The following is a 68,649-nucleotide window of genomic DNA, read 5'->3' on the forward strand; positions in this document are numbered from 1 at the left end:
TTATGGAAAAATGTCATCTGGATACATGGGGTGAGGGGTGAGAAAAAGGTGATCTCAGAATATGGGGAGGCAAGGAGGAGCCCCTGGGACAGCAAAGGAGAACAAGGGCTGGGGCCCAGATCCCTCGCCCTGCCAGAAAGACACGCAGAGAACATGCATGTAATCCAGTGCATTGAAAACTTGCCTTAAAAGAATCAAAACCTTCTTTTCCTAGTGAAATATTCCTCAGAGGCCCATATTGTGAACTCGGATAAGTGGAGGACGATGAGGAGGTAAGGGGTTACCCGGGGGGAGGCCCTGAGAGTGACCGAGCAGGGAGTTGGCTTAAAGGTCCCTCAGTGGGGGAGAGGTGGAGCTAGAACTGGCAACAAAATGCAGGATTCAGAATTCAAGTGTCTACTAGCGGAGTCAGGGTGCAATGTGGGTGGGGCAAGATGCAGGAGGTGGGACCAGCCACCACGTTCCCCTGGGAAGAAGCCATTTTAAGGACTCGTGACTGGGAGACTCCCCATGACAGGCTAGTAGGGAGATAGGAAGAAAGAGGACAGGGCAGGAGCCAGAGAACACAGAACGGTAGGGAGGGCCGCTGGTCTCTCATTGTTCCTTCCACCTAAAAAGAACTTCGCCTCCTCCACATCTGAAATCCAGTCCCCCTTCAGAGCTCAGCTCAAATGCTGCCTCCTTCAAGAAGCCCTCCCTGGTCTCCTTGGTTGCAGTTGATGCCCCACTCTGTGTCCTCCATCAGCTCCCTGCTCTCACCTCAGCTTTACCACATTGTCCCCGGTAAATGTAGTTACTTGCATGTTTGACTCAATGATGAGCTCCTTGGGGCAGGTATTTGAATCAGGCAACTCGGTACTTACTGACTCATTTATAAGGGGGGAAAAGTGCTTTGTGCATAGTGGAAATTTGACATATATATTTTCATCAACAAGCCCCTGGATGAATCCCATGACGGGCACGTCAAGAAAGAAGCTCCCAGAAGAGCGGTGCTCTGATAACATAACTGGGCTTCAAGCCCGGCGTTGAAGTGGAATTTTGAATTGCGCTGCTCTTTGGTTTCCCACCAGAGGGCGCTCCAGCTCCCAATAAAGATTGAGCCTGATTGATGTCCCTGACCACCAGGGCCCTGGCCTGTCCCCAGGGTTGTCCCCAGGGGCTGGGGTCACCTACATCCGACTGTAGCTGCTCAGGGCCTAGGGTCAGAGTGTCTGCGGTTGGCCAGCCCTTCTCCTAAGGGAGCAGAGGCAAGGAAACCACCAACGACGCTGCCAGGGGTTAGCGAGATGAAGAGGAAGAAGGAAAACCACTGCTGGGAATTGCAGGGCCACTAATTCCAGATGCAACGTGGGCAGTGCTGAGAGCAGTGCGCCAGGAGTGTTCTCACCGTGTCTTCTTAGATTCTGTATTTGTCTATTTGGCATCCATTCATCACAAGTCACACCTCCCCTGTGATCCAGCTTTCGAAGGCATGCAAAAATCATATTGCAAAGTCTCCAACCAATCCTGAATCCCCCAATCACTTCCTTTATATAACTCACTCCCCAAATGAATATTTCCCCAAATCACCCAGGGCTGGGTACCAGACAATGAGGGACAGCGCCCACGCCCCGAAGCCCGCTGGAATGACTCCCACAGGCCAGTCCTCAGTTGCTGACCCTGCCCTGCCTTGCTTTTTCTACAGAAACCCAATAAGGGTTGTGGCCTCGGCTTTCCCCTTGCATCTCCTTCTGCCCTGCGTGGTGTGGCATGGCCCCTTCTCTTGGGAAATGTAAGTAATAAATTCTTCTTTAGTGGCATTCAGTCACCTACATACATTTAAATCCCATGGGCACATTTTATTTATTTATTTATGTTGACATACAGTTGATTTACAATGTTGAGTTAATTTCTGCTGTACAGCAAAGTGACTCAGTTATACATATACATACATTCTTTCTTATATTCTTTTATATTATGGTTTATCTCAGGACATTGAATATAGTTCCCTGTGCTATACAGCAGTACCTTGTTGTCCATCCGTACTTTATGTACTAGTTTGCATCTACTAACCCCAAACTCGCAATCCATCCCTCCCCCATGCCCCCTCTCCCTTGACAACCACAAGTCTGCTCTCTATGCCTGTTTCTGCTTCGTAGATAGGTTCTTTTTTTTTTTCTTTGCGGTACACGGGCCTCTCACTGCTGTGGCCTCTCCCGTTGCAGAGCACAGGCTCCGGACGCGCAGGCTCAGCGGCCATGGCTCACGGGCCCAGCTGCTCCGCGGCATGTGGGATCTTCCCAGACCGGGCCACGAACCCGTGTCCCCTGCATTGGCAGGCGGACTCTCAACCACTGCACCACCAGGGAAGCCCAGATAGGTTCATTTTTGTCATATTTTAGATTCCACATATAAGTGACATCAAGTGGTATTTGTCTGGCTTACTTCACTTAGTATGATAATCTCTAGTTGCATCCATGTTGCTGCAAATGATAATTTCTAGTTGCATCCATGTTGCTGCAAATGGCCTTACTTCATTCTTTTTTAAAAAAATTAATTAATTTATTTAATTTTGGCTGTGTTGGGTCTTTGTTGCTGCACACGGGCTTTGTCTAGTTGCGGCAAGCGGGGGCTACTCTTCGTTGCGGTGCGTGGGCTCCTCATTGCCGTGGCTTCTCTTGTTGGGGAGCACAGGCTCTAGGTGCACGGACTCCAATAGATGTGGCACGCAGGCTCAGTAGTTGTGGCTCGTGGGCTCTAGAGCGCAGGCTCAGTAGTTGTGATGCACGGGCTTAGTTGTTCCGTGGCGTGTGGGATCTTCCCAGACCAGGACTCGAACCCGTGTCCCCTGCAGTGGCAGGCGGATTCTTAACCACAGTGCCACCAGGGAAACCCCTTATTTCATTCTTTTTTGTGGCTGAGTAATATTCCATTGTATATATGTACCACACCTTCTTTACCCATTCATCTGTCGATGGACATTTAGGTTGTTTCCATGTCTTAGCTATTGTAAATAGTGCTGCTACGAATATAGGGGTGCATGTACCTTTCTGAATTATAGTTTTTTCCAGATACATGCCCACGAGTAGGATTGCTGGATCATATGGTAATTCTATTTTCAGTTTTCTGAGGAGCCTCCATACTGTTTTCCATAGTGGGTGCACCATGGGTACACTTTAACAGAAGAGGGTCAGGGACCTGTTCTGTCTCGGCTTTGCCACTGACTGGCTGTGGGTTTTTTTTTTTTTTTTTTTTTTTGCGGTACGCGGGCCTCTCACTGTTGTGGCCTCTCCCGTTGCGGAGCACAGGCTCCGGACGCGCAGGCTCAGCGGCCATGGCTCACGGGCCCAGCCGCTCCGCGGCATATGGGATCTTCCCGGACCGGGGCTCGAACCCGTGTCCCCTGCATCGGCAGGCGGACTCTCAACCACAGCGCCACCAGGGAAGCCCTGGCTGTGGGTTTTTGACACGATCGCTTCACCTTCCTGGGCCTGTTTCTCCGTGGAATGATGAAATCGAACCCTTCTCTAACCTGCTTTAGGGTGTAGCCAGTTAGAGAATGGGGCTTAGTCTGCTGCCGTCCTGCCTCTCACATTGCCTTTAGGGGATCAGAGTCTTCGAAAACCTGCAGTTTCTCCATAATTGAATTGACATGACCCCTTCTCCAAAACCACCACGCACACTGCAGGGATGAGACACTCAGACAAGCAAATGGGCTGGGGCCTTGTTGAGAAGTAAGCCTTAAAAGGACGTGTTCAGCACATGGACACACCCGTTTATAGCAGCGCTATTCACCAAAGCCAAAGGTGGAAACAGCCCAAGTGTCCATCAGTGGATGGATGGAGAAATAGTGTATATCCACACAACAGAATATTATTCTGCCATAGAAAAGAGTGAAGTACTGGTACTTGCTACAATGTGGATGAGCTTTGAACACATGCAGAGAGAAGCCAGACACAAAAGGTCACATATTGTGTGATTCCATTTATGTGGAATGCTCAGAATAGGCAAATGCATAGAGACAGAATGCAGGTCGGTTGTCACCAGAGGCAGGGGCATAGGGCAGCCTGCTAAAAGGGTACACGGTTTCCTTTGGGGGTGATGAAAATGTTTGGAACTAGACAGAATCAGTGGTTGTACAACCTTGTGAATGCACTGAATGCCACTGAATTTTTCACTTTAAAATGGTTAATGTTATGTTATGCAAATTTCACCTCAAAAAAAAGAAAAGGGACACACTTCATACAACCTCTTTTCTGCAGAGTAACAATATAAACGTAGGCACAGGTGTGATATATGACCTCAGGATGGAGAACACCTCTGAGGAGGGTAGGGAGGGGAAAGGGATGACACAGCTGTGACGTTTCACCTATTACATAGAGTGATCTGAATCAAAATATGGCAAACCCGGTTGTCTGTTGTATCTGTAGTTCTCTGTATCTGAAATCTGTCATAATATAAAAGAAAGAAAAGTTTAGTTAATTGTTAAAAAAAGAGAGAGAGAAAGAGAAAAGAAGGAAGGGAGGGAGGGGCTTCTGAGCACTTCTGAGCCCAGCTGAGTCTAAATGCAGCTTTCAGGTCATCACAGCGCTTTGCAGAGGTAAAGGCCTCTTATGCTGGATGGTGGTGAACAGACCACAAGTTGACCGCCCAGAAGTGACAAAAGAAGGTGAGGTCTGAGGCCACTAAGGTTGGAGTGGAGCGTTCAGTCTCCACTGTGTAGCGAGAGTGGTGAAGGGCTGTCTGCTGAGATGCACTGTCCCTACCCCGCAAGTCTGTCGCTGCGACGGGACAGCAAGGAAGCAGAGAAAGAGTGAAGGAGCAGAGAGGAGAACACAAACAAGCACAAACTGGAAACATTTCTGGACTCAAAACAACGATGTTTGTTCTGCTCGTTTACAGAGAGTATCACACGGCTTTCACGGTAAGGGACCCTAAAGCATTAACAAGGCCCCCTTGCGATGCTCAGCCCTCTGCATGCACGGGTTCTGGGACTAGAAATGCTAGCAAACAAAAGTATTACGTTTAGTATTGAACGTTCTGTATCTTTTTTTTTTTCATCAATCTATGGATCAACTCTTGCTTTATTTCTGGAAAAGGTCTTTAAGTAATTCATTCTGATTCCTTATTGGTGTTTCTTCTACCTTCTGTGCCTAATCATTTTCCCACTGATCCTTTCTCCCTCTTTATTTCCATTACATTTGGTTGGTCTTTTATTCCTGTCCCTGTTTTTAGCCCTGTCCATTCTCCTAGTGTTATTTCCAATATTGGACTTCATATCTGGGATGTTATTTTTTTTCACTTCTTGCCTCGGCTCTGCCAGTGCACGTTTCCATCCCGGCTCTCTCTCTCTCTCTGCCTCATCCATCATGTCCTTGAGCTCTTGTATCTCTTTGATATATTTTATACATTTGTGTAATTTGTAGTAAAAATTTTGGTCACAGGCAATATTTATCTGCTCGGTGGCAATGTTCCTGTTGCTGTTACTGTTGTTATTATTATCATTTGTGTTGGTTCGTTCTATAATTTTGAATGAGACGTAACTGGGCCAAATATTTCCTGGAGGTTCCTGTCAGGGAGGCATGGGACTTTGTTCCAGGCTAGTGGGCATTTTCCTTAAGACCCAGAGTTTTATGTGTGGGTTTCCCTGGTTTTTTAAAAATGAAATTTCTTATCAATACAAAATACATAATGTATGGGGCTTCCCTGGTGGCGCAGTGGTTGAGATTCTGCCTGCCGATGCAGGGGACACGGGTTCGTGCCCCGGTCCGGGAAGATCCCACATGCCGCGGAGCGGCTAGGCCCGTGAGCCATGGCCGCTGAGCCTGCGTGTCCAGAGCCTGGGCTCCGCAACGGGAGAGGCCACAACAGTGAGAGGCCCGCGTACCGCAAAAAAAAAAAAACACAACATAATGTATATGTAAGGTAGACAAACCAATAAAAAATAAACACCTGTATACCCACCATGCAGCTTACTAAATAGAACCTTCCTGCTGCTGTGAAGTCCCCATCCCCCTCCCTGCTGTCCTCCTCCCATCAGCCTCCAGAGACATCTGCGCTCCTGAATTTAGTGTTTATCATTCTCCTTGATTTTCTTTCATTTGTCACATGTGTTGTATATACATACTGCATATGCATGTATGCGTACATCCCTAACAATATGTTGATGCATCTTGTATGTTTTTAAACTCTTGAACTTTATGTAAATGTAACATATCTCATACACATGCTCTCCCATGACTTGCTTTGGCGGCTCCCTGTTCTCTGAGATTCTTCCACACTGATGTGCGCAGCTACAACTCATCATTTCCCTCTGTGTGACGACCAAACCCCTTCACCCATCCTCTTGGTAATGGCCACTTGGATTATTTCCAGATTCTTGCTATTACAAACAGTGCTGCTTTAAATATTTTTTTAGCTTGTCTTCTGGTGCATGTGTCGAAGAATTTCTCCAGGGCAGTGGCTCTCAACTTTGGGGGCACTCACCTGGGAAAGCTTTGCCAAAACGCTGACACCTGCAGCCCTATTCCAAAAGATTGACTTAATTGGTGTTTGGAAAGGAGGGATCCCAGGCAATGGTGTTTCTGTTGTTTTTTGGGGAGGGGGAAGCTATCCAGGTGATTCTAATACATGGCCAGTGCATGTATCTTTTCGAATTAGTGTTTTTGGTTTTTTGGATATACACCCAGGAGAATTGCTGGGTCATATGGTAATTATATTTTTAGTTTTTTGAGAAACCTCCACACTGTTTTCCACAGTGGACGCACCAATTTATATCCCTGCCAACAGTGTTCGAGGGTTCCATGAGGGACTTTTAACTACATCTGCAAATCCCTTCACGTCTGCCACACAAGGTAGTCTAATCACAGTAGTGATGTCCCATCATACTCACAGGTCCTGCTCAAACTCAAGGGCAGGGCATTACACAAAAGTGTGAGGCATTGGGGTGTCATCTTAGAACTCAGCCTACCACAGGGGCTTCAGAGTCAAGCCACACCCATAACTAACATCCACCAGCAGGGACCAGGATAAGCAAAAGCAAACTTAGAGGATCAAGTCAAGTTTCAAGGACAAATACCAATGAACACTTTTCTTTATTGTCAAAATAGAAAAACCCAGGTCTCTTAAATCCACATGATCTCTCTATTTGGCAAGATCCATTCCGAGTCTGCGTTGGTGGAGAACAAGAAGAACAAAGTGTCTCCTGCTCAGAGGTTTACTGTTGGGTCAGACTTGTGTCCTGCTTCTCTCTAAATGCTACCAACCTGGACTCTCCTGAAGTAGATGGAGAGAGGCCCTGATCTCTAAGTGCAGGACTGGCCCCATGTGGTGTGACTCAGCCTCTCCAGAAAAGAGTTTTGTGGTCCCAGGTGAGCTTGGATGGCTGTGTCAGACATCACGCGTACACACACACACACACACAGACACACCCCCTCTTCACAGCGAATATACATTAGTACGTAAGTTTAATACCTGGAGATTAACAGAAATGACAGCAGGGCACAGATGCAACACAATAAAGCAGGGATGGAGGGATGGGGGGTAGGACTGGAGGGGCAGAGGGACACTGGATATGATCACAGCAACCAAGGAGTGATTCCCTTGGTGCTCTGAGGTCATGAGGACACTTGCCTCTTGTCACCAAGAAAACTGCATGGGGAGTAAACCACCAACTCTGGAAGATAAGCCGTGGCACTACTGCGGAGCTTAGAATGGGGTGGGGCCCTCTCTGTCACAGTGTTAATACGCAAGGATGGCGGGCTCGGAGAGTGTTACGAAATGTCGGCATTTTGACCTGGCGAGAGGGGCCTATTTGGGATGTGCCCCGTTTACCTAACACTGGGTGAAGGAGGTCCCCACTCAGGGTAACAGGGCCCCGGGATACCGTGGTCTTGATCTGCAGCAGCACTCCACACCACCGCTCCCAGCCAGCTCCACTCTGTCCACTGAGCACCCTCTCCGCAATGGACCTAAGCCAGAGTGAGCCAATCGAGAGGAGACGGGAGGAACCACGTGGTGGGATGGAAGGGGCAGGAGCTGGCGGAGGAGCAGGCGTGTCTCAGGCCGGGCCCTCCCCTAGGCATCATTGAGGCTGCTGTCGCTCAGGAGCACCTTCTCCCCAGGTCTGAAGGCCGGCATCCCAAGGTAGGGGCAGCTGGCGCAGCGGAAAGCATCACCCAGGTAACACTGTTGAAAGAAGAGACCATCATACAGGGAAGCCAAGTGTCAGCTCTCCCAGAGATACAGCCCAGGAGAAAGGGATCCCAAATTTCATAGTATGGCCACAGCGGCCTTAAGAGAACGACTGCGTACATTTGTAGGTCCAACTGGGATCCAAATACTAAGAGTCTTTAAGATCTCTGATTTTCATGAAAGGACAAAAGTCTAGAGAAGTTCCTTACGTGGACATACTTCTATATTCTCAGCAGTTCAAATCACAGCCACACTCAACAAATGGCTGAGTAGCATCAGGCCTAATGTGAAGCAGAAAGAAAGGGGCCAAAAATAAGAAATGACAAGTGCCTCCCCTACGGGCACGAGTGTGCTACCCACTCTCAGGAGATAACCCCTCTTCCCGTTACTACCTAGAGACACGTTCTCGCATGTTCACCTATTATTAAAATACCTGGGCAGTGAACTCTGTAGAGCTGGAGCTGGTCTGTGTTTAGTTTAGGCCTTTGTGAATACTGAGTAATCACCAGATACTCACGTTTTCCACAAGCCGACTTGGGCTGGGAGCTTATCTGGTCCCTCAACTTCTCTTTTTCCAGTTCTTCTGCGAGGCCACAGGTGCTGGGGGGAAAGTTAGCAGCTGATGAGCGGGACCTGCCACCACCCAGAAACTCCAAATCCTGGACAGACCTTTTCCCTGGGAGCCTTCACAGATATGGAGTATTGACCTTTCCTGGCCTAGTCAGGTTTGGGCTCCACAATTCAACGATGTATTGTTTGGAGATTCACACATAGACAGTAAACTATCGAAAAAGCCAGGAGAGGTTAGCACAAATTTGGGAGAATGGTAGCCTCTTGTAAGGAGAGGGAGGGAGATGCAGCTGAGGGAGCACGCAGAGGCGACTTCTAAGGAACAAGTCCTGTTCCTGGTTCTTCAGCTGGGTGAGCAGTACATGGGTGTTCATTTTATTGTTCTTTAAAATGTACTTATTTAGCATACTCTTCTAACCGTCTGATACATTTTACAATAAAACATGTTTTAGTAATTGTAAAGTACAGCGATTCCTTGATAATCAGAAGCCGCTGGAAGCAGCCTGGCAGCCTCTTCTCACCCCAAGGCTTACCAGTTCTTGCAGGCCTTCCTCTTTTTCCCTTCCCCACAGGAAGCAGCCCGCAAGGAAGCTGGGTCTGGCTTCTTCATATCTTCTGGATCCAGCAGTTCATCTGAGTCAATGAGATCCTGGAGAATGTTCGAAGCCATTAATGACACAGTCATGGTTTCTGCTAATGAACACGTAAAGTGGCCACAGTCCACAGCAGGAGTTCGCCCATCTATGTAGAAGGCACCCATCATCCTACCCGGGCTTGATCGTCACGCCCAAGCTGACCACATAGTGAGTACGCTACGTGCACAGAAGCTGTGTTAGGCTGTGAGGGGGCTGGGGACTCATTTACGATGTGCAGAGAATATGTGTGTGGAGGGCAGGGCGGGAGGGGGCAGGAAGAACAAAGAGAGAAGCGTTATAGTTATGTGAATATATAAAGGGCTGTTGTGTGAGAAAAGGGAATGGAATATTTTCTATATAATTCCAGAGGAAAAGGCAGATAATGATATATACACTTGTGTAATTCTTCGATAAACGTGTGGACAGTTAATCTGTAAGCTCTGTGAGGGCACAAACCGTCGCCTAGTTTGCTTACCACCCTAACTTCAATAGTTGTAGGAATGAAGAACTTTATTACAGAAAGCATTGATCTGAGTGGGAAGAGCATTACTGTTAAGACAGTGAGCATTTGGTGACTTGCCCAGACGAAGGAGCCAAAAAATATTTTAGCTGACAAACTCTTTTCAGGTTTACGCATGCCCACAAGAGTCTTTAATATATCACATGAAGTGAGAACAAGAAAATGTGCGGGGGGAAAGATGCTGAAAAAGAAATTTAAAATGCCACTAATGTGGAGTTTCCTTCTGAGTCAAAAAATGCTAGTGGCAGGCACAGCCACAAGGCTGGGCTTTAAATGCTTTCACACCTACAAACCCAGAGAGGCCACTCCAAACAACAACATTCCCACCCAAAGTGGGGCCTAAAAGAAAGCAATCAGGTGACCGCAGTGCTGACTCACCACGCTCTCATCCTCCATATCATTGGCCGAGAGGGTCCAGAGCTTGGCAGCTGCAGGGTCCACAGCAGGCTTCCCTGAATCCAACCAATGGAAGAAAACAAGCTCCAGAAAAACAGCTGGGAACAAACTCCAAGCACATGTAAGTGCTTTCTACTGAGGCTGTGCAGGGAACACACTGGGCCGGCGGTCAAAAGACCTGGGTTCAAGGCCCAGCTCTACCACTTAGAAGGGCATGAGAGGGACCCATCACTTTATGGCAATAAAAGCCATCATTTGTTAAGCTTTGTGCCAGATACTACATTAAACATTTTACATACATGATCTAATTTAGTCCTGCTCACCACCTTATGAGGAAAGTTCTTGTCATCCTAATTTTATGAATGAGGAAAGAGGTTTAGATACTTAGGCCAGTTACACACAGCCACAAATACACAAGTACAGACAGAGTCTACCTAACGCTTTTAACTTTCACTCCATATTGCTTCCTCCTCCTTCTCTTAGTTCCCATCCCTAGAACATGGGGCTAATAGGATTCCCTATACCCACTGCAGGAGATTTGAATATTAAACAAGAAACTGTGCCAAAAAGCATTATAAGTAGCAAAGCTCCAGTCACATGTAGACCTGTTACAGACAAGAAAATGGGCTCGAGAGCTGGTGGCGGCGGCGTAACAACAAATCAGTAGCAAATCACACCTCCTGATTCTCTCTCTGGGCCCAAAAGAGCTGCGGGTTCAGTGTGGGCCAGTCCACGAATGGGCCTTGGGGGGAAGTGCACCCCCCAGAGATCACTGTCACACTGGATGCTCAGATCTCCCACAGGGCAGGTCATCTAAGCTGCTCCTACCCATTCTGGAACTGTGACTCCAAAGGTTAGGACGTTAAAGGATTTCTTGAAGATTTAGGCTGGACAGTCAAAACAGAGCAGTGTGAATGTACCTGTAAATTTTTGCATACCTCACAGCTAGGACAATTTTTCTCAACTCAGGCATTAAAAAATAGTGATAGGAAGGGTAAGAATGGTGACAAAGGGTGGAGTGCAATCTTCTGAGAGGAGATATTTTTATAAGTGTCTTAAGATCCTCAAAGAAAAGCTGAATTCAGTGGCACAGAGAAAAGGACACATGGGAAGAGGAACAGCACACTCTTATCCGCCATGACCATCACTGTGAGGTCTTCTGAGGGTAAATGTCATAATTCTGGGGTCTGGAAAGGCTTCATCAACTAATGAAGCTACGGGAGTCTGACCTCTAGAATCTGGAGACCTCAGTGTCCTCTGGTGCAGAAGAAGGGGCTGAACTAGGTAATATCTATGCATCATTTCAGTTTGGGATCCGAATATGCCCAGAACAACAGTACATTAAGCATTCTTCCATTTGGAAATGAGGGAAATTAAGGAAGGGAATGATCCTCTGAAGATATCACCACCTCATTCAGAGCTCTGGCTCAGTTTGTAATAGGGCTTTTCAGGCCCACTCAGACAGAACAATGTCCCTAGGCCAGTCTCACCGGAAGACTTCTTGGTAGTAGAAAGCTTAAGTTGACTAGAAGAACCCACTTCAAAATTGGGCTTTTTTCCTGTGATCTGCACAGAGAGCAGGCTGTCACTGTGGTAACCCAGGTGTTCTCGGACAGACTGAATCTCCTCAGGGCTCAAGAACTTGCGCTGCAGCTGAAATTCAAGATATCAGAGGATTAAGCCACACTCCTTCTACAGTACGATGGTGTACTATGTCCCCCTCACAGGTGTCAAATGCTCACATCTGTAGTAAGCACACGACAGCAGGAGATCACAGACATTGCCTCGTGCCTCACGTTCAGTTTCTCACTGATCAGGACGCTGGAGTGTAACTTCTGTCTACATGTTTATGCTGAGCCTGCCCCTTGGAGAGTTTTATCAAATATCTGTCTATTAGGTACAAGGCACTGTGCGAGGCATTGTGGAGATTGTAACGATTATGATTATCAAGATGAATCGGACATGTTGAAGAGGCTGTTGAAGGGAATCGAAGCCCGTGGCGGGGGAGCATGCCCACAGTAAAGATGCTAGAAATGAAATACGCAGTAGAGAAAGAGAACCTCAGGGGGAGGGAACTGCTTTCTACGTTCCTTGGGAAGAAGCTGGGGGTGCCACCTCTATGTCCGACAATTATGGAACTGCTACATAAACCACAGTCCATCTAGAGCACTGAACGCCGTTCCATCATTAGTAAGAAAGTGGGTCAATACACTGAGGTGGATAATGTCGAAGACAGCTAAAGGTGGGGAAAAGAGCTAGTGACTGAACACTGTATACATACGACCTTGTTTACATTAAAAAATGTGTATACACACACACAAAACACACTTGTAAATACATAAAAAGAAGTCCGAACAGCCACACCAAAAAATGTATTGGTGGCTCCCTCTGGGGAGGAAAGTGTAAGCAAGGCCTGAGATGTCACTTTATATTCTTCAGTCTTAACTGAATTTTTATGAACATCCCATATTTTGGAATAAAAAATGGAAGAACTTTAACTAAAAAGAAAAATAAGAAAGGGTAGGCGTGAAGAAACTGAGGCCCTAGGTCATGTACAGATCAATGGTATAACAGCTATCGGGGTATAACACCTCTCACACAAGGAAATTTCAGCATTGGAGAAGAATGTAGAACCATAAATACCTCTATTTAATGTTAATATTTCTAATGAATTGTCAGAAAAGGATTTCCCCCTCCAACCTATTCTAGCCTCCCACCCAAAAGCTGAGGAAGATACAGGCAACTGCCCTTCACTTAGGCCTAGGATTCGTGTCCACTAAGAGATGTGTTGCTCTCTCCCTGCCTCAGTGGTCACCACTAGTACTGAGACCAAAATATGTCCCAACCCACATGGGCCCAAGCTGAGTCTCTTCAGAGGAGATTGATTTCAGAGGTTTCGTCCTTCAAGGCATCTGGTTTCTCCCATGCAGAGCCCTTCTCAACTTGTTTCCTAGTTGAGTGACACTGATCACCTCACCTTCAGGGCTGTTATTTCTCCCAGATTCTCTCTGTATCGTCTGACAAAAGAGATACTGGGTTTAGTCACCCAAGGCTTAAATTCCCAGCAAAGAAGGTCATCTACAAACATACCTCTTTTACTTCCACAAGACCAGAAAGAGTCAGGGCTGAACACAGCTTAGATGCCGTCTTCACTTTGCTATTGTTAACTGCTAAGAGGAAAACCCCAGTTAATAGCTGTATAGGTCAAAGCAGGAAAAATAATAAAGGCTCTCTGCTATTCAGGTCAGCAGGCACTAAAACAATAATAACCTATTCTGTTCAATATATATATATTTTAGTGATAATATTTTAATTGGACAACTCCTTTTGGTTGTTCAAAGTGCTCTTACTGATGCTCTTAAGTGTCATATAATAATTCCATTATTATTGCTTCATATCACTCTCTGTTTCTTTGAAAAACCTAACCTTCCAGGGGCTGTTGGATAATGACCAAGAGGCTGAGAAACTGTAAAGTATACAAGTATCTCTGTATAGTTCCGACAGACACTGTGTTTAGTCACCCAAGGTTTACATCCCAAAGAAGGCTATAGCTGCTATTAACATCACAAGCTTATATTTCCACATAAATGCCTTTACACATTTCAAAATACTTTTTTTTTTTTTTTTTTTTTGTGGTACGTGGGCCTCTCACTGTTGTGGCCTCTCCCATTGCGGAGCACAGGCTCCGGACACGCAGGCTCAGCGGCCGTGGCTCACGGGCATAGCCGCTCCGTGGCACGTGGGATCTTCCTGGACCGGGGCACGAACCCGTGTCCCCTGCATCGGCAGGCGGACTCTCAACCACTGCGCCACCAGGGAAGCCCTCAAAATACTTTTATTCCTATTATTTGATGAAATAAGTCATCACATTTTGAAAGATAGTTAAAAATGCTAAAAATCGGGCTTCCCTGGTGGCGCAGTGGTTGAGAATCTGCCTGCCAATGCAGGCGACACGGGTTCGAGCCCTGGTCTGGGAGGATCCCACATGCCACGGAGCGACTGGGCCCGTGAGCCACAAGTACTGAGCCTGCGCGTCTGGAGCTTGTGCTCTGCAACGGGACAGGCCACGATAGTGAGAGGCCCGCACACCGTGTTGAAGAGTGGCCCCCGCTTGCCACAACTAGAGAAAGCCCTCGCACAGAAATGAAGACCCAACACAGCCATAAAGAAATAAATAAAAATTTTTTTAAAAAAGGCTAAAAATCTAGAATGATTCTGACAGCTTTACCACTGAGCAAAAAAGAGGTTTTTATTTCTTGGATTCTATCTTTACTTTCACATGAATCAATACTTAGCTCATCACTCTCAGACTTCTAGTCACTATTTTTTTAACTTTTTAGTTTGAAATAACTATAGATGCACAGGAAGTTAAAAAAAAAATGTTCAGGGAGGTCTCAAGGACCCTTCATCTCTTCTCTCCACGATAATATCTTACACAACTATCATATAATATGAAGACCAGGAAGTTGTCACTGATAGTCCACAGAGCTTATCCAGATTTCACCAGTTTTACGTACACTTGTGTGTGTGTGTGCATAGTCTTCGTCACCACAAGGAACCCTCACACCACCCCCTTTACAGCCTCACGTACCCCCTTCCTCCCACTCCTAACCCCGACGATGGCCAACCTGTTCTCTGTCACTATAACGTTGTTATTTCAAGAATGTTATATGAACAGAATCATACAGCCTCTAAGCTTTTGAGATTGGATTTCTTTCACTCGGCATGAGTCCTCTGAGATTCATCCAAGTTGTTGCATGTGGCAATAGTTTGTTCTTTTTTTAGTGCTGCATAGTTTTCCATGGTGTGGATGTACCAGTTTAAGCATTCACCTGTTGAAGGATCCAGCCATTTTCAGATGAGCAGTTTCCTTCTATTTTACTACCTAATGGGTCAAATATCACAATTTATTCAGATGTGCTGGTTCAGAGTTTTACAATAATTCATCCCTTATCCCTAAGGATAAGGTTCAGTACAGGACTGTTGATCTCCAAATTATACCTCCTTCTCAGAGAGATGCGGTAAACATACCTAAAGATTCAACCCTGTTAAACTCTAGTCTTCCAGGTGAAAATTTCCTTACCTACAGCTGTCTCTACCGGCTCGTTCAGAAAAAGACATCCACTAGGCCGAAGGATCCGGGCCATCTCAGCCAAAATCTCAGCACTGTGCAGAGTGGTGCTTCCAGGAATTATACCCGACAAAATAATGTCAAAGCTAGATTCTTTGTGGGCAGCTGAAAAGAAGGAAGACTCTAATCAACAATCACCTTGGCCCCAGAATCTCCCAATCCCTCCCAAGTCCCCACAAAGGTTACATGCGTGGCCTTGTAGAATAAACACCTACCTGTTCAGCAAATGCTATTATACCACCGTTACTAGCAAGAGGGGCAAGGACACTGCTGCCCTGCTCTCCCTCAGTCTTACTAACTTCATCTCCTTTTGTATGCTCAGGGGAAAAAGTAAAAAAGGAGGGTGGACGAAAACCAAGCTGTTTTAAAAAATGTGGAACATCTAATAAGAAATAAGAACTTACTTATACAAATCATCAACTATGCTCCTAGTTGCTCATCAACTATGTATCTCAACTGAAAAAACTACTATCATGTGCCACCCCCCCAGAAAAAACCTCAGCTATTGGGCTTCCCTGGTGGCGCGGTGGTTGAGACTCCGCCTGCCGATGCAGGGGACATGGGATCGAGCCCTGGTCCAGGAAGATCCCACATGCCGCGGAGCAACTAAGCCTGTGCGCCATAATTACTGAGCCTGCGCTCTGGAGCCCGCAAGCCACAACTACTGAAGCCCGTGTGCCTAGAGCCCGTGCTCCGCGATAAGAGAAGCCACCACAATGAGAAGCCCGTGCACCGCAATGAAGAGTAGCCCCCGCTCACAGCAACTAGAGAAAGCCCGCACGCAGCAACAAAGACCTAGCACAGCCAAAAATAAATAAATAAATTTATTTAAAAAACCCAGCTATCAAGGAACGACAAGAAATGCAGCACCACCATCAAAACCGCCCTCCCTGTAAGACAACCTGGGTAGGTACTTACACTGCAACAGCTGGTTGATGTTTTCCACAGACACTCGGCCCTCATCGCCCGTTAAGGCTTGAAGCTTATCCACCAGATCTTTTAGAGCCTCCATCGGAGATGACTGATCCCAGACCACTGCCACAAACTGGCCAGCTGAGATCCCAAAATCTGCCATTCCTGCAGTGCTGTGGACCTAAAAGCTATGGGCCAAAGGAGAGTCAAGAGTGAGCAGAGACAAAACGCAATTCAATCCATGGGGTACCACCAAATGTGATTAGAACTGCAACCGAATTCTGACCTCCCACCAGGGAATGCTGACCACATTAGAAAAACTCACTGTAGGTACCAGAGTGTGAATAAATAAACCCATTATCCCAAGGTTTCATAACCCCAACATTCCCAAATATGGCAGGTGGCTTCCTTGGTGAGAATCCTGACTGGGCAGTCAAGTAAGGAGGTTGAAGGCACAAATATTCTTTTCTCTTTGGTATGAGACAACTCAGCTTGAACAGAATGTAAAACACACAGGACATTAATTAGGCAGAAGTATGACTCAGCAAGGGAGGCAAATAAATTGGCTGATATAACCCAACCGCAAGCTTAGTGTATTTTTTAAAAAGAGACAACATATGTTAATTTAGCAAACTGAATAATGATATTTTCCCATTCATCAAGATATGAAAATTCAATTCCACTGACTCTGCACTGATCAATAGTATCTACTACCTCTATCTCTAACAATTAACATTAGCCAGACTCTTCAAAGCATTTTACCTACATTATCTCAATTGAACCTCAGTACAACCTTAAACTAGATATTACTCCCATTTTACAGTCAGGAAACAGGCTGTTGACTTTGCCCAGGTCACACAACTAGTAAGAGTTGTGTGGAAAAAGTAAAAGCTGGGATCTGAATCCAAGTCTATATGACTGTAAAACCCATGCTTTTAACCTACGGAAATTTCCTCCTGCCGGGGTCAACTTTCTCTTTGACTTGATACTCAGATGAGTATAGAATGTCCTCACGATGCAATCAGGTCAGGAGATAGCAGTCTACTCAGTTCCCCATTTCTTTCTTAAACATTAATGACTCCAAGTCCCTGGCTTCAGACAGCTCTACCAAATGACATGAGACCAAAGCTGTGGGAGAGGGATCACACATAGATGGGTCTTAAGCCGAATACTTCTGTATTCTGCAGAGGTGGCTAACCCAGTGACAATTATGCCACCACAGACACTCCGGGACCAAGTTTAAGTCAGGCCTACACACTCTTCCTTCTTTAAAAATGTTCCCTTCAGGGACTTCCCTGGTGGTCCAGCAGTTAAGACTCCGTGCTCCCAACGCAGGGGGCCTGGTCCGATCCCTGGTCAGGGAACTAGATCCTGCATGCCACAACTAAAGTCTCCGTATGCCACAACTAAAGATCCCGCATGCTGCCATGAAGATCCCACGTGCTGCAACTAAAGACCCAGCGCAGCCAAATAAATAAATAAATCTTAAAGAAAAAAAAGACATGTGAAGCAATCTGAGTGCAGAATCTTTAAAAAAAAAAAAAAATGTTCCCTTCAAATGATTTGCTCCTCAGCCTACAAAACATGCCTAGGTCAGCCAGTCATCCTTAAATACTGTAGTACTTTGATTTTGCTGCTCGTTTCCTAAGGCTTTTATTTTCTAGAGCAAAGTCAAAACTCTTCAGTCTTCTGGATTCAGGTGCTCCGTCATCTGGCTCCACCTGTATCTCCCACCTCCCCAAAGTGAATCCTCCCTTGTTGTATGAAAAATCTTGGCATTTTCACTCCATCATGCTTTTTATCTGGTTCCTTCCCTGTGGAATGCCCTCTTTATTATCCTGACCTGACTGCACGCCGCCGTGGTAAAAGGATGCCAAGTGTTATCAGATAAACAGGATTCCTTAGTCATTGAACTGTGGTTTTTAAATCTCTAAAAAGCACACAATCAGGAACTGAAACTTTAAGCTTTCAACTGTAACATGATGTTGAGGAAGAACCCTTACAAGTCTTTCAAGTGAACAACTTTGGATCAATCTCACATTTAAGAACCAGCTGGGGAAGACAGGAATACGGATTGCTGGGTATGAAGTTATAAGAGATAAGTGATCTCCTTCCAGAATGATGTTGGAACAGGCTCTCCCTTGGGACAACAGGAAGCGATGAGAAGTTCCCTTCCCACTACTACAGCCTTGCACTGTACTCACAGAAAAATCCTCGTGGAAGAACCGAGGGGCCAAAGGCTACTCATTAACTAGAGAAACACAAAACGCCACAAGTTGAGGCCTTTTCAGCAACCTTAATGGAGGCAGGGTTTTAGTTTTTCATTTTTATTTTTTTGAATTTTATTTTTTTATACAGCAGGTTCTTATTAGTTATCCATTTTATACATATTAGTGTATGTATGTCCATCCCAATCTCCCGATTCATCAGGCAGAGTTTCAGAGAGCACAGGTTTCGAATACGGATGAACTGGGGTTCTACCTATCACTAGATCTTCTATTTGTTAGCTACATGACAGTGGATCAGTGATTAGCCTCTTTTCTCATTAATAAAGTAGGGAGAATAATCTTATATTTTGCAAGGCTGCTGCAAGAAGTAAATGAGAAGATAAAAATATGCAATGTACTCGGCAGGACCTGGCACACAGAGCTCAATAAAATAATGTTCTAAGAGAACTCTGAGCCTCCACTTCTCTGTGGCCAGTTTATTTGCCTTTGCTTCAAACAGTCCTATAAAATCTTGTTCTTCCTCCTCAGCCATACCTGCTGGGAGGACACCCCAGGAAGAAATGTGAAGCTCCTTTTTTATTGTTAAAGTTATACAACATAAGAGCTGCACTTCATGACATCTTATACAGTACTCCAGTGGGATTGTGTCTGTAAATTAGAAGAATGGAAAGTGCTTTGTTTTCCATATCCCCCCAAACTAATCTTCTATGGCAACAGGGAACTCATAAAATACATTTATTAAACATTAACTCTCAAAAAGACACAGCCACCACTTTCAGTTAGCATTTTCCAAATAAAATGGGACACAATGTTCTTTTAAATATCTAAAAGCCAAAGTGTGATACTATTCATCATCAGAGTTTTATGTTGTTGTCAATGTCTTTTCTAAAAAAACAAGGAAAAAATGTCTGGCACCTAAGTCAACATACTTAGAAGTGTGACTCAGAGCCCAGTTTCATAAATAAAAAGAGGTGGAATAGAAGTCATTGTCACGTCACTGGACTTGTTAAGCGTCTCTCCAACTCTGACTGCCACACACACATACCCACAGCCCTTCTAAAATGTTGTGGGCAGGTAGTGAAAGCAGATGTCTGAGAACAACTTCTGGAGATGCACTTGTTTATTTTTAAGGCACCCAGTAAACATCAAATCCTGAGGCATTAGGCTCCTTTTAAGGATGAAGAGGGCCAAAAGAAAAAAAAATAAGATTGAAGTTTGGGTATCAGTTCAAACCAAGGATCAAATCCTTTTAAGTCAAATGCATAAAAAATTCTAAGAATACTGACAGTTAACAGAAAGAAAAATTTAATTAAAATGAACTGACCGAAGCGTGTGTACTTGCGCGCGCGCACACACACACACACAAACACACACACACACACACACACACACGAAAAAAGGTGACAATCTGCAAGGAAACAGTAAACTCAAAGGAAAAGAAATAGAAGACTTTGTCTCCAGGCAATTAGGTGTGTGTCAAACTTAAGGGTTTCAGGAAGGATATCCAAGTGCTAGATTTTCCACAGGAAAGATTCATTCGAAGATAAGTGGACAGAACTCAGAAAACAAAACCTCATGGAGAGATCAGTAGTGCTTTACCGAAATCCAGAAATATGGATCTGAAATTTTAACATTTGGGGAGTAGTTTTGGCTTAGGGGGAGGCTTCCCCCACACTCACACAGGGGAGAGTAAGAGGTTCTGAAAGGTTGATAAGGAGTGTGCAAAAATACAAAGACAAGGGTCTAACTGCACAAAACTTACAGAACGGCATGCTTAGCTCCAGCTGTTGGTTATCCCTCATCCCCAAACCATTTACTTCCGACTATTATGAAGCCTTCCCTGGTGATAGGTTTCCCAGTGAGGCGCTCCGCATTTACATATCTGCTCAGTGACTAGTCCATGACCTCCCTGAATCTCGCAGAGCTTGGCACTCAATGTCAGAATAAAGGCCACCAGCCTTTCCCAAACTTGCAGATCGTCCAAATCACCCGGGGGCATTTGTTAAAATAAGATTCCAGGGCTAAATAAGATTCCAGATGTACTGAATCAACTCTCCAGGAGAAAGACTTCGGTATCCGATTTATTAACAAGTGTCCTGATGGTTTTTCCAATCCGGCAAGTTTGGGAATACTCAATTATATCAACTCAAACACTTTGGAGGTTCAGGGAAGTCAAAGTTTCAAAATTACAACCTGGGGGGTCCAGGTACCCCCAAAGACGGAAACTTAAGCTTCCCTGATGTTTGCGAAGAGGGACTGAGACTCAAGGTCACAACAGCTGGCTACTAGCAGAACCGGGTCTCAGACTCCGGTCTCCCGGACCCCAGCTCAGCGCTGTCCCCCGGGGCCTCAGGCCGGGTCCGGCAGCGCGAGAGATAAGGTAGCTCGGGAAGGGCAGAAGCCACCACGCCAGGAGACCGGGACGAGGCACGGCGGGCCCGACCCCGCACACCGGCTTCCCCCGGGCGAAAGCCCGCTGTGGTCCTCAGGGAGGTGGCCATAGCCACGTTTCCGCCGAAGGACGAGGCTGGGGATGGGAAATGAGAGGACATGGGGCAGAGGGTGGGCCGGAACGGGGGCGTTGGGGAAGGTCGGGCTCTCGGACCACCTGGTGATCGCTCACCTGCCGCCCGGGTCTCGCTCCCGGCTTCTCAGCATCGGCCGGCTCCGCACCTCGCGCCTCTCGCGAGAGGACGAAGCTCCCGCTGCGCGGGGAGGGCGGAAGTGGCCATACAGCTGACTCGGTGCTATACGGCGCGTCGCTGTAGGCAGCGTGCCCGCTTCCAAGATGGCAGCGAGGGTGTCTGGCGCGCTCGGCCGGGCTGGGTGGAGGCTCCTGCAGCTGCGGTGCCTCCCCGGTGAGAGGGCGGCCGATCCCGGGAACGGGGAGGGAAGGGGAGGGGGCGCGAAGCCGATCTGGGCTGGGTGAGGGGCGGAAGAAGCCTCGTGGCGGCTCGAGAGCAAGGTGAGGTGAAGGACATAGCGGCTCGCGCCGGCGCCTCGGGCTTGAAGTGGCCGCCTGGCTGGCTTCTGACCCCATTCTCGATCTGTGAGGAGCGAGAGCATCAGGGAAGGGCCTGTCACTCCCATTTCATGGAGAGAGGGCTGTGGGTGCCCAAGGTCACACAGCTCGGTCGGTTGCAGACTGGCACACTTGTACCCAGTCTCTTAACTCCATTGTCAAGTCCCTGGGCCCTGATCCCGGGAAACAGACACAGAGAGCGCCTAGTCTACTTTTTCCCAAGTCAGTCATTTCCCCACCTCTTCAGTAATTCTTCAGTATCCTCGTACCACCTTTGCCACCATATAGTCAGTATTTTTGTTTATACGTCTGATTTCGTAAAACTATAGACGTTTACTTAAAAGAGGAAGCTTTATATCACTACCATAAATGGAAAACCAATGTCATCTTCCACAAATAGACGTATGAATTAACGTATTAACATAAATATATAACTAATGAAATAATATTCTCCTGTATTTCACCTAAAATCTTCTCGTGGACTGCAGTGGTTCTGCAATATTGCTTTGGGACCTCCCAGGCCCTTTTCGAAGTTTTATGAATATTTGGTCCGTTTTTTTCCGTACATATGCTAAAATAATTGATATTTTCACACATAGGTGCTGTTTCTTTTAAAAATCATTTTTTCTTGATTTGGTCCACAGATTTTCTTTAAAATGAGTGCTGTTTTGTTGTTTCTATACAAAGCTCCAAACTAAATATGTTCAGTAAAAGTAATGCCTATGACCCGGAAAATCTACTTCGAGGTATTTACTCAACAGAAATGAAAGCAAAATGTCCACCAAAAGGTTTGAACAAGTATATTCATAGCACCTTTATAATAGCCAACAGCCCAGGTGTTCAATAGAATAGTGTTTCTTAGTGGAATGCTACTCAGCAGTAAAAAGTAACAACCTCCTGATTTTCACAGAAATACGAATCAATCTGAAAAGTATTCTAAGCAAAAGAAGTCTTATACATACACAGGATACACAGTATGATTCTATTTAGATGAAATTCTAGGACAGGCAAGACTAGAATGAAAAATTCAGCATAGTGTGGGTGGGGAATAACTGGGAAGGAATAAGAGGGAACTTTCTGGGGTGATGTTAATCTCTAGATAGGGGTTGAAGTTAGGCAGGTGTATACATTTGTCAAAACTCAGAATTGGCCCGTTTAAGATTTGTGCATTTCATTGAATGTAAATATCACCTCAATAAAAGAACAGTAAATATTCAATAAATATTGAACTCTAGTTAATGATGTGCATGTTGAAATGTTTAAAGATAAAGAATTCTGAAGTCTGCAACAAATGCATCAAAAAATAAGATGGATTGGGGAATTCCCTGGCTGTCCAGTGGTTAGGACTCGGTGCTTTCACTGCTGAGGCCCAGGTTCAATCCATGGTTGGGGAACTAAGATCCCACAAGCCGTGTGGCGTGGCCAAAATAAATAAATAAGATGGCTTGACGTATGCAGAGTGTGATGGATATACAGGTGTTTGTGCCACAATTCTTTCCACTTGCTTGTATGTTTGAATTTTTTTTTATTGTAAAATGCTGGGAAAGAAAAAAGTAGTATGAGCCTTTGCTTAGGAAATACAGTATTGTACTTTTCAAAAGCCCTTTCCTAAAGTAAATGGGTGTTGCAATATTGCAGATGAGAAAAGAGAGACGCCACATAACCACTAGGGAGTCAATACTCAGACCTTCTAATTTATAGTCCAGGGCTCTTGCCATGATATATAAATATATAATGTTTTCAAGTCACTTTCATTTTTTTGTTTGGGCCTCACAACACTCCGTTGAGTAAGTAGAGATTATTTCTCTTAATTTGCGTATTTTAAAGTCATGCTCATTGGGGTGAAATGGTTTGCCCATTAACACACAGCTAACAAATGATGGAAACATGCCTAGAAGACAGGTCTTCCGTTTCCTGGTTCCTGCTTTTGCCACCACATCATGTCGAAAGGTTCCCAGTTTACCCAAGAATTTTGTGTGGGATCAAACACTTGGTTCTGGTTTTCCTCTGCTTTTCTTCCTCCCCATCCCTCATACCACTCTGGGTCTCAAAGGGTCTTCTCTGATGAGTGTCCCTGGCTGACCAGCTCAGTTTTTTTCAGTGTCCTGCTGCCGACCAGCCCTGGTGCCACGTGCCTTCCATGCTTCAGCTACACAGCTGAGGTCTTCAGATCAGCAGAAGCAGCAACCTCCCCCCTCTTTTTCTCAGCAACATTCTGAGACACAGGGCACAGAAGAACCCAGTCAGGAGTCTTCTCGTTCACCCCCCAGGTAGGCAGTAGAACCCCAGTCCACCCATTTCTGACCACTTTGCGTGCTTGGGTGAATCTGTGCTTCTCCTTCCCCTAGCCTCTCTGTTCCCTTCACAGCTTTCATCATTTTCAACCTTATCTTTGAAAGGAACCTGTTGTTTGTTTGTTTTATGAAAACGGTGCCTGTACATTCGAAACCATTCTAAATAATACAAAGAAGTTCACAAAAATAAAAAGATTATCAGAAATCGCAAACCCAGAGATAACTTTGTGAATATCCTTTTCTCTAATGTATTTCATTTATAACCCTGTATATATTATAAATGATTAATTACACTGTACACTATACATGCTGTTCCAGAACCTGTTTGTTCACTGAATAGTACGTTTATAATGTCATTTCACAATCTGTATTATTTTAATGGTTGATAGTATTCCAGCAAATGGCAGTACCAAAATTTATTTGACCTGTCTTTTATTGATGGATATTTAGATTTCCTTCACTGGTATGAAAAATAATGTGATAAAGTAGATGATTCTCTCAGCAGTGGGAGCACTGAGTCAAAGGATATGCACATTTTACATTTCGTTACACATGTGAGGCCAAATTGCCCTCCAGAAAGGAAATAATAATTTACATCTCCGTTAGATGTTTCGTCTTTACTTAATCCTGCCGCTGAGAAGTTCCTCTGGCTCTGAAATTGGAGTGTTCCCAGTCATTTTTCTGGTCTCCCAATGAAAGTAGTTTTCATTTCAATTCAACAAATATTGTTTGAGGATCTACTTTGTGCCAGGCCCTGTGAATAACGTAACCGTTATCCCTGTCCTCAATGGAGTTACAGTTTGGTACAAATCCAGATAAAGAAACAATGTGGTAAGGCTATAAACTGGGAAATCCAGGCTGCTGTGACAGCATGCACCTTCCTATCACCTGACCTCCTCGCTCATTGTTCCTTTCTCTCAGTGACTCTATGGGAGGCGAAGGATGATATGATTTTTGCTCTGTTGGCATTCAAACGCTGATACCGACACATAAGTAAATGTCCTCTCAGCATGTGCTGCGAGGAGGCACAGAGCCTGTGGTTTCTGGCCAGGCACCTGTTGCACGCCAGGCAGCAGGCGGTGAGGTGAGGTGAGGTGTGCCGGGCTCCGTCCCCATGTCTCTCTTGCATTTGGGTCTCAGGTACACAGACCAGGGCGGTGAGGAGGAGGAGGACTACGAGAGTGAGGAGGAGCTGCAGCAGCGCATCCTGACGGCGGCCCTGGAGTGTGTGCCCGCCCACGGGTGGACAGCAGAGGCAATTGCAGAAGGAGCCAAGGTGTGTATGGGTGCGGGCGGGGCAGCCTGACCAAGATCAGCCAGGAGGGAATCACAGCAGCCAGAGCAGAGGGCTTTCTTCCAGCCCAGCTCAGAGCCCCAGAGCTCCTCACTGCTATACGATTTTCTGGTTCTGTGTTGTTTGTTTTTCCCCAATAGGGTAGAAATGGCTTTGTTTTTTAATTATTTTTTAATATAAAAAGAATATACCGTGGAGTTGGTTCTTGGCAGTTAGGTTCTAAAGGCAGCTCATTAGGCAAGAATTGCCTATGATCAAAACTGCCAGGGGCTTCCCGGGCTTCCCTGGTGGCGCAGTGGTTGAGAGTCCGCCTGCCGATGCAGGGGACACGGGTTCGTGCCCCGGTCCGGGAGGATCCCACATGCCGTGGAGCGGCTGCGCCCGTGAGCCATGGCCGCTGAGCCTGCACGTCCGGAGCCTGTGCTCCGCAGCGGGAGAGGCCACAACAGTGAGAAACCCGTGTACCGCAAAAAAAAAAAAAAAAAAACCTGCCGTATTTCATTGACTCTAAGATGCCATTGGTTGTAAGAAGCACCATTATTTTATGTATCACTAAAAAAGAAAAATGCTGTCTGTTAAACTGTGACGCATCACCAACTTATGATTCCCACTGATTGTTTAAAATGAAAAACAAATGGAGATCCTAGAATTGACAAAATGTGGTGTTTGAAAACTCCCAAGAAGGCACCACCTTGGAGACCAGCACACCTCATTTTTCTATGTAAGTCTAATAATCGGTGTTTCCTCCTGCAGTGGAGCAGCCTGCTCCTTTAGATTAAGCCACAGGCTCACGTTTAGGCCTCATTGTGCAGAATCGTCGAGCATAGCCACATACCATCCTATGAAAGGTCTGTGAGGATGGAGACTGATGGAATTGCAGAGTCACATCTCCCACCGCAAGCACGTGAGATATCTGCTCCTGAAATGGGAGAGTGGGCAACTTTGCTGCTTTTTGAAAATTTAACTGTTATTTCTCTTGTCTTCTCTCACTCTCCGGAGAGCACGTACGGTAACAGAAGTCACATAAGTGGAATGTGTGTACTATATGATTCCACTGTGTGCTCACTGTGAAAGCTTTGAACAATACAGACAGATACAAAAAAGAACTTAAAATTGTCTGTGATAACAAAGATCAACATTTTGATCTTTCAAATTAGAAAAAAAAACCCTTTCATTTATTAATCATTCACTCTTTAAATATTTATTGAACAGAGAGTGTGCTAGGTCCTAGGGGCATCATAGTAGTCAGGATGGGCAAAGTTCTGCCCTTGTTGAGCTTCCAGTCTGGTGACATTAATCACATATATACAAATACATATTTATAAAATGTGGTAAGGGCTATCAGGAAAAGGTACTATTGTGACATGCAGTGGAGGGACTGAATCTAACTCGGGGTGGGGTGAGAACGTGGTGAGGAAAGGCTTTGGAACTGAGAGCTGAGGAATGAGGAGGCTTTACCTGATTTGGTGGCGTGGGGGATGGACAAGTCCAGACAGAGACACAGCATGTGCAGAGTGGAAAGAAGCCTGCACATTAGCGGAACCGAAGAAAACCATCATGCCGAGAATCAGGAAGAGATCTGAGCTGAGTGAGGCTGGGGAAGGGTCAGTTGAGGCCACATCAGGCAAGGTCCAAAGGTCATGTTGAAGAGTTAGGCCTTCTTTTATTCTAAGAATAATTGGAGGTATATAATTCAATTTGACATTTCAAAACCATCACTTTGGCTGCTGGATGAAAAAGTATTGGAGTCAGAGAGTTACTGGGAGCGGCTGCTCGTCATCCAGGAGAGATGAGGGCTTTCTGACCTAGAGCAGTGGCAGTGAACGTGGAGACAAGTGGGTAGATTTGGTGAGAGAATGACATAGGAGGGAGTGACAAAATGCCACCAGAGCTGCCTGCCGGTTTGCATGCGTGGGTACATGGTGGCGCCGTTTTCTTAGATTAAGGCCACTGAAGAGCCAGGTTCGAGGAAGGCCCATGGGTACAGTCTCTATTTCTTTCTTTTTTTTTTTTTTTTTTTGCTGTACGTGGGCCTCTCACCGCTGCGGCCCCGCCCGTTGTGGAGCACAGGCTCCGGACACACAGACTCAGCGGCCATGGCTCACGGGCCCAGCCGCTCCGCGGCATGTGGGATCTTTCTGGACCGGGGCACAAACAAGTGTCCCCTGCATCAGCAGGCGGACTCTCAACCACTGCGCCACCAGGGAAGCCCCATGGGTACAGTCTTGAGCTTTGTTGAATATGAGGGGTCTTTGGGTCGGCCAACGGGGGACCTCAAGCATACAGGCCTGAAACTGGAGGAGCTGCCTGCACTAGAGTATATGTTGGGGCATAATCCACATGTGTATGTGGTCATTAAACCATGGAAGTGAGTGAGATTGCCTAGGGTGGCATGAATGTGCCTAGAGTGTCATGTGAAAAGAGGGAGGAGTCTAGGTCCTCAGGGACCACTGACATTTAAGGGTGGGGTGGAACAGGGTGGGGTGGCAAAGAAGTCTGCGGTGGAGGAACCTGCGCTGGAGGCAAAGCAGAAGAATGTGGATGAGGCAACTAGACATTGGTGACTGCAGCGGCAGCCGTTTGAAGGGAGTACAAGTCCGAAATAACTGGTGGGTTGAGGAGTGAGTAGAGGTCAGGAAGTGCAGAGACGTTTGGCTGCGAGGGGGAGAAGAGAGCTAGTATACTAAGCAGGGGAAGTGGGATGGAAGTTTGATGAGCATGTTTGAATACTGGCAGGAGGGCACAGAAACACCGGTGACGGTGAAGATACAAGAGAAAGTGGCAAAATAAAAAACGTGAGGTTCCTTGAAGGCAAGGATTATGAAATCCGGAAGACAGGTGGAAAGACTAGCCTTCGATGTATTAGGGGCAAAGTTGGAGAAGACAGCTACAGGCTTAGTTTCTAGAAGAACCTTTAAGGAGTTCCCAGGGAATGGCTTCTGTTTTCTCTGTAACGTAGGTGTGGTTGTCTCCTGATCGTGAAGTTAGGAAACAGTGGGAGGAGACAGAGGTTCGGAGGTAGCAGAGAAGGTTTGAGAGAATATTACAGAAAGGTGTGGAACCAGGGGAGGACAGAAATGTAACAGGATTGTTTGGAAAAATCTGATTCTACTGAATATTCTATGGTTAAATTTTTCACTCTTTTTCATATGCTTTTTTCACTCTGCATATCTCCATTCATACGGCTGCATAATACCTATTGCATTTACTTGAACTCAATTGATAAACATTTGGGTTGTTTCCAATTTTTTTAATATTATAAGCCTATTTGTACGACAGATTTAAGTACATTTCTGGTTGGTTTCTTTAGGACAAATTCTGAGAAGTGGAGTTGGTCTTTCAGGGAGTGCATCAATCAGAAGAAATCACACCAGTTACTCGAATAGAGAGAATTTAACACAAAGAATTGTTAACTAGATGTGAAATTGGTAACCAGGTAACTGAAAGGATAAAAGAACACTAAGGTATGGTAGAGGTAGCACCTGCAGGGAGGAGCTCTCATCCCCAGGGCTAAGGGAACAAAGGGAAGAGCTGGAATGATTACAGCTAGGAGCTTGAAGGAGAGTCCCTGTGGAGGTGAAACCCCCACCTCTCCGGAGGACGTGCTCCTCAGCGGGTGCTGGTGTCGCTGACCTTGGAGGAAGGGTCCCTTGGGGCTGGCACTTGACCTCTGGGGTTGGTGAAATGGCGGAGTGCCTGGGAGGGCACGGAGAGGATGGTGGCTCCATGAAACTGGGTCTGCACCTGTCGAGAATACTGCAGACTGGGTTCAGCTGCTGCCACTGGACAGAACTGCGGTGGTGAAGGAGGGCGCTGCTCACACAGACCGCTAGCGGAGGGGAAGTAGACCGCGAGGAGCCAGGCCCTTCCTCCTCCTCCAGCCTTGCAGTCTCCCTCTAGAGACCCTATCCGCGGACCTAACATGGAGCCAGAAGTATGGCTTGCAGAGGAAGGGCAGGTTTGGAGCTGAGAGACAGTAGCTCAACAACTGGCCCAGGGAGTGTGTATATTTTCGAGGTTCCTGTTACATACATGTTAGAGGCAGTATAGCCTGGTGGTTAAGAGCTTTAAGCCTCGGTTTCTGTAAAATGTGGATGATGGTAATACCCACCTGCTGGCATTGCTGTGGGGCTGCAGCAAGGTCGTGTATATAATGCGCTCAGCCAGGCACCAGGCACACAGGGAGCACGCAGTCACCCTTAGTACTGATGCTTCTGCGGCTCTGGTGTTGAGGTGAATATTGCCAAGCTGCCCTCCAGAACGGCCGTGCACTCCCACCAAAAGAGAGGCACTTTCCCAAAGGTGGGAATTTAGAGTTAATGGTTTTTTTGGTTCCTTTTCTGCCCTCTGTCCCTGCTGCCGTCAGGGTTCTCCCTCCAGTAACTGCTCAGTGAGTCCTGTATGTGAGGAATAGTAAAGGATCTCTGTGGCTTTGTTAACTCTTTGACAACTCATTAGGAAAAGTTTGTGAGGGACTTTCCTGGCAGTCCAGTGGTTAAGACTCCGCGTCTCCAATGCAGGGGACGCGGGTTGGATCCCTGGTCAGGGAACTAAGATCCCACATGCTGCGGTGTGGCAAAAAAAAAAAAAAAAAAAAGTTTATGAGACCTTTTTTTTTAAACAACTGAGAGACCTACTTTCCAAGAGGCTTAGGTTAAGTGAGTTGGTGAGGAAGAGAGTTATGTGCGCTCTTCCCAAGCCCCTTTTTATAATAGTTACAACTCTAGGTTACAAGAGTCAGAACTTGAACTCAACTGGCTCAAGCAAGAAAGGGAGTGTTTGTCTCATTTAATAACAGAAAAATCTGGAAGTAGCTCTGGCTCGGTGTTCTTAGATTGTTGCTGCTGGGAACTGTCTCTACAGCATATCTGCTTTGCTTTCCTCTCTGTGAGCTTCATTCTCAGCAGGGGCTTCCCATGCAGGACTAAAAATGGCTCAGCAGCCCCAGGGGAAAGAGGGTACTTCTTTCCCATCGGTACTAGCAAAAGTGTGGAGGCGGCCTCGTAGGGCTGGATTTGGTCACGGTGCACATTCCTGAACTAGTTGCTGTGAACTCCACTTATCTAGGTCTGGATCCCCTGCTTTGCATCACACCCAGGGGCTTGACGGAGTGTGGAGGGACTGGTGGTCAGCTTCTCCCAGATCACACGGACAAGAATGAAGAGTGGGGTGTCCCACTGGAACCAAGCTGCTGTTACTAGAAGAGGAGGCACTAGTGATGAACAGGCGGCAAATGTCCACTCCACCTACCCGCCACTTTCCTGTTTTCCCTCTCCCCCTTTGTAGTCTCTGGGTCTCTCCAGTGCGGCTGCCAACATGATTGGGAATGATGGCAGTGAACTGATACTGCATTTTGTGACCCAGTGCAACTCTCGGCTCACCCGTGTGCTGGAAGAGGAGCAGAAGCTGGTACAGCTGGGCCAGGCAGAGTAAGTCCCGTGGCATCATTGCTCGGGGTGGCAGCTAAGGTTCAAGGAGCTTAGTCGCCACTAGCTGTCCCCAGGAGGTCAATCCAAGCAGAGCCAAGAGGGTAGCACTGAGCAGCCCTGCTGCTCTGATGGGACTGACACGCAGCTGCCTGTCTCATCAGGAGCTTGTGGGGCCCTCCCCACTAGGGCTGAGTAAACAGTGTAGCACCGAGCCCATGCCTTTGATCCAGAGACACACTGTTTTCTTTTCCGTCTTCCAGGAAGAGGAAAACAGACGAGTTCCTGAGGGACGCTGTGGAAACCAGACTGAGAATGCTGATCCCGTACATTGAGCATTGGCCTCGGGTACAGAGTCCATATCCAGGCCCCAGGGCATAAAGTATTCACTTGGAGGGTCTGGCGCACTGTTCAGAAGTTAGCTCATTAATCTCCACAAAACTAGGGATTCGCAGTGCAATTGGTGGAGCTAGGTTTCCGATTTGCGAGAGCCAAAGAGAGGACCTCTGAGCCATCTGTGTCTCAGTTCCTGGAAACGTGGGTGGCGTGGGTCCTAGATCACGTCCTGGGTGGGGTCTTAGTGGCCCGCGTGTGCCACCAGGTCTTCAGTGAGGAGGAATCCATGAAGGGGATTAGAAAAGTCAGAAGATTTTACTGGCCATCATCATGAACAGGCCTGTCGCGTTCTAGATCTCAGGGAACTGGGACTTCTTTTCAGTATGTCAGTGTGATGCTTAGAGAATTGGAGTATTCATTCCAAGGGCTTCCCACTCCCCTCTTCTAAAGGTCCTTTTTTCCTGTTTCAAAGTGTGTCACAGTGCAGGCCATTCTCTCAGTTAAGAAACTCAAAGCACATCAGCACTGAGAGGGCCCACGGATCATCTAGTGTCCTCTGCCCAGCTGGGAGACGGTTGAGCATGTAATTTCAGTTGTGGGCGGGAGTGAGGGAGTACAGTCCAGAGTCAAGTCCCGTCCCCTGCCCATGCTCACCACGCTTGGTTTCAGATCTCCAGCTTGACCCAGTCCACCTCGAATTCCACCCCCAGACTCCCCAGCTATCCCTGCTTCTTCCTCCATGTTACAGAATGGGGTGCTCTCAGTACTCAAAGCCACCAGTCTAGAGCTGGCTATCTGCATTCCCGAGTCCACATGCTAGGGATTGAGAATCTGACTGGGTCAGCTGAGGGTCGGATCTACCCCGGCTCCCATTAGCTGTAGTCGGGAGCATTAGACGCCAGGAGCTCACACGAGTGGGTGGAGATGGTGAGTCTCAGAAGGAGGGCCGGGCAGCCCCCTTCCGTACTTCCAGGGGGAGGTGAGGCACTAGGCACCTGAGCGCGCCGCTGCCGGTGTGCAGTCCCACTCCTCTGCCGTCTCTCCTCAGGCGCTCAGCATCCTTCTGCTCCCTCACAACATCCCAGCCAGCCTGGGCCTGCTCACCAGCATGGTGGATGACATGTGGCATTACGCTGGGGACCAGTCCACTGACGTGAGTGCTCTCTGCAGGCCCACAGGCTACTGGCAACGCCTGGATTAAGCATTTCCTCAGGAAGTTTGTGAAACTTCTTTGATAACAAATCCCTTCACGGGACTACAGTGTCATTCCCGTCTTGGAAAGGGGAGGCTAAGGTATGAGGAGGGTCCCTCCACAAGCCACGGTGGGATCTAGGTCATCTTCATTCAGGGACCAGTGCCGTAGCCATGAGCCATTGGTATTCCTTCCCCCACTAGACTGGTGACAAGGCATCAGAGGGCCTTGTGATTGGATTGCCATTTTATAATCATTTCCCCCTCAGTATTCTATGATTTAGATTCTGTAGCAGACTTTCTCAGTGTGTGTCTTTTATGAGACTGATTAAAAAAAAAAAAAAAAAAGAATGCCATGGAGACACTCGCTTTAAAAAGAAACTCTCTCCCTGTAGTCCATGTTGGCCTGCTTCGCTAAGAGATCAGTAAGCCTCTAAACAGGCACCAGGAAAGAATCTGACTTGTTAGTGCTATCATATTTCTGGTAGGAAATTTAAAAAAAATACATATATATATATACCTTCGTAAAGGAAATTAATGTGTGATGGTACTTTGTGGAATCCAGGATGGGAGGCAAAGAAGATGCTCCCACCACAGTTATAACAAAGTGCTTTAATAAACTTCCATCGTGTGGGAATATACCACCGACAGAGATGGTAGGAAAATGAAATTAGAAAGCTAAGAAATCAGAGGGATAAAACACAAAGCAGCCGAGCTAGGGCTCTAAAGAGTGGTTCTCCAGGACGGTCAGAAGTTGCTGAAGGACTTGAACCCTCAGCTCTTCCTAGGTATTCCAGTCTGTCCATGATGCTGTCTCAGCCCTCACTTCACTGATGAACACGCGAAGGTTTGGTCATTACTGCCTGACCACAGAGCCTCCCTGGAACTTAGATGTCCTGAGACTTAGGCTTTTCACTGGCGTTTCCAAAGCCGAGTGGATGTAGCAAAATCACATGGGGCGCTTATGAAACATCCAGACCCTGGCACTTATTTCAGACCTCCTGACTCTAAACTCTAAGAGGTTGGGCCCAGTAGCTTGCATGTTTAATCTCCCAGGTGATTCTGACACCCAGCCTAGTTTGGGAACAGCAGTCTTGTCTAGAGGGCCATGTGTATCTGTGAGGAAAAGAAGAAATCAGGAGGAAGCCCAGGAGTGCCAGTGGCTTTGGGTAGGAACTACCCAGACTTGCCCCAACCTGCAGCAATAGTGGTGACCCACCTCTCTGATGGGTTTCTTTGCAGTTTAACTGGTACACACGCCGAGCAGTGTTGGCTGGCATCTACAACACGACAGAGCTGGTGATGATGCAGGACTCCTCCCCAGACTTTGAGGACACTTGGCACTTCCTGGAAAACCGAATTAACGACGCAATGAATGTGGGCCACACTGCCAAGCAGGTAGCTAGGGGCTAGGCATTTGGGAAGCCTCCTCACTGGGCACACTGTCTTGCTTGGGCCAAACTGGTCACTTGTCTATTCTCTTGCTCCTCTTTGACTTCAGCTGACAGTTCCCAGGGCCTACGCTGAAAGCCACACTTGGCCCATTTGTGATTGTGTTGTCCATAGGCTCTTCCTCCAGTACACAGAGCCCTCTTGACTCTACCTGTCGGGGCTAATAGGCCTACTGATTTGTCCTACCTGTCTCACCTTTGAGCTAGTGGTGGGGGCCTGAGAGAACCTGACTCTGACTCCTTCTAGGTAAAGTCCACCGGAGAGGCACTGGTGCAAGGACTCATGGGCGCAGCGGTGACAGTGAGTACTACCCAGCTCATCCCTGCCCATCCATTCTCACATGTGTCACTGACCCCAAGTAGTTTTGTAGCCTTAAACTGGAAAGCTAATAATAAGACTGACAGTGGTTCAGTCCCAATCTCTAGATCCCAAGTACCCCACTTCTATTTATTACTGGCATCAGGAAACAGTGCTTACTCCCGGGACCCTGGTATGTCAGATCTCTGCATCATAGCCACACATGCTGCCTTGGAAATCTCAGTCTTTCCCATTGGAGTCCTAGGGTCAGGGCAAGGTCTCATCACTCTCTGTTTCCATCCTTTTGTCAGCTCAAGAATTTGACAGGTCTAAACCAGCGCCGGTGAGCAAGAAAGGGTGTAAGATAGAGTGCCCAGAAGAAAACCCGAGGATATATTTAAAGGGCTTTGAAACGTATGAGGTGCCATCCATGAAACAGGGTGTTAACGAGAGAACACCGAAGGACTCTACACACTACCACAACCACCTGGAAACCACAGGGCACTGGAGGACAGATAGAGTTGTAGCCCAGGGTTGGGCCACTTTTTCAGTTCCTAATACCGGGCCAGGCCTCCTGATGCCTTTCTGCATTGCAGCTGTGTGATTAAAAAATGCAGCACTCAGTCAAGCATTCAAGCCACACAAACCCAGCACGCCCCTGTCCTGGTCTCTCAGGCACCTTGATCATGTCTTAACCTGCCTAGAAATGCTCTCTCGGGCTCCCAGGTCAGAGTCAGGGTCTGAAGCCACCCCAGGTGGCAGCTCATCCACCGCACAGCACAGGCCTGTGCACCCAGAGGGAACCATGCTGCCCTTTCCTTCTCTGGTGTCCTGAGATGCTGCACTGGAAACCCCCTCGCAAGCTGCCTCACCGGAGACAGGTGCGTGCTGGATGGTACTGCCCAGCCTGGCCAGAGGTGTGATTCCAGGCCCTGTGTCGAGTTACACCAGCATGCGTTGCAGGACTATTCATGAACTTAGAGTCTGTAAAAATTATAATAAATATGTTTGAAGCAATTTCCTGTTGTGTAGGTAGTTTCCATATAGACCCTGGCAGGTATCCAAGACGCCAGAGTGAGACAACAGTGTTGTGGAAAAGGCTTGAAACTAGCAGCCAGGAGACCTGAGTTCTGGTCCTGGTGCTGCCTAATGCTACTGAGCAGTTAGGACAGCTCTGCATCTGTGGGCCCAGGCTTCCCATCAGTAAAATGTGGATGGCAGCGGCCTTTTCCCCCTCACCATTAGCTCCTTTGACTCCTGTCTGTCACTAACTATTTGAGTGACACAGTCTTCAGCTTTACTAGTTCTCTCAGCCTCTACACTGTCTGGGCTTCCTTTTTCAGTCTGGTTAACTCTGTTTTATTAGTCTTCCCAGGCTGCTGTGATGAAATATGGCACAGTTCTAGAAGCTGGAAGCCCAATATCAAGGTGCCAGCCAACTTGGTTCTTAGAACTTTCTTCCTGACTTGCAGATGACCGCCTTCTCCCTATATTCTCACATGACAGAGAGAGAACAAGCTCTGATGTCTCTCCCTGTTCTTATAAGGGCACTAATCTCATCATGAGAGTCCTACCCTCATGACCTCACAAAGAGCCCCATTTCCAAACATCCTCACATTAGGGGTTAGAGCTTCAACATTTTGGTACATACAGCATCCCACAGCATCTGTCTTCTGCTTTGCTGTCTCCTACCCAAGTAGACTGAATGATGGGGGGAGTAACAAGTTAGTAGGAATTTCCAGTCTCTTCTTGTGTACCTTCCTCTGGGCCCTTTCTGCACCTGTCTAATTCTTTTACCTCGACATCCTGTCAAGTTCCTTGCAGTAGCTATTCCAAATTTCATTCCATTCTCTCCTTTATAGGATCTGTTTTATACTCAGAAGACTACTTTAATTCTTAATTTACTGAGATGACACAGGCTGTGTAGTAAGGGCCCACTCAATGCTCTTCCCCTCTGTCTCAGGAGGAGGTGTCACTCCTTGCTATGGCAGACTCCTCCTCATCTCCTCTGATTACTCTTCTTCTGCCCCCTAAATGTTGTCCCCTGCCAAGTTCTATTTTAGGGCTTCTCTGTATAAGCTGCTGCCACCTGGGAATTCCCTGGCGGTCCAGTGGTTAGGACTCTGTGCTTCCACTGCAGGGGGCATGGGTTGGATCCCTGGTTGGGGAACTAAGATCCCACAAGCCACACGGCTCGGCCAAAAAAAAAAAGCTGCTGCCACCTTTTTGAAGCCCACTCTAACCTCTCTCTAGGCTGTTTAGGGGACTTTGGTAATTCTTTATTGAATGTTCAACCTATGAGATGCACACTGCCAGGCACTGGAGATGCAGAGATGAAGAACTCATACCTACTCACTGCAGCTACACAGAACTGTAGATGATATCAATACATTAAAGAGCATTGTATCTTCTTGCAGTTTCAGAAGTGCATGATCCAGACTTGGGGTGTGGAAGGGAAAGGGTATAAGCCTATTGTTCAAGTATACTTTGCTAAAGCGTACGTTCATCCCTCGGTATCTATGGGATACCTGCTCCCCACCAAAACCTGTGAATGCCCAAGTCCCTTATGTGAAATGGTGTAGTATTTGCATGTGACCTACACATGTCCTCCCATATAATTTAAATTATTTCTATATTACTTATAATACCTGATACAATGTTTAATGCTATGTAAATAGTTGTAAATACAATGTAAATGCTATATAAATAGCTGCTGGGCATACAGCAAATTTGCTTTTTTGGAACTTTATGGAATTTTTTTTTTTTTGATCTTCAGTTGGTTGAATACACGGATTCAAAACCCTTGGATACGGAAGACCGACTGTACTTTTATTCTTCCATAAATGTACAGACTTCATTCTTTTAAAAAACGTTACTGTATTCCTATGTTTGTATATTTAATCAGGTCTCTGTCAATGGGCAAGTAGTTTTATCTTCTGCTACAGACTGCTGCAGTGAACGTCCCTGTAGATGTATCTTTGCTTACAACTGCAAGTACTTCTGCAGTATGAATTCCTAGAAGTGTTATGGTTGAGTCAAGCGCGTGTGCATGTTTTGCCAAATCGCCCTCCAAATGGTTGAACCTGGTGCCCTTTAGAGAAGGGGGCGGGGTGGAAAAAACTTTGGGCCTCCGAGCAGCAGGTGGCGCTCTGAGCGCCTCTCCGCCGAAGCGGTAAGGCCGCGCCGACCGACTTCCGGTGGCGGCGTCGGCGCAGGCGCAGTACAGCCGACGCTGGAGGCCGAGAGAGCGGTGGGGCGCGATGCCGTATGCCAACCAGCCTACCGTGCGGATCACGGAGCTCACCGACGAGAATGTCAAGTTCATCATCGAGAATACGGACCTGGCGTAAGGCTGCTGAGGGAAGAGGCTGGCGGCTCTGGAGAGCCGCGGGCCCCAGCCTAGGTGGGGCGGGGGTCATCTTTCCAGACCAGGGCTTTCGCTTTGGGAACCGTGGGTCGCGGGGCCGGCCTGTCGAGGCTGCGGTGCCCACACGCTGCTTGGTTTTCATTCCTCAGGGTGGCAAATTCTATCCGGAGGGTCTTCATCGCTGAGGTGCCCATAATAGGTAAGCGACCCCCACCTTGTTGCCAGGGCCACCTGGTCTCCCCCCCAACCCTCCCCATACCTTGGCGTTACTGCCTCCAGCCTTGGTTTGGGCCGGGGATGGGGGCGCTGAGATGCTGCAGACTTGATTGGTCCCTGTGCCCTTGGCCCTGGGCCACTCTGGTCACCTCCCTCCCTGGCTCCCACGGGCTATTTAGTTCCACTCTTCCACGTGCGTTGGTGGAGAGCACGGGTTCAGGAGTCTGTGGACTTGGGTTTGAATACTGTTTTCACTTACTGTCTCTGTGAAATTTGGGCAAGTTATTAAACTGTGTGCTGCAGTTTCCTCTCTAATGTTCAGACACTAATGGTAGTTATCAGGGTGATGTCAAGTATTAAGGAGGTAATCTCTGTGCATTGTGTTCATTGAGTGTCTACTACCGGTAGATGTGAATCAGTTCCGTCAACTGTATTTAGGGAGCATATAAGCACCAGGCAGTGGTGCTAGGCACTGGGAACGCAGAGCTGTAAAGTACAGGGTTCTTGCCCTCCAAAGGCTCACAGTGAAGTTTCAGGGGAAAGATGAATTCACAGACAACCCAAATGCAAGACAGACATTTGGATCAATTAAGGAGAAGCATAGCTACAGGGCCCTTGGTGCCTAGAAGAGGGAGAATCTGTTTCTGCTTTGGTTCCAGCCATTCCGCACTAGGCGTTCTACACGTTTACAGATACACTACAAATATTTTCTGAGTGTCAGCTCAGAGAGTTTGGGTTATAGTTGCTGCATCAAGCGTGCAAACTCCTAAGGAAATAAGCAGGCCAAATGCTTGGTAAAGAAGAGAACGTTTTAGTTTTTCCACCATTACCACCCCCAGAGACTTTTTCAACTCAAGAGCTTGGAGGGCTGGTCCTCCTTCTCTGCCTGATCACTCCATGTCCCGGGGCCTTAGTTCCATCACGAGTAAAATGAGGGACTTGTGCTTTAGGATGCAGCCCTGACATTCTAAGTGCTACTTTTCCCACAAATAATATTGAGCACCTGCTGCATTCCAGGCCCCAGCTAGGAATACAGAAGTTAAGACATCTGAAGACCCTGCCCCAAGGGATTTTTGAAGCATGAGGTAGAGACAAGACACGCAAATATAACACAAGGCAAAATATGACAGGTGTCTTAAGAGAAGTCTGGACAGAGTTCTGGGAGGGAGGAGCTTACAGGGACAGAGTGTTCCTCTCTGTATCATGGAGGGCAGGCAAGGCTTGGTTTATAGGAGGCTCAGGATTTTTAGCTGCACAGGAGAGGTTAAGGGCATGCTGGTGGGAGGAAAGACACAGAGACAGAAAAGCATGGCTCATGGTCCTTATTTGGCTTGGGTTGAGGAAGCAATAGGAAGCATAGGACAAAGCAGGTTGGGGCTAGGTCATGTCTGGTCCTCTTCTGACCTCCGTACCTAGTGTCCATGCCCCTCATTGGGCAGTTGGGCTGCAGTGCCATTTGATTAATGAATTTAATTGTTTATGTGCAGATGTTTATTTGTGAATGAGTGAGTGAATGTGTGTTTAAGTCAGGTGTGTGTGACAGGTACAGTTCTTACCGTCCTACTAGCTCATTGCTGGTAGGGATTGGGTTGTATACTTAGTATGCCTCGCTCATTAAAGGATTCTGTAAGCATTAGTTGGTTGAGTGATAATAAAGTACTAACTTGAGTAATCTGGTCACTATATCATAAAATGAGATGTGGACCATAAGTCTGTGTTACTTCTGTGAGGTTTGTCTGACTTTCAAGTGCTCTTGGATTTGGTGTTGGCATGAATAGCAGATTTAAGTGCTTCCCATAGAAATAATCAGCTCAAAGAAACACGTTCCCACTCCCGTGGTATTCTCTAATAAGTCAGTGTTTTTTCGGTGGTACAGGGAACTCTCTGCATCAGATCCACCTGAGCAGGGGAGCAGGGTGTGGTGTGTGTGGTTCTTGTTAAAATGCAGCTTCCTGGTCCCCACTCCAGAGCTGTGGAATCAGAGTCTCTGGCAGCCTGGCCAGGCCTCTGCAATTTCATAAGCATTAGATGATTTTTAAATCTGGAGAACCGTTGCTCTTAAGTCTTTAGATGAATATGGTGGCTAAACTGCATGTCTCCTTTTCTGCTTCCTTCATTCTTTAGCAATTGACTGGGTTCAGATTGATGCCAATTCCTCAGTCCTTCACGATGAGTTCATTGCTCACAGGCTTGGTGAGTGCTGGGTTTGGAGAGTTAAAGGGAGGGGGCTGTGCCGGTGTCAGAGGAGGAAGCCCCCTCACTCCCAGGGGGACTTCTGGGTTCTTCTTTCGGCTTGGCCCCTTGGCCTTCTTTAATGTGCTTTTCTGTCTTCCAGGATTAATTCCCCTCACGAGTGACGACATTGTGGACAAGCTGCAGTACTCCCGGGTATGCTGTGTGCTTGGGTGGAAGGTCGGGAGTGGGGGGAGGCAGGGAACCTTAGTTCTTACAGGGATTTTTCCCGACATCTTGCTTTCAGCTTTTAGAAAGACAATGTGGAGATGTCTAGAGCCCAAAGCAGGCATTGATTGGTCTTTGGTTCTGATGGGACCTCAGATTGATTAGTCTCAAGGGGCATTGGGGAGTCTCATCAGCCAGCCACATAAGAGGGGGCATACTCCTGGATGCCCATCTGTACGGAACGGGTGGGGCTGTTCCTCTTCAGACTCTGCTTTCCAGAGCATCTCTTCTCAGGGACAGGGGCCTAGGAGGCTAAAGGAAGTCGACAGAGGTTAGGGGGTGAGGAGAAGGAGCAGAGGGAGTGAGAGCTGTCCCACCGAGCAGCAGCTGAGTGGCTGGGGTACTGGTGTCTGCAGGTCTGTGGCTCACCCCGTAAGTTCTGCTAGTTCAACACGGCTCCCTGCCTCTAGGGCCGGGTTTGCACTTCCATGACACGTTAACAGACTTAGAACTAGGGAGAGTGTAGGACAGGATTAGGTTACCTGCATCCTTTCAGCAGAGCTGCATTAGGTAACAGCTTGAGACTATTCCTTCTTGATGGCTGTAGGTGATCCTGAATCAGCCCATTTTCTAATATTCCCGAGGGCATGTCATTTTTATGGTGGCTAATTTGATATATTTTGTAAATTTATATGTGTCTTTTAAAAGAACTGTTCAAGCACACAGCAAAGTGTGGAGCTAATATAACAAATAGGCATGCTCCCACCAAACCGGTTGTCACATTTTAACATTTCACCATTTTGCTTCACATCTCCAGAGTCTGTTTTTAAGAAATAAAACATCACATATATTGGTGAAGATAGTTGTACAACCAATTGAAGATCAGTCAGTATCTTATATAAAGATATAGATCCCCCATGACCTAACAGTTCCTTCCATTAAATTTGTTTCTAGTATTGCATTTACTGAACAAAGATGGTATGCATTTTTTTGGTTGTTTTTTCTGAAAATCTTCAGAAAAGTGAAAAGTAGAATAAATACTCATTGTCTTTTCACCTGTAATTTCCAGTTGTTGATATTTTGCTATATTTGCTTTGTGTTTCATATAGATGTGATTTTTGCTGAACCATCTGAAAGAACGTTGCAGAAATCATGACATTTCTCCCCCGAGCTACATCAGCATGCATGTCCTAAAAATAAGGATATTTTCCTACATAGCCACACTTATCATGCCTAGGAAAATTAGCCGTGATTTGTACTATCTATCTACAGTCTAAATTCAGATTTTCCTAGTTATCCTCAAAATGTCCTTAACTGTTTTGTTTGGCTGCACCATGCGGCTTGCGGGATCTCAGTTCCCTGACCAGGGATTGAACCCACGCCCTTGGCAGTGAAAGTGAGGAGTCCTAAGCACTGGACCGCCAGGGAATTCTCCTTAATTGTTTTTTGTTTGTGGGTCTGTCATTCATGCATTGCATTCAGTTGTTACACCTCTTTAGTCTCTTGATCTCTTGAACAGACTCCTCTCTTTTCATTATTTTTTTTTTTGAGGTTAAGTACCTTTTCATATTTTTGTCTTCCATTACATTTGCTTCTTTAATTTCATATTTGTGAGTGATTCAGTCTCAAGGGTCTAGGTTGCCTTCCTGTCTCACCTGTGTATGATTGCAGACTATCCAGGTATGGCCCCTAGATCTTCCTCATCGTCTTAAAAACATCGAAAATAGGTTGGATTTTCCTCACTGGCGTGAGGGGGAGAACAGTTTGCTTGATTACATTCTAGTTAACTCTCGTCTTGCCTGAAGTTAAACGGTAGCAGCTAATCTCTAATACGGGAGTGTTTCAAGAATCAGTTTAAAGAATGGCAAACGTGAGAATTATTGAAGCCAAGTGATGCTTACATTGTGGCAGTCTCTTACACTCTTCTCTGCTTTTGTGAAAAAATTTCCGTATGAAATTTTTAAAGAAAAGGTCAGTAGTCTGGAATTTAAAATGTACTTTTTTCTATTGTTCCCTGGATTGTTTTATTTTAAATGGTAATTGCATTCCCAGGCTAGTCCACTTAGCTCAGGGGACGCTCAACTATGCAGTGTGAAAGCCTCTTCCTCCTTACCGCCTTGGTTCTCTGAGGAAGAGCGCTCCGAGGCCAGGGTGAGATGTTAGTGTGTCTCCCAGCGGTGGCCTGGCAGCGAGGGGTGGGAAGGACACGTGGACGCCAGCGTATAGGCGGTCTCTGAGCTGGGACGCCCCTGCCCTTGAGCAGCCTGAGTGGTGTGCAGATGGACACAGCCCACGAGAGCCGGGAGGCTGTGATCCACCCTCTCCCAGATGAAGAACCTTAAGGAACAGGGTATTAGAAGCGGGGAGCCAAGCCAGGATTCGCCGTCTCTCCGCAGACTCACTCCTGCCTCTCTTCCTGCCTCAGGACTGTACGTGTGAAGAATTCTGTCCCGAGTGCTCGGTGGAGTTCACCCTCGACGTGCGGTGCAACGAAGACCAGACGCGTCACGTCACGTCTCGAGACCTCATCTCCAACAGCCCCCGGGTCATTCCGGTCAGGAACGCCCTCCCTACCCAGGACCTTTGCTCTCCTGGCTCCAAGTGGGCCAGATTGGGGTGGATTCTTATAAGACACCGACTTTCCCTGTGTTACCTTCTGCCTTAACCTAAGCTTGATGCCTAGAAGTGCTAATAATTCTGGACTCTTGCCAGTGTGGGCAGAAGCATTGGCGCTGTGGGCCCTGTCCACTAAGGACCCTTTTAAAGGCCATGGTACTGTTTTGACTGGGGAGGTTGTCACAAAGCCATGAGGTAGGGCTTAGAGGCCAGTAACCAGCACAGGCTGGGTCCTAATAGGCACTTCTACCACCTCCTCCTCAGGTATCCTTTCCTCGGCTCGGCAGGTTGCGGTCTGGAGGTGCCGGAAGGTGGGTGCCAGAAGGGGTGCGTGGGGAGATGCGCAGCAGCTAATAAGTGCCTCTGTCTGGGCCCCTATAGGTGACATCCCGGAGCCGAGATAATGACCCCAACGACTACGTGGAGCAGGATGGTAAGGGCCCGAGGGGCGGACACCAGACCCAGGCTCTTGCGCTGCCCAGCCCTTCAGTGGCGCTGCAGGTCGGACCGCGGAGAGCCGTGCCTCTCCTGGCCCTCAACTGACTCACATCTCCCCACAGACATTCTCATCGTCAAGCTGAGAAAGGGCCAGGAGCTGAGGCTTCGAGCCTACGCCAAAAAGGGCTTTGGCAAAGAACACGCCAAGTGGAACCCGACTGCAGGCGTGGCTTTTGAATACGATCCCGACAATGCCCTGAGGCACACGGTGTACCCCAAGCCGGAGGAGTGGTATGTTCCTGCTGGGAGTGAAGGCAGGCAGGGTGGGCGGGTGTGGAAATGGCTTCTGGTGACCGAGATGGGGCAGCCTCACTATGAGACACAGGTGCCCTCAAAGCGGCAGTAGCAACCTGTGCTGATCTGTTTGACCTCAGGCCGAAGAGTGAGTACTCAGAGCTGGACGAGGATGAGCCGCAGGCGCCCTACGACCCCAACGGCAAGCCGGAGAGGTAAGAGCCCGGTCTGGCACTTGAAGGTAACGTGTGTAAGGGCGCACAGTTCTGATGCAGCCTCTGAGTTAGGGAGGCCCTTTCCCGCCCATCCCAGTTCCCCTCAGCTGAGGAGGGGCTGGTAACTGCTGAACCACCGTATGTGCACATCCAGGCAGATTATCATCCCCCTTTGGTCGCTGGGGGGAAGGGGGGCCCTCCAGTTATCCAGACGGTTCCTAGTCTGACTTTTCAGCTCCCAAAGAAAGATCAACCTAGGATCAAACCTAGGGCCCCAAAGTGACCAGAGCCTTCTAGTGACGAACATGAAAATGCTGGAGCAGGTGACGTGCTTACTTACCGTTCTCTTTCCCCCAGTGTAGAATACATCCATACACAGGTGTTTTCAGATATTGTTCTGAGGTAGCCGTGGCCTCCTCGAGGTCCTGCAAAGTGCCCTGGGACCACTGTTTGTAAGAGGTTGGGTGGAGGTCAACCCTGGGGCAAGGTCGAGTTCATGGGGAGAAAGGAGTCAGGACCCAGGAGGGAGGCAGGCCTGTGGCCATAGCTCATGAGAGCCTCATGGAGGGCTCTCACCAGACTCTTGCCTCTCAGGTTTTACTACAACGTGGAGTCCTGTGGCTCTCTGCGCCCTGAAACCATTGTCCTGTCAGCCCTGTCTGGATTAAAGAAGAAGCTGAGTGATTTACAGACCCAGTTAAGCCACGAGATCCAGAGTGACGTCCTGACCATAAACTAGCTGCAGCTCACCTGTTTCAGCAGAACAGCAGTTGAATTTTAGGTCTCTCCTGAGACTCCAGATCTTGGCTCCTGGGGACTGGACAGCTGTTGCTCAAGCTTCCTGGCAAGCCTTCAGTACCAATTAGAAAGGTAGCAGCGGGGAAGGGTAGGTCCATCCCAGCCTTGCGCAGTCACAGATTACCAGGGCCAGCACTGCTGTTGGAGGCAGGACGGTCCCTTCCCAGACATTTAGCGTCCCCGGCCCTGCCTGATGGGCAGTAGTGCTGCCCGGAACATCCCTTCTGCCCTGTATCTCAGTGTGCCTCAGGGGGCCACGGCATTCCCCTGTTGAGAACCACTGAGGTGAACTCTCAACTTCTGGGTATTTCAGTTCTTTACTTCAAATCCTTTCTGTTCACAAGTTGGACTGTTCACTGTTGCACCTTAGGCTTCTGTGTTAGCGCTGAATCTAGGACCCTACTCAGGCTCCTGCCAGCCCTTCCAGTCCCTGCCCCAGCCAGTCTATTGGTTCTTCACTCAAATTCCCAAGTGTCCCTAATTTGAGAATCCTGTGAGAGTAGTGTTAGGCCCAGGCTATCCCCCTCTTCCTGCCAGTAAGCCTTGTATTTTGTTCTCTACCCATGAGTTTTGAACGTCACCAACAATGGCCAGGCTATTTAATTTGTGGGGGAGGGCAAGGGCCTTCATGGAGGTCTGGCCTTGACCACTTAGCCCTATAGGTAGGAACATACCCAAAGCAGTTCATTAGGCAGGCAGGCAGGAGGAGCCTGGAGAAAACCAGAGATCTAGTACAAAAAGGAAGGGTTATTTATTAACAGTAGTTGTCTTTTAAAGTTTTTATTTTTGGCAATAAAGAGCAAAACGTACGTAATCGCCTTCATGCGTCATCGTGCCACTAACCAAGCCAGCCAGCTCTGCCTCCCCTCCGTGGCCTTTGGGCTTCCTTCTTCAGGCCAGCTTATTCCTCTAGGGGTCGTTCCCTGGGTCAGGGTCAGAGCTGAGCTGGCTGCGGCCACCTCCCGCTCCAGTGCTCTTTCGGAGGGGCCTCTTCCTTTATCATCCTCCTGCCACAACTTGAATAATGGTTATTTACAAGAAGGTCTGTTCCCTCAAATCAGAACCCTAAAATATTAAAAACAACCTAACACACACGCAACCAAAGGTTTGATGTGAGTAAAAAGATAGCCCTTCTGCACGGTCGTCAGTAAATACCAGCACTAGAAAATCAGTTGCTTTAATTGCATTTCAGCAGGGAGCCTCAGCACCATGTGGAGGAGGAAATGGGGAGGTCTCTGACCGGCTTCTGAGTACTTTGGCTGCGGAGGGAGGCCAGACAGGCCAGAGGGGCTCCCTCTGTGGGAGCACTGCTCACGCCGGTCACTGAGAGCGGGCAGCAGGGCGCTTCCCCACTCCCCCTCACCGCAGTCCTCCTGTGCGGCCGGCCTGGCCCAAGGGCAGGAAAGAGCCTGGGACTGGCTGTCCTCCCCGGGCGAGGTAACCAGCACCCCCCACCCCCAGGGCGTCTCCTCAGCCTGCTAAGCACGAAGGAGTCTGGGCAGAAACCATTTTCAAGCCAGATTTTCCACCTGAGGTGTCAACCAGACGTCACCTCTGCTGAAAACTCCAAGTGCAAGGCTACCAAGTGGCACAGTGTAAGTTCGGATCCTTCCTGTGCCACTCTAGGCCCAGAGGGACTGAGGAGCCACCTGCTGTCTCCGCCCCTGGGCTGCTTGGGAAAAGCCAGCAGCCAGCGCAGTAGCCTGGAGTGTGGAGTGTCTCCCTCCTCTGGCCCTGGCAGCTCAGGTCCTGGCAGCAGGAGGGCTGGTACCATGGGGGACAGGGAAACCGCTGCCCTCACATTCAAAGCAGCCTTGACTGTGGCCTGGTCATGGGATTAAAAACTGTGTATGTGGTGGCAGGGAGGGTCCGAGGGGGAATCTTATTAATACAGAATACATAATAAGCCATATATATTAAAATCATCAACAGTATATAGTCCCATGGTAGCTCCAGCCCCTCACACATGCTCAGGTGGCATGGCCAGCCCTTTGCCTTGGTCCAGTCTCACCCTCGGGGGCAAAGAAGGGACCGCTTGCTCCCTTTCCCCAGGCTCTTGGCCCACAGCCCCTCCATGCCATCCACGACGCGCTGCAGGCAGCCCCAGTGGTCATCTGTGTGCCAGCTCTGCTGTCACTGGGAAGGGGCCTTGGCCTCACTGCTGCTCCCCTGGCTGGGCTTTGGCTTTAGCAGGATGAATCTGTTGAGGAGGTCCGTTTCTGAGCTGGCCTGGGCCGTCCCATACCCCTCACCTGTGGACACAGAGGCAGGCTGAGGCCTTGGGCCCGGGACAGAAGGCCCATGCCCAACATGCCTTGTCCTCCACAGAGCCTCCTGGCCGGTGCGGTGGGGCCCAGCAGTGACTCACCGACATAGCTGGAGGCCTCAGCAATGTTCTGGGAACCTGTGATGTGGTGCCAGTAGGCACTGCGGGGCAGCATGGTAGTGGGCGTGCAGGGGTATGAGTAATGTTCCGTGCCCTTGTTCAGCAGCTGTGGGGCAGAGAAGGGTCAGTGGCTAAGCCCAGAGCAGCCAGCCCAAGACCCTGCCTGCCTCTCCCGGACACACCAGCTGGAGACGGCTGCCACTCTCCCGGCCCCCGGCCCGCCCGCCAGCCTCCCCCTACCCTGGACCGAGACACGCACTGCCTCACCCTCACGTTCTTCTCCATTTCCAGCAGGACCCTCTTGTGCTGCTCGGCGATGGCCAGGGTGGCACTGTGGACCCGCTGGTAAATCTGTTCCCCCTCCTGCGTCTGGAAGGTGTAGAGCCCTTCCCCAGCGTCACACATCCTGGGGACACAAGTAGCACCGAGAGCCACGTGGTGGGTATGCCCCGTGTGTGCACGTACACAGGCTCTCGTCTGGGAACAGGCAGGGCTGCTGTCATCTGAGGGTCTGACCCCCCAGCTCAAACATGCTGAACGTTTTCTGTGTGCCAGGTGGGGGTCTAAATGCTTTACAAGGATTAATCCATTCCATTTTCCCCACCACCCCACTCTGGTCTGTGTGCTACTACAGTTTCCTCGTCATTATAATTTTTCTCAAGCCATTTTACAGATGAGGAAACTGAGGCATTCAGAAGGTAACGACGAAAGTTACACAGTGGATTATACAGAATTTGAGTCTAGGCAAGCTGCTCCAGGGTTCAAGCTATACCCAGTCCTTACCATGACCCAATCTATGAGGTTAGGTACTTTTATTATCCCCTATTTGACAGAGGAGGAAACTGAGACTCGGGTCCACAATCACAGAGCTAGTCAATGCCAGTGCCAGCATCTGATCAGAGCCTGAGCAGTCTGACTTGGTAAACAGCTTCACTTGACCTACCTGCTGTGAGTCTCAATTTCTTCATCTGTAAAATGGGTTCCCCTTCAGCATGCTATGCTGATAAATAACTTAAGCTTCCAGCACAGTGCCCGACACAAGTGAATGGCAGCTGCCATCATGACCACGGTTGGACGGCGGGGAGGCGAGTGGGTCCTACCGGCCAGCCTCGAAGGTAAAGCGTGTGGCATCCCGGCCATAGCGGCGCAGTGAGCAGAGGGGCCACGAGACGAGCTTCACGCGGGGGTTGTGTATGTCCCAGAGGTAGATGTTCTCGTGGGTGATCTGCAGCTTGCACTCGCCATACACATCCAGGTTGGGGCAGGGCAGCAGGAAGACGTTGAAGCGATCTGGATGGGAGTGGACAAGTGGGCCTGGAGCTTTGTGAGGGGCCTGGGGGGGTCTCCCTCTCACCCCCACCCCGTGCCAGCGCCAGGCCTCACCTGTCTGCTCGCACTGCACTCCTGGGGCCAGGAGGTCCGGCTCTCCCAGACTGATGTCGTTGAGCCTCGACCCCAGGCACTCCACAGAGAGAGTCTTGTACCACTCCTCTGCCTCCAGCTCTGGAGAAGGTAGTCCCTCTTCGTGCTGCCAGCTCAGGGGCCCGCAGCAACCCACCCCATCTGCTTCAGCCGGAGTTATCCCACCCCGCCAGGCAGAGAGGGCAAGGCCAGTGGGTTCTGCGTGCCTGCCCCACCTCATCCTGGGGCTGCTCCCTCAAAGGTGCCCTCCACCCACACATCATACCCAGGCAGGGCAAGCCTTTGCTCTGCCTCCTACCAACTGGACCTTGACCAGCCCACAGCCTGCAGCCGCATCCCCTCACCTGAGTCGCAGGTGAAGGTACGTGCCGAGTCGTCGGTGAATATGATGGCCACTGCCTGTCTCTTGGTCTCCTTGGGGAGCCGTGTGACACACTTGACGTTGCTGATCTCTGTCACCTGGAACAGCATCCACAAGGTACTCGGCCAGGTTGAAGCACCTCCCTCTGCATCCCCCACGGCTCTGCCACCCCCAGGAGGGTCCTCTTGGCCCTCAGGACTCTAAACAAATCCTCACTGCTTACAGGTTGGGAGAGCTAGGGCCCGGGCCCCCTAACCTTGGGGCAGCCTCGGAGGCACACTGACTTCTCATCTGGATACTTCTCCAGCCGCTGGGGCCCCTTGCTGGAGGATTTCCGGAACACCAGCCAGCACCTCCGGTAGATCTGTGGGACAAGATGGCAGGAGGATCAGACCCTGGGCCACTCCCAAAGCAGCCGGTGACCCTGGAGTTACCCCTGCCTACCACAGCGGGCAGTGCCGCACAGCCTTCCAGGGAGCTCAGGCCCAAGAGATCTGGGGACAGCTGACACCAGCATGACACCCTGCCCTGGGGAAGAGGACCCTCCCCGAATTGAAAAGTCAGTCATTGCTTGGCTGGCTCTGAAAGGCTGTTCCATAAAGGGTGCTCCTGAGTTACTGTTTACTATGAGCTCAGCTCTGGGTTTAACGTAAGTAGCCAACATTTGTGGAGTGCTTCCTATTTGTACTTTTTGTTATTAGCACTCTTCACATTTAATCTCAGGGTCACTCTTGAGGTCACTTCTATTATCATCTCCACTTTATTAGACAGGGAATGAGGCACCCCAAAATTGAGTAACAGCTATTGAATGGTAGAGCTGGTATTTAAAACAGGCTGCCTAGAACTAGGGCTGTCCTGGGAGCCCGCTGCGCTAAGGTTCTGCCCAGGGCCCCAGGAGCACCCGCCACGACAGAGGCAGTGCCGCAGGGACAGGGATTAGGCCCTTGCCCGGTCCCAGCCTGCATAGCACCGTGGCCCTTGTTCTTAGAGCCGGGGGAGGGCTCTTGATGTGGGTAACACCCCCTCTTGTCTCTAGGACCTTTCACTAACCCTCTCTTTTCATTCTCTGACCAACCCTGGAGTGTAAGGAATCAGGGTTAGTTCCCTGTTCCAGCTGGGAAACCAGAGGCTCTCAGAGGTCAAGGGGCAGAGCCAAGAAACTGGGGTTACCCCAGAGCACGGTGCCTTCCCGGGCAAGGTTCCCTCCTTGTCCCAACCACTGCCCGTACCTAAATCCACCCCAATTCTCTGTAGCTTCACGGACTCCATCCAAGAGGCAAGAGCCAGGGAGCAGGAAGCCAACCACTCTCCGGGGCTAAGGGGCAAGCTGGCTTGTCAGACAACCCCCCACAAAGGGGTGGCCCTAGCCACCTGCCTGGGCTGCTGACTCTTCCTCCCATGGCCCCCTCCCTCCCACCTTAGGCTCTCTTCCAGCCCAAAGTCTGGCTGGGATGTACCTCCTCTTTCAGCAAGCACTCCAGAAGCCTGGCAGAGCCATTCCCCGGGAATCTCCAGTGCTCCTCTCACTGGCAAACAGTGGGGAGACTGAGGGGCCCAGAGCAGAGGAGGCGAAGGGGCCTCTGGGCCACAGGCTCAAGCCCCCTCCCCTTCTCTGCCCTGCTGTGTGGGTACCAGGTCCTCGGCAGGCAGGATCCCGGGGTGCAGTGGGCTCAGGCAGTCCCCATCCCAAGAAGCTACACACAACCAGGCTATTTCTGGCCCCTGAGACTAGGAGACATGTCTGTCGCTGCCCCCATGACCCTGGCTCAGCCCCTGGTCTATCCACCTAAACCCCAGCAGGCCTCAGCTCTCAGCTGGGGAGCTCCTTTAGGGCAGAGACTATATTTTATTCTCAGAATCCTCACATCCCAGTCGCTTCGTTAACAGACCTCTGCTGAACAAGTGAATGATAATATGAAGGGACCGTGAATGAATGGATGGATTGATGGATGAATGCACGAATGCTGCCGACCCAGATATGCCCTGCCAGGATGGGCTCCGTGCCGTCTGCAGAGGCAGGGGCAGAAGTCCTGGGGGCCTGAGCACTCCGGTTGCCTGGTTACAGGACACACACACACACACACACACGCACACGCAGCACGCACACGCAGCACGCACACACAGAGCCCCAGGGAGCCACTGCGCTCAAGAGCCCTCCTTCCCCACTTCTCATAGGTCTTTGATCAGCGCTTCGGAAACACTCTGCCAGAGCTCTGCCTTGGGAGGAAAGCCCTGGCAGGTAGGACGATCTGCTCCTGATCTCTTCCAGCCCTTACCGCCTCGCCTCTGTGGGCTGAGGCAAGAATGGCTGCCCCGGGACAAGAGCAGCTGGGTGGCCGCAGCCCCTCACAGCAGGTCTGCAGGGGGAAGCCGGGTTCCCTGAGTGCGGGCGATTCCAGACTGGGCCTGGCCACGCCCCAGCCCCTAAACCCTCCTCCTGACTGTGCCCACCATGGGTTCCCAGGCCTGCCCCTGGAACAGGCCTGGTTCTGAGCCCAAGCGGCCACCCCAAGTGGCTTGCCTTCCTGGGAAGCTCTGCTCTGGACAGGGTCGCAGCCCAGCTGGCCCCTGGGGACCTGACAGGTCTGGGCCCTCAGGAACGAGTCACCACACTAGAACCTGGGCCCCCACCCCCTTGCCTCCCCACCTCAGCCTTAGTTCTTCTCCTTGTTCTGTGCACAAAGTGGGCTCCATCCTTCTCTCAGGGCAAGAACAAGGTGGCCGATGGCCACCACGGCCCAGGTTGGGATACAGTCCAAATCCAGTTAAGACCCCAAACATGCCCACCAGCTAAGCAGCCGCCTCCTGCCGGGACAGAAGAGCCTCCCGCAGGGGCCCTGGGGGTTGAGGGCACAGGAGGGGAAGGAGGTGCAGGAACCGCCCTGCTCCAAGGCCAGTCCTGCTCTGTCTGGTTCGCAGGCAGGGAAGCTGAGTATCAGAGCCCTGCTCCTCCCCCACCCTACTCAGCTGAGCCAGGAAGCCTTGAGCGGTAGGATCCCCCCACCCCATCAAGGCCATGGGGGAGGGGGGAACAGAAGGGCAGGGGACCCAGGTAAAACACAAGACTTGGGCCCACCTCAGTCGTCAGGGTTCCTTTCTACCAGGGAGACCCCTCACTGGAGGAGGGAGGAGGGTCCGGGAATAAAGACCGCTCTCGGGACAATCTCACCAAGATTATTAAATTGGTCCCCGGGGCCCCTGCTCATGCCTTTTGGGCGGTTTCCAGCAGTACGGGATGGGAGAGGGTGCACACCCAGCAGAGGTGTGTCTGAGGCCTCATCTCCACAGGCCCTCCAAGCCCCCAGCCACCTCCAACACCTGGGAGGAAAGCAGCCTGTCCCAGTGCCACGGGCCACCCAGCCCAGCCAGGTTCTCTCTCATAAACCACATAAACACCGGCTTCTGCACCCCTCCCACCACTGCTCTCCCCCCAGCAACCAACCACTCTCCTTCTCAAATGCTTTTTTTAACTGGAAAAGCAACCACCAAAGATAAATAAATAAACGCCTGTACACAGAAAGCAATGGGAAGCAGGGGAGATGAAGTACTTAAAAGCAAAGAGGCCAGGAGAGGGGAGGAAGGAAACGAGGAGGTGATGGCAAGGGGAAGTGAGAAGCCCGTCTCAGCTCGGACACAGCCTGGCATTTCCAGCCGCTGCCCCGGCGACAACTTCAACAATAGCAGGGGAGCCGCCTGCCCATCGGCTGCCACCGCTGGCCCAGCCGCTGGGATGCCAGCCAGCCAGCCCGGCTGGGGCGGGAGCTGCAGCAGGCAGAGCCGGGCCCAGGCACATGCTGGGCAGCCCGCTGGCCAGAAGCCTCGAGACCAGCAATGCACGATGCCAGGCCACAGGCGGGCAGCCGCACACCCCGGACACGCCACCAGGCGCCAGACCAAGTTCCTTGGCAGGGCCCCCTGGAGGTGGCTCACCCCGAGCTTCCTGCTCTTCATCTTCACGTAGCCCTGCTTGACGATGTCGTTGAAATTGGTCGCCATGGTTTCTCCACCGTCTTTGAGGCTCTGGCCGGCCCAGGCGAGGGGAGGGATGCCCAGGTGGCCTCGGTTTCCCGGCTCCTCTGATCACCTGTTCGAGATACTCCGTCGGGGCTGCCTCAGCATTGTTCTAGCAGCTCTTTCGCCCGGAGCCTGCTGGAAGTAAAACTGACAGGGAGATTACACAGTGACATCTTTCTCTTCCCCTGGCTGTCTCGCTCTTTCTTCCTTCCTCTTCCCACACTCCTCCCTCCCTTCCTCCCTCAGCCCGCCCTTCTTCCTTCCCTTCCCTCCCCACCCCAGGACGACAGAACCATTCAGGAAAACCGAGGTGGAGGCAGCTACGAGGAAAATGGTCCAGCCCAGTCCCCTCCCTCACGGCTGGGGCTGGCGGTTAACCCCTTCCTGGGAGGACTGGCTCCGGCTCCGGCTCCTGCTGTGGAGGTGCGGGCAGAGGAAAGGAGGTGGCCCCGAGCTGCTGTCGGGCCCTATCTCCTGCTACAACTTAGGGGTAGACTTAGAGCAAGCCCCCCTCCTGTGCACAGGAGGCTCCACACGGGAAAGCCTTCCCAGAGGTGGGGCTCTTGGGAGATGGCACAGATTCTGGGACCCATGCTCCCCGAGGTTAGACAACTTGCCTTGTCAGTCTCATCAGACCCCCCCAATCCCTCTGCCCCACCCCGTTCTATACCTGGTTCTCCTCAGCTCCAGGCAAGAGGCTGAGAATCGTCACCTCAAGCCCACTCAGGCCCTGCTCTCTGCCCCTGGAACTCTTCAGCAGCTCGTCTGGGTGCTGCTTCCTGGGTGGGAGGACAGAGTCCAGTGGGGCGGGCTCTCAGATAAGCCTGAGGAATGTGCTGGGCAGGCTGGAGGTGGCCACTGTGGAAGCAGTCACCTCGCCCTGGCGCTGGGAAGGTCAGGCTGGTCTGTTAGGGCACTGGGTCTGGCCAGGACTTGCGGTGCCCCCCATCCTGAGCACAGGCAGGAGTTAATTACATGGAGAACTAGCAGTCACCTGGGCTTGGGGCCGAGGACAAAGCTGGACCACACCGAGGGGCACCAAGGGGCAGCCAATACGCATCAGGAAAAGGGGTGCCGTCAGGCGCTCTCAGAATCAGGCAGATTACCAGATAACGAAGACTCAGACTTAGGGGGGAGGTGTCTCAGTGATGACCCAGTCCAACATCCATTCTACATCATTTTACAGTTGGGGAAAAGAAAGCTGCCCAGAGGGGATAAGCAGCACAGCCAAGGTCACACAGCAAGCCCATGGTTCAGCCAGAGACAAATAAGTTCCAGAGTGGGTGATGGAGGCAGGCCTGCGGGTGGAATGCCCTGCCACATGGCTCTGGCGGCCTGCCATCACCTAAGCCTTCTCTGCCATCCAGGCTCAGAGGCAGGGCTGTGCCAGCAACATGGCCCCCCGTGTCTCCAGGATTGCTGGGTGGGAACGGAGCAGTATTTCTGGGGTCAGCTGGGCATCTGTGCTGCCAGGACAGGGCCCTGGGGCAAGCATCCTGCTGGAGCTGCCAGCAGCTTGGCATTAATTAATCTTCTGGAGGCCTGTCGAGTCCCTAACAAGGAATAGATGTGACTACCCCAGTGAGCACACGAAAACAGGCAGAGGGACAGACGGTAGTGCTCCCTATGCCCCTTGTACCCCAAGAGCCTCTTCAGCACCCCTCAGTGGCCTCCCTGCCCATCCACTTGCTCTCTCCCAGCTCCCTGGGGGCCAAGACCCTTCCACACCCAAGTGGTCTGCTTTCCTCCTATAAGGTCTAGCATGGGGTACCCTCCCTAGTACTGACCCCCAACATCCTTGCCATACCTGGGTGCTGGCACTCAAAGAAGAGTAAGTTTTCCCAGCTCTGCCTCCACCACCTGGGGCTGCCTTGTCCCCACAGCGAGGACCAGCTCCGTAAAAGCCCCCTCCAAGATGCCAGCTGGCTGGCTACTGGCTGAGGGTCCACAGCGTGGAAGGCCCCTTTCAGAACACACCTACAGCAAGGCCCCTGGGTTCATCCAAGGCAGCCATAGATGTGGCCCAGCCAGGAACATGAATCGAACTGGCAGGTGGTCCTGCTTAAGCCACTTAACTCCTCAGCGCCTCAATTTCCCCATCAGTTTAAAAAAAAAATGAGGATAAATCCACCTATTTTAAATAAGGAAATGAATCTATGAGGCACCTGCCTGCCCACGTTGGACCCAGAGCTTCTGCCTTGAAAACCTCAAGGGCTGTTTTTAATGAGAGAGCTGCTGCCCAGCCGAGGGCTGTGAAAGCACCCTAACTCAGCCTTCCACCTGCCCAGTGCAGGCCTGCTCCTTCCTGGCTCCACCAGTTACCTTCTCAGCAGCACCCCTTGAGTGACTGCCATCACCAAGCTCTCAGGAGCACCTGTGCCATGTCTGTCCACAGTCCCACACCCCATGCCCTAGAAATAAATCCACAGAGACAAACCACTGGGAAGAGCAACCTTCCAGGGGAAGCCTGGGTGTCAAAGGGCCTGGCAGCCCACACTGGCCTGGAGTCACAGGTGGTGCTGACCTTACTCAGTCCCTAATGAATATGCAAGAGCAAGACCCACGCTGGGGCCCAAAGTGGTAGAGCAAAGGGGAGTTGAGGAGGAGGGAGAGAGGGGGAAGGGCCAATAGGTAGACTCACAAATTTGATGGACAATGGGGACAAGGTGAGAGGGGACACCCAGAGCCAACCCATGCCCCAAAGGGACTGCAGTGTGTTAAGCAACAGCAATGGCCCGGGGCTGAGCCTGTGCGGACCCAAAGAGGCATCAAGGGATGGAGAGCAGCTGAGCTCAGCAGGCCAGGAACTGGGAAGGCAGCCCCCGCCCTGCTGCACCTGGGGCCACTTTCCCCATCACTCCTGAACAACCACCAGCTCTGCTTCTCAGGAGCCTAGAGCAGGGGAAAAGGCCCCGCTAACTGGAGAGGGCCTGTGGTCTCAGGTGTGCAAGGTTAGCTCTGAGCACCCAGAGGGGCTACGCAGGACGCCCAGCAGCCCCCTCAGCACTGCGGTAGGGAGCAGGGACCCCTGTTCCTCCTCCCAACCTGGCATCGAAGCAGCTGCTCAACCAGAGATCGTCCCCGCCCTGGACCAGGCCACCGCTGGCTCCTCCAGAAAGAGGAGGAGCCCCCCTCTCCCAGGAAGGTCAGGTGTCCTGTGCGGAGGGGGCATGAGACTCCCTGGTGCCCAGCAGAGGGGTGGGGAGCGGCCCCCTGCTCACCTGCCCCATGTGGCAGCCGTCTAAGCACCCCTCCCTGCACCTCGATTCTGCCTGGAGGCTTTGGCTCCAGAACAAACGCTACCCACTGCTGTTGGCAACCGATGACTGAGCAGGAGCGGCTGCCTGCCTGGCTGCGTCTCCCCACCCCATGACAGATCAGATCTTATCAGGGCTTCAGGGATAGCCCTACCTGGACACTTGGACACCGTCTCACTGACGGCTCGCTGTCTCCACCCCCCGCAAAGATCCCATTGGCGGGATTCTCTCTGGCGGGAGGGTCATTTCCCATCACCTGCCTGGTCCTCTCTACCCCTGTGTGATTATTATGGGGCCAGGAGGAGGTCATCCCCTCCCCAGACGGCCCCACCCCTGACCTCCACCTATGCAAATCCCCACAAGCAACCACCACCTGAAACACTAGAGGTCCCAAGATGGGTGGCAAAGACAGATCAAAAACCAGCGGGGTGGGGGTGGGGGTGGGGGTTCACTGGTGGCGCAGTGGTTAAGAATCCACCTGCCAATGCTGGGGACACGGGTTCGAGCCCTGGTCCAGGAAGTTCACACATGCTGTGGAGCAAATAAGCCCATGAGCCACAATTACTGAGCCTGCGCTCTAGAGCCCACGAGCCACAACTACTGAAGCCCACGCGCCTAGAGCCCGTGCTCCACAACAAGAGAAGCCACCGCAATGAGAAGCACACGCACCGCAACGAAGAGTAGCCCCCGCTCACCGCAACTAGAGAAAGCCGCACACGGCAACGAAGACCCAATGCACCCAAAAATAAATAAAGAATTAATTATTTTAAAAAAAACGAACTGGGCAGAGAAGACTGGCGGGAGGAGAGGACATCTGAACAGCCCTCCAGTTAGGAAAGTGGTGCTGTGTCTCCACACCACTGCCACTCCGCTCTCTCCAGGTTGCCTGCCCACCCGTCCAGCCTCATCTCCCCCGGGTTGGCCTTCTTTCTGTTCTTCAACATGCCTAACTCTTACCCACGCAGGATCACTGCACTTGCTGTTCCCTGCCTAAAACTCTATTCCCTCAGATGGTCCAAGGTTCATTCTACTGCATCATTCAGGTCAAAGACCGTCACTTCACAGAGGTCTTCACAGACCATGCTGGCCAAAGGAGCTCCCCAATTAGCCTCTATCGCAACACCCAGTTTCACTGTCCCCCTATATCACTATAGGGTTTGCCTCTTCATCTGCTGATTTGCTACTCGGCCACTCCCTGTCTCCTACACCGCCCTAGAATGTCAGCTTCCTGATGGCTAGGCCGTGTCTGTCTAGTTAATGGCTCCATCCCAGCACCTAGAATGGTGCCTAGTGTGGCGTAGGTGCTCGGTATTCGGGGACTGAAACCATAATTATTTCCAGGACTTGCTCTCCTCATCCTTTCTCCCACCACCATCAATATCCACCTGGTCAGACCCAGCTCAACTTCCAGAGATGTGTGAGCGGCAGTGGGCTCCCATCTCCCTGGGCCCCAGACCCGCAGTTTCGTTCAAAGCTGATCCGGGGAGGAGACAGCACTGCTGACACTGTGTCCAGGCCCGGCCAGGTGGCCCCACCTTGGCCTCGGTTGTTGGATGAGGTCATGCCCAGCTCTGCTGCCCTGCCTGAGAGGGAAGAGCTAGAAGTAGCCAGTGCCCAGGCTCAGAGGGGCAGGCAATTGGGCGGGAGGGGGCACAGCTCCTGAGACCCATCCCAGGTGGGGGACAGGAATGGCCTGCACGGGAGCCACATCCCCTAAAAGGGGCAAGAAAGGAATCTGCACTAAATAAATAAGCCCGGCCTCGAACTGCTGCTGTGAATCCTGCCAGGCTTGTCACTGCCCTTGACTCTCAGCCCCCTACACCTGAAACGCTCCATCCAAGTCTCCTGGCAACTGCCACGCACCCACGGCTGGGGACAGGGAGACTGCACAGAGGCCCTGCTCTGCCCACATCACCCAGGTGCCCAGGCTCCACTCGTGCCCCTCTGCAGTGACAGAAAGCATTTAACTGGAAGCAGGGCTTTGGGTGTCCTGGGAGAGAAAGTGGACAGGACCCCAGGACCAGGGAAGAAGAATCAAAGAAAGGAGGCAGCTGGCTCCTCCTTTAAGTTGTAGGGTAGGAACCATTTGCAGATAAGGTGGGCAGTAGGGGGACAGATGGAGAAAGTGTTGGAATTTGGGGGTGGGGTTTGAGAGAGCAAGAGGCCATGGGAGCAGGAAGGGTGGGAGGAGGATGGGGGCTGTGATGCGCTGGGTTATGCCCCTTCGGGATGGCAGGCCCAGGGCCGGGGAGTACAGGGACCTGGGCTCCTCCGATGAGTGAGTGTGGGGTAGGCGTGAGGTCAGGCCCCGACCTGGGCTCCCCTGGAGAGGAGAGCTGGGGATAGGTGGAGCTCAGGGGTTAGTTTTCAGGGGCCGGGGCTGGCTTTTGGAGGTGGACCCCTGTGGCCCCCCACAGGGTAGGAAGGTCCCACGGGCTTGGAGAGTTCTCAGGCTGGAGTAGCCGAGGGTCTCGAGAGTTCCGGCGGGGCCTAAGGTCCCCTCCCCGCCTCGCGCCCCCCTAGTTACCTGGGCGCCGCGGCCCCTGCTGGGGGCGCTGGCTCGGCGGGCGGCGGGCCAGACTCATGCCCGCGTCACGGCGGGGCCGGCGGGGGCGGCGGGGCGGCGGGGCGGCGGCGGCGGCGGCGGCCCGGCGCCCGGCGCCGGGTGGGGACTGCGAGGGAGATGCAGCCGCCCAGCTCGGTTCGGGCTGGGACTCGGCGGCGCTGCCCAGCAGCCCGGCTACAGCCACTCCGCCCCGCCCCGCCCCGCCCCGCCCCTACGGCGCGGCACTCCCACCCCGGGCGGCCCGCCCCCGCCGTATTTCTCCGAGCCGAGGGACAATCACTTCCGTCCCGGCTTCCTTTCCCTCCCCGTCCCCCAACCAACCCCCGTCCCCACCCCCAGCTCGCCTCCGCGGCCCCTTCAGGTAGCCCTCGGTACCCCGGCTCAGCCTCACCGCCCCTGCCTGGGCCCCAGATTCCAATCTCACTTCGCCTCTCAGCCCCTGAAAGCTGAACACGACATCAGCTCCCAGCCTCCAGATCTCAACCACCACCCCGACAACTTCTACAGGAATCATACACTCATCCACTGCCCCCCTATCCCCTACAGGACTTCCGGGGCCGTCCACAGCCTAGCCAGGACCCGCAGTGACCTCCTTATCGCCCCACCCACCCCCGCACAATCCTGAAGCTTCGTGCGCGCCTCTCTCCTAGCCTGTCAGCTCCCCTAGCAGTCTGCCAGCCTCTCCTTCCTCCCCGGCCTCCTCACCGCCCTCAAAACACCCAGTACTCCCATCCTACCTGCCCCCCCTCCCCGCCCCCGAGACTTTGCCCTCAAGTGCCAGCCCCGTTGCCCTCCATCACCTCCCAGCACACACACTCTCCTCACTGCCCCTCAGTCCTGCGCAGGTGTCCTGTCATGGCCCTGCTGGAATCACAAACCACAGGCCTCCCCAGCTGTGCCAGGCAGGGATGAGGACTTTGCCTAGGGCCTCCCCACAGGAGGGACTGTGTCACCCTACTGGTTTTCTTGTCTGCACCCTTCTACATCAGTGGTTTGCAAAGTGAAGGGTCAGCATCAGCATCACTTTGAAACTTGTTAGAAATGCAAATTCCCTGCCCCAGCCCAGACCTGCAAAATCAGAATCTCTAGTGGTGCCCAGAAATCTGCGTTTTAACAAGCCCCTACGTGATTCTAATGCACCCTAACCACTCCTTTACACCAAATATACAAAACTAAACAAAAGGCCACACCTAAACAACTGAAATCCTAAAAAATGAAAATGCCTCCCAGTCCAACCCTTGTCCAGGTTTCCTCAAAGGAAACCCCACTCTAGAGAAGCTTCCTCCAAGTTATCTAGGGCCCAAGGACCACAGCACTCACCCGTGGAGTCCATGCCCCTGCCTCCTAGATGCTGGGCCTCAGCCTGGCCTAGTCTTGCCCACGGAACTTCTTAGGCAGCTGTTTCTCTTCCCCTGAATATTTCCCAGAGAGGTCACTGTCATGCCGGTGGCCACCAAGGGAGCCCCAGGGACTCCCAGCAGCCTCTGCCGTGGGCCTGAGCTAACCAGTCTTACGCGGCCAGGGGAGGAGGTGGCCGTGCTCGACCTGTCCCTGCCAGCCAAGCTGGCCTGGGTCTTGACCTCCTGACCTCCCCCATGCATCTTCCAAATTTGAGCCCACCTGCTTTGCTTCAAACCACAGCTCATAAAGCCCCCAGCACTTGATCCATCACAGCAAAGTCTTTTCACCACCAGTAACCTTTGGAGGAGTTTTGGCCAACAGCAAGCACCAAAAGAGTGTTCATAATAAAAAATCATCTTGTCTAGAGTGGGGTTTCTGAAACTTCTTCATTCTCTCATTCTCCTAATTTTTGCCCAATCCACTCTCTGTCTGCAGTATTGTCACCCAGATTTTTTTTAATTAAACTTTTTATTTTGAGATATTTGAAGATTCACATGCAGTTGTAAGTTATAATACGGAGAGAATCCATGAGCCTTTACCCAGTTTCCCCAATGTGACATCTTGCAAAACTGAGTACAATATCACAACGAGCACATTGACATTGAAACGGTCAAGATATAGAACATTTCCATCACATAAGATCCCTCCTGTTGCCCTTTTATAGCCAAACTCACTTCCCTCCCCCTCTCACCCCTCCTTAACCCCTGGCAACCACTAATCTGTTCTCTATTTCTATAGTTTGGTCATTTCCAGAACGTTTTAAAATTAGAATCATAAGTACATAATCTTTGGGGACTGGCTTTTTTTCTTACTCAGCATAATTCTTTGGAGATCCATCCAAGCTGCAAGTATCAATACTTTGTCCTTTTCACTGCCAAATAGTATTCCATGGAATGTATGTGCCACAGTTTATTTTGCACACTCACTGAAGGATGTCTGGGTTGTTTCCAGTTTTTGACTGTGATGAATAAAGCTGCTATAATCATTCACGTATAGGTTTTTGTGTGAACATAAATCTTTAGTGCTCTGGGATAAATGCCTAGGAGTGCAACTACTGGGTCATATGGTAATTGTATGTTTAGTTTAAAAACTGCCACTCTGTTTTCCAGAGTGGCTGTATCGTTTTACATTCCCACCAGCAATGTACGATGACCTCATTTCTTCACATCCTTGCCAGCATTTGCTGTTGTTATCACTTTCCTTTTTTTCTTTTCAAGCCATTCTGATAAGTGTGTAGGGATATCTCATTGTGGCTTTAATTCGCATTTCCCTGCTGGCTAATGTTGAACATCTTTTCGTGTGCTTATTTGCCATCTGTGTATCTTCTTCAGTGAAATGTCTGCTCATGTCTTTTGCCCATGTTCTAATTTGATAATTGATAATTTGCCATTTTATTGTTGAGTTTTGAGAGTTCTTTATATATTCTGGTTACTAGTCCTTTTGTGGATATGTGGTTTACAAATATTTTCTCCCAGTCTGTAGCTTGTCTTTTCATCCACTTAACAGGGTCTTTCACAAAGTAAAATTTAAGTTCAATGAAGTCCAAATTATTATTTTTCTTTTTATGGATTGTGCTTTCAGTGCCAAGTCTAAGAACTCTTTGCTTAGACCTTGATCATGAAGACTCTTTCCTATGTTTTACTCTAAAAGTTAGATCATTTTATGTTTTACATTTAAGTCTGTGGACCATTTTGAGTTAAATTTTGTAGAATGTATGAGACTTCGGTTGATGTGGTGTTTTCCCCCACACTTTGGCCTATGGATGTCCAATTGTTCCAGCACCGTGTTTTGAAAAGTCTTCCTCTCTTTCTTCCATTGAATTGCTTTTGCAACTTTATCAAAAATTAGCTGGATCCATTGTGGGTTTTCTGTTCTGTTCCATTGATCTATGTGTCTATTCCTCGGCTAATAGCACATAGGCTTGATTACTGTAGCTATGTAATAAGTTTTGAAATCAGGTAAACTGAGTCCTCTCATTTTATTCTTTTCCAAAATTGTTTTATCTATTTTATCTCCTTTGCCTTTACATATAAATTTTAGACTAATCTTATCTATAGCTACAGAAAATCTTGCTAGGATTCTGATAGAAATGGCATTCAACTTGTTTATCAGTTTGGGGAGAACTGGCATTTTTAATATGTTAAGTCTTCCAATCCAAGAACACAGTATGTCTCTCCATTTAGGTCTTTGATTTATTTCATCAGCATTATTTTGTTTTCAGTATACAAGTCCTATACACATTTTGTTAGATTTACACCTAAGCATTTTATTTAATTATTTTTGGTGATTTTAAATGGTATCGTATTTAAAATTTTTCTACCCATGTGTTCATTGCTAGTATATAGAAATAAAATTTTTGTACGTTTATCTTGTATTTTGTAATCTTGCTGCATTCAATTATTAATTCTAGGAGTTTGAGGCTTTTGGGGTTGATTCCTTGAAATTTTCTACATAAATGATCATGTCGTTTGCATATAGAGACAATTTTATTTCTTCCTTTCCCATCTGTATGTCTTTTATTTGCTTTTCTTGCCTTATTGCACTGGCTAGAACCTTCAGTACTATGTTGAATAAGAGTAGTGAAAGCTGACATCCTTGCCTTATTCTTGATCTTAGGAGGAAAGCATTCAATTTCTTCAGTGGGGTGTTCTAGAAATATCAGATCCTGTTGACTGATGGTGTTGTTGAGTTCTATATCTTTCCTGATTTTTTTTTTTTTTTTTCTTTACGCGGGCCTCTCACTGTTGTGGCCTCTCCCGTTGCAGAGCACAGGCTCTGGACGCGCAGGCTCAGCGGCCATGGCTCACGGGCCCAGCCGCTCCGTGGCATGTGGGATCTTCCCGGACCGGGGAACGAACCCGTGTCCCCTGCATCGGCAGGCGGACTCTCAACCACTGCGCCACCAGGGAAGCCCTTTCCTGATTTTTTATCTAGTTGTTCTATCAATCGTGGAGAGAGGGGTGTTGATGTCTTCAACGATTATTGTGGATTTTTCCTTTTCTCTTTTTAGTTCTATCAGTTTTTGTTTCACATATTTTGTAGTTCTGTTGTTTGGTGCATAAACACAGTGATGAGTTCCCTGGGTTTTCATTTTGCCTCATATATTGCACACCCGGAGCTGAAGAACACCAGCAACCTGGAAATACCAATGGGCACAGACAGAAAAGCCCCCCAAAAAGCCTGCTCTCTCTAGCCACAGGACCAGGAAAGTGGTAATCTGGCAAGACAGAAAACTTTTAGAAAATAACTATCTACTCCAGCCAAAAACCACAGAAGAAAACTGTGATCCCACCCTCCCTGACACCAGCAAAGGCTGAATGGGGAGCCTAGGCTATAATGACACCCACCTCCCCAGCCAGTAGGGAGGCTCTCCTGCTGCAGTGTCATGGGGAACCTGGACTTGCACTTGACCTGGGAGTAATAAGGTGCCCCTCTCCCTCCCCTCTGGGGTGCTGTCAGAGGGGGTCTAGTGTTTCAGAGTGTTCTTGTATTTGTTTTACATATAAATTCCAGAGTTTTCAGTTGCACTTAGTGGGAGGTACAGAGAAAAGTAGGACTACTCCATCTTACCAGAAGCAGAAGAGCCAACTCAATTAAAATAAACATAAACACCTTCCCTGCTCCGCCCTTGAACTAAACAATAGTATTGTTCAAATCACAGGCTGGATTGTGCCAGTATATATATAATATATATAATGTATTATGTATATTACTATGTGCACTAAATATAATACATTATATATAAAAGCTTTATGGAATGTAGTTGACTTATATATATATAATGTATATAGTAAAGCTTTATTGAAGTGTGATTGACATACAATAAACTGCACATATTTAAAATGTGTGATGAGTTTTGACAGAGGTACACCTATCAGCACAACTCAGATAGTAAACATATCCATCATTCCAGTTTCTCCCCTCCCTCTTATTCCTCCTCTACCCCTCCCCCACCCTCATCAGTCCCCAGGCAATTGTTGCTTTGATTTCTCTCACTATATACTATTAGTTTGCATTTTTTGCTAATTGTACAGATATGTACCTACAGTAAAATACGACAGCAATTAAAGCAAAGAAATATTATACATGCAACAATGTGGATGAATCTCAAAATAATTATACTGACAGTGAATGAAATCAGAAAAAAAAAAGAGTACACATTGACATATTGTGTGATTCCATACACACACACACACACACACACACACACACAATATAACATATTTTATACGTACATATACATCGCGTCTTGAAGTATGGAACTGTTTCATTCATGTGCTACCTAAAATCAAGTATGTGCAAAATACTACTCTGAAAAATCTTCCTAAGATCCAGTTTCCAAATCTGAACTCAAGTTGCACACAGTAGGTGCTCATTCAACCCCTGGGTGTAGTTGGGGGTAGGGAAGGTTGGGGTGCTGTGGGTTACCAGGAAAGCCTTCAGTGGAGACTGGCGACCTCTGGCTGTGAGGCCATTGGCAAACCACTTTCCCTCCCAGAACCTCAGCGCCCTCCTTTTAAAATCTCGGGTGGGATGAGGGATGTCCCCAAATTTACAGGTGAATGGCCCATCCATCTTCCAGCATGGATTAGGGGAGGTTAAATGAGGATGGTGCCAACTGGGCTTGGCTCTCCAGCTCATGGCCGGGGTTCCCAGCCCCAGTTTTAGTCCAGCATTGATGCTGGGCCTGAGGCTCGGGACGAGGTTGGGGTAGTTTCCTGGTCTGCGGCTGCATTTGCTCTATCAGGTCCTTGAGGCTCAAGTCTGTTGAGCAGTGGGGCCGCTCAGCCCTACTAGGCAGGCTGATTTCATTTTCTTACATCTTCTTTCGGTAGCCAGCACACTTTCTAGGTCGGGAGACTGGCTTTGCTTCTCACCTGAGCACGCTCCGGGCTTTTGGGCGCTCTGGGCCTTGGCTCATGGCTGATTTGTTGGGTGTAGGGGGCATGACTGAGCAGCCGCAATGGAGAGTGATGGAGTAGACGCTGGGCATTGTCTGGGCAACAAATGGTTAAGCCTAGGAATTGTGATGGCAGCACCTGTGCAGCGCAGGACCCAAGGACGGGCACCAACACTGCACGTGCAGCATTCCTGTTGCCTTTCCTCCTGCTCTGGTTCCCCTGGCCCTCCTCAGCTGAGAGGGAACAATGAAGCCCTCCCTGGTGGTCGGTACCTCTAGTCAGGATGTGCTGCCTGGGGAAACTGAGGCAATGAATAAGGGACGAGGAGTCGGCTGTATGAATTCAGCTCTGAGCCTCTATTTCCCTCTGGCCCACCTGAGAGGCTGTTCTCCTAAGAAGGGGGGGGGCTTCAGGCAGACAAGGGCAGTCGCTTAAGTACGTAGGCTCTGGAATCAAACCACCTGGTTCAAGCCCTGGTTCCACCAGTTGGACAATTTATCTAGCCTCTCTGTGCCTCAGTTTTGACATCTGTAAAGTAGGGGTGATGAGTTGTGAGGAAATACATTCAGACCCCGTGGAACAGGACCCTGCATGTGGGCTGTACCCAAAACGGGTTAGTTATCCACAAAGTATTTCCTTCTTTCTGCCTGTTCCCTAAATTTTCTACAACGGCCACCTGTAAATTTTTCAATTAAAACAATCTGTTAAAGTAAATCTGTTACTTTAAGTTAAAGCAAGTGATTACTCCTCCCATAACTTCCACCCTCCAATGGGACTCTTTCGGCGGGGAGGGTGTGGGGACAGTGCTCTGTGAGGAGTTACACCCCGATATATTACCCCTCCCATGCTGAGCACAGCCCAGGCCTCAGGGCCTGTCCCAGGCGTCCTGCTGGGAGGGGGTACTTGAAAATCCTCACTCAGGACAGAGGCAGGAAAGCACGTGGGGGTCGATCCCAGCTGTCTGCAAGACCCCTCACCATTTGGAGCCTCAATTTCCTCCCTCTAAAATGGGAACAATGAGAGTTAGATAAAATAGCATTGGTGGAAGCATCTCCCCAGTGCCTGGTGTATAGAATGGAGAGAGAGCTATTATCACATGTTACTGGGTTTTGAATCATTAATAATATACTCAGGCCCAAGATTTACCCCCAGGAAACCCAAAGCCCTTCTCTGGTGTTGACCCTTCTGGTCCCTCGCCCATACTCCTGTTTGTACATCACTTGACAGTTTTCAAAGTATTTTCACCCAAAGTACTTTCGCCTGTGCTGGAACAATATTTCCCAAGCCCTAGCCACTCCAGCCACTTTGTGATTTTTCCCAGATTCAAGCGTCTCCTGTGCTATTATTTGCTCAGTGCCTTTCTTTAAATCACCTCACATTTTTCTATTTGCTTCAAGAGCAAACTACATAAATAAAATACCTTGAAAAATAAAACAAATGCATTAAGTGTGTGCTGGCTAACACTGCTGCCTAGAAAGCTAGCTCCAAGGCTTTTGTTAAAAAGGAGTTTAGCAAGTGTTAGAGAAATGCTGAACCTACACTTCCACCTGTCTGAGACCTTCCTGAAACTGTCAGAGGATGAAAAGAAAAATGAACACAGAATCGTTTATGCGTAGCACGATCCCATGGTGGAGTGTGTGGAGTGTGACTCCCATCATTCTACTTGCCATGGTGGTGAGTCCACACCTGGGGAAATGCCATCCGCGCTTACTGAACCTCATTGCAGCAACCTCGAGTAGCTGTCACAATCCTCATTGCACAGGTAGAAAAACTGAAGCCCAGTAAGTAGAAGAATTTGTCCAGGGGCTTCCCTGGTGGCGCAGTGGTTGAGAGTCCACCTGACGATGCAGGGGACACGGGTTTGTGCCCCAGTCCGGGAAGATCCCACAAGCCGCGGAGCGGCTGGGCCCGTGAGCCATGGCCGCTGAGCCTGCACATCCGGAGCCTGTGCTCCGCAACGGGAGAGGCCACAACGGTGAGAGGCCCGCGTACCGCAAAAAAAAAAAAAGAATTTGTCCAGGATGATGTAGCCATGCCCGGACTTGAACTGGAGACCATGAAGTCTCTGTTTTTTGGGGCCTTGACATAACCTAGAAGGATGGGGATCCTTGTCCATGCTGGTCTCCCAGGGGGGCCTCCAGCAAAGTCCTCACTCCTCCCATACCCCCAGGTCTGCTCTTGGGAAAAGGGCAGGTTTGACAGAGCCACAGCCAGAGGAGATGAAATCTGGAGCTGGGAGGAATCCCCAGAATCCCAGGCAACCTTACCGTAGCCGTCAGATTGGTGAGTTCTTTTCAAATGTTGTCGGTGACAGGCTGGCGCCCCTCCACTTGCTGTACAGGAGCACTGAGATCTGGGCCAGTTCGCCAGTCAAGATGAGGCCCTGATCTGTCTCCCTCCCCCAGCTGGACAGTGACACAAACCAGCCTCCCCAGGAACCTTCACATCAAAGGGGACTAGCTAGGAGGGGGGTAGAGAAGAAGGAGATGGGGCCCCCTCGCTCCCTCTGCTTCCTTCCAAGGAGGCTGGGCAAGGGGCAATTTCCGATGGATGCAGAGAGCAGCTCTCAGGAAGGAGGTGACATTCCAGCCCCATCTCCCAGCACATGGCTCTCTCTAGGCAGTTCTCTCTGGGCTGCCGTCCTGAGCACATGTGTCATATGCTACTAGCAGGACTGACAAGCTGTTCCCTGGACAGGCATGGCAGCCAGCAGTAAAGGGAGGCCGCATGGTCAGGCCAGCCTTCCCTCCCTCACTGATTCGCTGATTCATTCAACAAACATCTGAGCACTTAACTCTGTGCCAGGTGCTGGGCACTGGGGACACGGTGGTCGACAAGAACAGCCTGCCTCTCAGGAGTTCTTAGTCTAGTAAAAGCGATAGGCGTGGATCTAAGATCTCCACAGTTGCAGGTGCAACTCATGAGGGCAGAGAGGGAAAGGGGCTACAGGGTGCTGGAAGAGGTATGGGGAGCACCTGACCTGCCTGGGAAGGCTTTTACTGAGGAAGTGATTCTTCAGGTGAAAGCAAAAGGGTGTGTTAATGTGGTGGAGAGGGATGGCAGAGTGTTCTGAGTTGGGGGAACTGCCATGTGCAAAGGTCCTGTGGCCGAAGAGAGCCTGCCCTGTATAAGAGCATGGGAGGAGGCCCGAGTGGCTAGAATGCAGAGGGAGATGGGGACGCACGGTGCTCAGTGAGGCTGGCTATGCAGAGTCTTGACGGCCAGTTCAAGGGTTTGGTCTCCATCTTAAGAGTAATAGGGAGCTAGTCAAGGGTTTTAAACGGGGAAGGGGATAGGATCCAATTTGCATTTTGCAAAAATCCTTCTGGCTGCCCTTAGAGAATACATGGAGGGGTCTCAATGGAATTGTGGGGAGCAAGACAGGAAGCGAAGGCAAGTCTTACAGGAGAGAGGTGGTCTGACTTAGGTAGTGAGAAGGGGTGATGGCAAGGGACAGATAAAAGAGATCCTCAGAAAGTCAAGTGTCCCTGACTCCTTGGTGATTGGCCGCCAGGAGAGTCAGGGATAAAAAGGAAGAAAAATAACGACCCCGACACTAACATTGTGGTGTCGATTCTTCCACACAGAGAGAAAACCAAGCCGGCATTGTATGCTATATTCAAATCTGATTTTTTACTCACTCCCTTTTCTTTAACAAGCTTCATCTTGCTGACTGTCCGGCATCCCCTGGAGAAATGTGCTGTCATGTATTTCACCAGCCCTGACCACCGGCTGTTTAGCTGTCTCTATTTTTGCTTTTGTAAACAATGCCACAATGAGCGCTGTGTGGCTAAATACTTGTACCCACGCTTCTATATTACACAGGCTTACAGCCTTCCTTAGGACAGGTTTCTAAAAGTGACCCGTCTTTGTTTTAGCTGCATTTTGCCAGTTTGCTCTGCAGGGATTTCTACCCTTTTACCATCTAAGGATGCACATTGATGGAGGAAAATGTTCCAACACCTATAAAAGGTCAAAGCCGTTGTACCTTTAATATCTGTTGCCTGGAGAAAAAAAAAACAAAAACATGGTGACTGAGGGCTATTATGAATTCTACAGATCGTTTAAATGAATTCATGTCTCATCTGTTCTGTGGCTTCCATGCTCCCACTTGACGAAAG

General features: G+C 49.6%; 4 protein-coding genes across 11 annotated transcripts; 2 read left to right on the forward strand and 2 right to left on the reverse strand.

Moving 5' to 3' along the window:
* Positions 1-7,054: 7,054 nt before the first annotated feature.
* Positions 7,055-21,428, reverse strand: CIAPIN1 (cytokine induced apoptosis inhibitor 1). 4 transcript variants are annotated; one of them, XM_032614729.1, is made up of 9 exons: positions 21,188-21,428; positions 16,343-16,524; positions 15,377-15,529; positions 13,384-13,463; positions 11,784-11,946; positions 10,276-10,349; positions 9,276-9,391; positions 8,690-8,772; positions 7,055-8,166 (listed from the first exon to the last, which is right to left on the reverse strand). In XM_032614729.1, the coding sequence occupies exons 2-9, from the start codon at positions 16,497-16,499 to the stop codon at positions 8,153-8,155; spliced, it is 840 nt and encodes a 279-aa protein (XP_032470620.1). In that variant the 5' UTR covers positions 16,500-16,524; positions 21,188-21,428; the 3' UTR covers positions 7,055-8,152. The 4 variants fall into 4 exon arrangements, with proteins under 4 accessions (XP_032470620.1, XP_032470623.1, XP_032470624.1 ...); XM_032614732.1 differs by having other exon boundaries at positions 13,384-13,460; positions 21,188-21,315; XM_032614733.1 differs by having other exon boundaries at positions 8,679-8,772; positions 13,384-13,460; positions 21,188-21,315.
* COQ9 (coenzyme Q9) lies at positions 21,294-34,894 on the forward strand. Its single transcript, XM_032614728.1, has 9 exons — positions 21,294-21,422; positions 23,688-23,856; positions 25,021-25,156; positions 30,461-30,603; positions 30,864-30,948; positions 31,985-32,089; positions 33,370-33,525; positions 33,826-33,879; positions 34,188-34,894. The coding sequence occupies exons 1-9, from the start codon at positions 21,353-21,355 to the stop codon at positions 34,221-34,223; spliced, it is 954 nt and encodes a 317-aa protein (XP_032470619.1). The 5' UTR covers positions 21,294-21,352; the 3' UTR covers positions 34,224-34,894.
* A 2,191-nt stretch (positions 34,895-37,085) lies between these two features.
* Positions 37,086-45,029, forward strand: POLR2C (RNA polymerase II subunit C). The gene is made up of 9 exons (XM_032614734.1): positions 37,086-37,222; positions 37,393-37,442; positions 39,584-39,652; positions 39,795-39,847; positions 42,285-42,413; positions 42,857-42,908; positions 43,036-43,204; positions 43,348-43,422; positions 44,017-45,029. The coding sequence occupies exons 1-9, from the start codon at positions 37,137-37,139 to the stop codon at positions 44,159-44,161; spliced, it is 828 nt and encodes a 275-aa protein (XP_032470625.1). The 5' UTR covers positions 37,086-37,136; the 3' UTR covers positions 44,162-45,029.
* On the reverse strand, positions 44,985-58,303 carry DOK4 (docking protein 4). 5 transcript variants are annotated; one of them, XM_032614725.1, is made up of 10 exons: positions 58,188-58,303; positions 53,074-53,182; positions 52,320-52,550; positions 48,646-48,753; positions 48,373-48,487; positions 47,990-48,109; positions 47,707-47,896; positions 46,874-47,012; positions 46,589-46,712; positions 44,985-46,472 (listed from the first exon to the last, which is right to left on the reverse strand). In XM_032614725.1, the coding sequence occupies exons 3-10, from the start codon at positions 52,383-52,385 to the stop codon at positions 46,354-46,356; spliced, it is 981 nt and encodes a 326-aa protein (XP_032470616.1). In that variant the 5' UTR covers positions 52,386-52,550; positions 53,074-53,182; positions 58,188-58,303; the 3' UTR covers positions 44,985-46,353. The 5 variants fall into 5 exon arrangements, with proteins under 5 accessions (XP_032470616.1, XP_032470615.1, XP_032470614.1 ...); XM_032614724.1 differs by lacking the exons at positions 53,074-53,182; positions 58,188-58,303 and having other exon boundaries at positions 52,320-52,647; XM_032614723.1 differs by lacking the exons at positions 53,074-53,182; positions 58,188-58,303 and having other exon boundaries at positions 47,707-47,920; positions 52,320-52,626.
* Between the last annotated feature and the right edge of the window lie 10,346 nt (positions 58,304-68,649).

This window comes from Phocoena sinus, chromosome 19, assembly GCF_008692025.1.
Source record: "Phocoena sinus isolate mPhoSin1 chromosome 19, mPhoSin1.pri, whole genome shotgun sequence".
Classification (NCBI taxonomy): Eukaryota; Metazoa; Chordata; class Mammalia; order Artiodactyla; family Phocoenidae; genus Phocoena; species Phocoena sinus.

Excerpts from the sequence above, each read along its gene's own strand:
- COQ9 (XM_032614728.1), top strand. The coding sequence starts at position 21,353 with ATGGCAGCGAGGGTGTCTGGCGCGCTCGGCCGGGCTGGGTGGAGGCTC. Across the intron at positions 30,604-30,863 it reads GTACAGCTGGGCCAGGCAGA|GAAGAGGAAAACAGACGAGT; the intron begins GTAAGTCCCGTG and ends TCCGTCTTCCAG. Across the intron at positions 33,880-34,187 it reads TCATGGGCGCAGCGGTGACA|CTCAAGAATTTGACAGGTCT; the intron begins GTGAGTACTACC and ends TCCTTTTGTCAG.
- POLR2C (XM_032614734.1), top strand. The coding sequence starts at position 37,137 with ATGCCGTATGCCAACCAGCCTACCGTGCGGATCACGGAGCTCACCGAC. Across the intron at positions 42,909-43,035 it reads CGACTACGTGGAGCAGGATG|ACATTCTCATCGTCAAGCTG; the intron begins GTAAGGGCCCGA and ends ATCTCCCCACAG. Across the intron at positions 43,205-43,347 it reads TACCCCAAGCCGGAGGAGTG|GCCGAAGAGTGAGTACTCAG; the intron begins GTATGTTCCTGC and ends GTTTGACCTCAG.
- CIAPIN1 (XM_032614733.1), bottom strand. The coding sequence starts at position 16,499 with ATGGCAGATTTTGGGATCTCAGCTGGCCAGTTTGTGGCAGTGGTCTGG. Across the intron at positions 11,947-13,383 it reads GTCTTGTGGAAGTAAAAGAG|CTGCAGCGCAAGTTCTTGAG; the intron begins GTATGTTTGTAG and ends CTTGAATTTCAG. Across the intron at positions 9,392-10,275 it reads ATATGGAGGATGAGAGCGTG|GATCTCATTGACTCAGATGA; the intron begins GTGAGTCAGCAC and ends AACATTCTCCAG.
- DOK4 (XM_032614723.1), bottom strand. The coding sequence starts at position 52,385 with ATGGCGACCAATTTCAACGACATCGTCAAGCAGGGCTACGTGAAGATG. Across the intron at positions 48,110-48,372 it reads TACCTTCACCTGCGACTCAG|AGCTGGAGGCAGAGGAGTGG; the intron begins GTGAGGGGATGC and ends TACCTTCTCCAG. Across the intron at positions 47,013-47,706 it reads TTTACCTTCGAGGCTGGCCG|GATGTGTGACGCTGGGGAAG; the intron begins GTAGGACCCACT and ends TTGTGTCCCCAG.